This window comes from Cydia fagiglandana, chromosome 10 (genome assembly GCF_963556715.1).
Source record: "Cydia fagiglandana chromosome 10, ilCydFagi1.1, whole genome shotgun sequence".
In the NCBI taxonomy this organism is placed as follows: Eukaryota; Metazoa; Arthropoda; class Insecta; order Lepidoptera; family Tortricidae; genus Cydia; species Cydia fagiglandana.
In genome coordinates, this window is record NC_085941.1 from 21,093,847 (window position 1) to 21,157,540 (window position 63,694).

The 63,694-nt window shown below is 39.4% G+C and overlaps 4 protein-coding genes across 4 annotated transcripts; 3 read left to right on the top strand and 1 right to left on the bottom strand.

The window, feature by feature from the left end:
• The first annotated feature begins 6,113 nt into the window (after nt 1-6,113).
• Nucleotides 6,114-8,008, top strand: LOC134668271 (uncharacterized). The gene is made up of 3 exons (XM_063525754.1): nt 6,114-6,266; nt 6,905-7,059; nt 7,878-8,008. The coding sequence occupies exons 1-3, from the start codon at nt 6,221-6,223 to the stop codon at nt 7,932-7,934; spliced, it is 258 nt and encodes an 85-aa protein (XP_063381824.1). The 5' UTR covers nt 6,114-6,220; the 3' UTR covers nt 7,935-8,008.
• Nucleotides 8,009-11,322: 3,314 nt separating this feature from the next.
• LOC134668053 (exocyst complex component 1) lies at nt 11,323-43,896 on the bottom strand. Its single transcript, XM_063525500.1, has 13 exons — nt 43,633-43,896; nt 27,096-27,179; nt 26,634-26,948; nt 26,317-26,521; nt 25,945-26,081; nt 25,433-25,546; nt 25,266-25,346; nt 24,864-25,015; nt 14,842-15,081; nt 14,335-14,531; nt 12,554-12,681; nt 12,042-12,278; nt 11,323-11,782 (listed from the first exon to the last, which is right to left on the bottom strand). The coding sequence occupies exons 1-13, from the start codon at nt 43,696-43,698 to the stop codon at nt 11,684-11,686; spliced, it is 2,055 nt and encodes a 684-aa protein (XP_063381570.1). The 5' UTR covers nt 43,699-43,896; the 3' UTR covers nt 11,323-11,683.
• Nucleotides 43,897-45,478: 1,582 nt separating this feature from the next.
• Nucleotides 45,479-47,997, top strand: LOC134668272 (prefoldin subunit 2). The gene is made up of 3 exons (XM_063525756.1): nt 45,479-45,706; nt 45,974-46,142; nt 47,433-47,997. Exons 1-3 carry the CDS (start codon nt 45,573-45,575, stop codon nt 47,559-47,561), a joined length of 432 nt encoding a protein of 143 aa, XP_063381826.1. The 5' UTR covers nt 45,479-45,572; the 3' UTR covers nt 47,562-47,997.
• Nucleotides 47,998-55,236: 7,239 nt separating this feature from the next.
• On the top strand, nt 55,237-56,365 carry LOC134668054 (uncharacterized). Its single transcript, XM_063525501.1, has one exon. It carries the CDS (start codon nt 55,421-55,423, stop codon nt 56,363-56,365), a length of 945 nt encoding a protein of 314 aa, XP_063381571.1. The 5' UTR covers nt 55,237-55,420.
• Nucleotides 56,366-63,694: the final 7,329 nt, after the last annotated feature.

Sequence of the window (63,694 nt, forward strand, 5' to 3'; positions counted from 1 at the left end):
TTTCAACAGTACCGGTTCTGCAATCCCTAATGTATATCGGACGATACAGTAGACCATATACGCACGCGAGCGAAAGCGAAGCGGCCTGCCTGGCTAGAGCGCCATTCACCGTGGTCTTCTTCAGACTCCTGAGGAAGACCACGTGCCCCTTGTACGCAATTTGACAGACAGTTGTAGTTACATTTTTACTTTTAGTATGTAGTACATCATTTTATCACGAAAATGGACAGTGCTGCAGCAGTAACGCTGCAACAGAGTAATGCTGCAGCAGTCGCCATATCTTCGAAAGTTATCGAAAACGCAAGCGAAGCGAGCGCGAAAATTTTTCGATATAAAAACGCAATTTGATAGACAGTTGTACATTTCTATTTTTAGTATGGAAATCAGTCACATCATTTTATCACGAAAATTGAGAGTGCAGCAGCAGTAACGTTGCAACAGAGTAATGCTACTGCAGTCGCCACCCGAATGTCACCTTTATCATATCTTAGAATGTTATTGAAAACGCGAGCGAAGCGAAAGCGAAAATTTTTCGATATAATAAAATAAATTTTACTTAGAACGTTATTGAAAACGCGACCGAAGCGAGCGCGAAAATGATTCGATATAAAAACGCAATTTGATAGACAATTGTACATTTTTAGGGTTCCGTACCCAAATCCGTATCATATCTTAGAATGTTATTGAAAATATCTCCACATGTAAATAAATAAAAGCGCGAAGCGTGAAATCGCCGGACCCAGTCACATGAATCACAGTCAGTCAGTGCGAAAATAAAGTTTTAAAAGTTTACATTGTCACCGCTCGCGCGACTGCAAGACCGTGCAAGTGCAACTAGTGCAAGCAACGGTTCATTTAATGGCGTCTGTGCTAAACTTGCGGCATTCATTCATTATTCATTAAACTTAATCAAAAGAAAATAAAAAAGTACATGCGTAAATAATTTACCCCCGGATAAAAATAAAAAATAAACATGATGGTGAATTTAACGTCAAAGTGCCAGTGCAAGTGTCAACTTGGGTGCGTTCACTGCGTTCCTAAATAATACGAATTCCAGAACCAAACTTGTCCAAAATTCGACTAGCCTAAAAAGTCACAAAAATTACCTCATGATCGAAAGTCACGCACATGTCACACGAGAAGGCGAAAAGTCACGAAAAATGTGACTTTTGTGACCATCTGGCAACACTGGCTAAAAGTCCATCCGTTCGACCCCAATTTTGGGGTTTGCCATAAGTAAGCCGCGCGTGGCGCTGTCGCCACCTAGCGGCCATATCTGTGCTGATCGTGACAGACGCGTTTTGTCAGAGTGAGTCTTCTACCTAGTACTATTATTTATTCTGTGCCGGTGGTCACGGCCGCAGACAGAGGAACCGTCAGAATGCGGAAATTATGTGTTGTTGCAAGTATTTTACTTGTATATTCATAATTATTACATGTAAGCCTAAGCCCCCCCCCCCCCCCCCCCCACATCTGGCGTCTTTCGAGCGTCGGCGTCTACAATTCTATGGCCGGACGGTGATGAAAAAACGGTCACCCATCCAAGTACTGACCACTCCCGACGTTGCTTAACTTTGGTCAAAAATCACGTTTGTTGTATGGGAGCCCCATTTAAATCTTTATTTTATTCTGTTTTTAGTATTTGTTGTTATAGCGGCAACAGAAATACATCATCTGTGAAAATTTCAACTGTCTAGCTATCACGGTTCGTGAGATACAGCCTGGTGACAGACGGACGGACGGACGGACAGCAGAGTCTTAGTAATAGGGTTCCGTTTTACCTTTTGGGTACGGAACCCTAAAAATCGTCTTTACCTTATCTCCTATCATATTATCTAGGGCAAGTGTCAACAAGAAGAGTTCGTTGCCAACATAGATATAAACTATGGATGAGCGCATGCATATGAATTGCCCGTTGCGATCTTCATGTCAGCAAAAAAGCGCCATCTGTTACACACTGCGTACAACTACGTGAGCTCGACTCTCGCGATAACTTTGTACGGGCGTACAAGGCTTGTTAAGTTTATTCGCGGTTTATATCAGAAGAGCGTCGATTAAGTTTATGGTTAATCAAAATTATTTGTTGTATTTGTTGGCGTTGTTTGATATCCGTGTCGTCGACACTGACGCTCCTTCTTACCTCTCAAGACCCGTGACATCTGTACTAAAATCAGCTGAAGACGAAAAACAGAGAAAATATTCCACGGCCTGTGAAATGCGACATGCAACTTTCACACCACTTGTAACATCTGTTGACAGCGTCTATGCACCCCAAATGTCCTCCGTTATAAAACATATGGCAGAAACCATATCTCAACGTTGGAACCGATCTCTAAGTACTGTACTGGGCTGGCTGAGATGCAGGATCAGTAACGCCGTTATACGTGCCACCACCATGTGCATCCGAGGCACACGCCACCGGTTTAAGTCCCCCGCCTGGTGGCTTGGGTTCGACGACGGTGCCGCCCTTCCACACATCGACTGAAACCCCTTTTCTACCCTACCTACATATGTCTTAACCTAACCCTTTGCCTATGTATTACTTATGATTCTCGTAATAAATGCTTTAGTTAACATATTTATTGTATTAAAATGGGCGAACTTATCCTTATAAGTTTCCGTTCTTCTACGTTATTTCGTGATGTCATTATCGTCTCAGGTGGCAATGCAATATTTTAAACATTCGCGCAGTGCGGTGTGCCGCCCTGTGTAAGCCGGCTCTGTCAAGGTCGACAAGTTGGCCGAGCTACTAGCTACAGCAGTACAGTTCGATAAGTACCTCCCGAGCTTTCGCGAGTAAAATGCGGCGAACAACTATTTCTGTTAGTTTCTTGCTTGCAAAACAGGTAGAGTAAAAAAGAAGGAAACAGCAATACAAACTAACTATTTTGGCTCAGTGATCCAAAGAGAATCTTGGCCTCCGAAACGAGAGCGTGCCACCTGTCCACAAATATGATGCAAAAATATAAGTAGGTAATGGAAAGTATTAAATACAGCGATGTGAATTAATCGGTGTTTGAAAATGCGCGCTTTGTTTCTAGCGCTCACCTGTTAATTTTTTTTGAGTTTTACCTACAGTTAATTAAAAACTTTAACCTGACAAGAATTAATATACTAGGTACCTAAGTCAACGAATAAAACAATAACAAATACTTGATCTTGTTATTTCGAATGTTTTTAATAATTATGTAAAAGAAACGGGAACAAACTCTGTAAGACAGGCAATAGGTACTTTAATTTCGGTAATTATATCCGGTAGGTAATCAACTAATCATATTTAAGTAAATTTACCTATACAAATCACGCAGTATGCATTTCTACTTCATAATAACTTCCAAAGAGAAATGACGTCCTTACAAGGTTAATGCATTAGCGCTATGACGTACGAGCGAACATTAGTTGCTCGTGAGAATGAAATAAAATTATCGTTTAAAATTGGTTTTAAGCAATAAATAAACCTAATTGGAAATTACTTACCGATGATATGAGATCCCATTTTTTTTCTTATACTTCCTATAATGGTTTTTGCACCCTTTTACAACGCAATAAGGCATTTTTGTGTTATGCTGCGTGACAACTTTCTACTGCGCAATTCGCCACACGACTGAGCGCCGGGGTGTGATAAATGCAAATATCACACCCATGTAGCGGCCCCCTTTTTAGTGCTCGTTAGCCGCGTCCTTACGAAGTAATATATATGTCCATGGTTGCTAATTGATTTTTATCAGGTTTTTGTCTGGGGTTCTAAGAGCCCTGTTAATATTATACTGGTAGCTGTTTCCCCGGTTTCCCCAGAGTTTAATGCTATATCTTATCTTAGATTCTATCAAAGCATAATAGAGTGCCTTGAGCTGATGATCAATTCCTATGACCTCACTGAGACAGCGTAAGGTCAAAGTCAAAATATACTTTATTCGTGTAGGCCTAGGAACAACCACTTATGAATAGTTATTAGGCATAGCATGCTGATGCAATAGAGCTCTCGACAATCTCCAGCTCATGTTTCCAAAAGATGGGACTTGGGAGTCAAGTCAATGCACACACTGAGACATTTTATACCTATCCTAGTCTACAACATCTATATAAAGGCCCCTGTACAGGCCAGTCCAAGGGATTCAGTCATGGGATAGAATGAAATATCAATATCACTTGCTCCGTCTAACGCATAAATGCGTCCCCTAGACTGGCCCACGCTGGCCCAGTGTGTACAGGTGCATAAAGAAAACGGGACGACACTGTAGTATGTAAAAGTATTACCGCTTTTTAATTTGTACTCTTTTTTATCAGAGTAAAAGTAAATGTAAGTATACTATAAATAGTTATGTTAAAAAATATAACTTGGTCAAGCAAATCTTGTCAGTAGAAAAAGGCGGCAAATTAGTCCTATAGAAAATTAGAATTTCGCGCCTTATTCTACTGACAAGCTCTGCTTGACTACGTTTAGTACGTTTATTTCATAAATTACAAGGCCCCTACGTTTTCTGTTCTCTTTGACGGCGCAGCAACTAGTATCATTTCTCTCTCCTCGCTCTTTTAAAATGCCATTTGTCAAAAAAGGATAACCATACTGTTGACAAGGTGAACTTCAAATCAAGTGTTGCCTTTTTTGGTGCATCCAGGCTGTGTATGTGTGCGTAAAAACGTGTATGTGTGCTCTTTTAGGGATGTGAAAAGTCGATTTTAATCATGTTATATATCGATAAACGCTACACAGTGGAACGAAATAGCTATTAATTGAAGCTTCAATATCTTCGTTAAACATATACATAATTGAAATTCTAATGAATAATAAATATATTAGAATATAATAAAATATTTCAATTATTGCGGAACACATATCTTAGTAGGTATTTATGTATTTTAATTAAATATCTGAACTTTCCCTTGGTTCCCTGCCGGGGCGTGACGATAAAATTGTGATCTGATAACCACAATAAAGAATAAAGCGTTTTTGTTCATTTTAGATATCGTCAAACCTTTGAAGTAAAATTAAAATTGTAAGAAATGTCGATAGTTTATCGATATGACTTTATCGACATGGCTACAGCAAGGTGGTGTTAAATTGTTAATCGTACACTAAGCAAAAGTGGCAACAGTGACAGCTCGCTGAGACAACGTCTCTGTATATTATAAGTCTATGATGAATTACCAAGGGCCCAACGTTTTCTGTTCTCTTTCACGGCGCAGCATCATTTCTCTCTCCTCGCTCTTTTAAAAATGCCGTTTGTCAAAAAAGGACAACCATACTGTTGACAAGGTGGACTTCAAATCAAGTGTTGCCTTTCTTGATGCGCCCAGGCTGTGTATGTGTGCGTAAAAGCGTATATTTGTGCTCTTTTAGGGATGTGAAAAGTCGATTTTAATCATGTTATATATCGATAAGAGACTAGCTAGGATGAGACTAGCTCAGGACCGGGATAAGTGGCGTACACGAAGAGAGGCCTATGCTCAGCAGTGGGCGACTGAAGGCTAGAATGATGATATCGATAAACGCTACACAGCGGAACGAAATAGCGATTAATTGAAGCTTCAATATCTTCGTTAAACATAAACATAATTGAAATGCTAATAGACAATGAATATATTATAATTATAATAATATAATTCAATTATTGCGGAACACCTATTTTAGGAGGTATTTATGTATTTTAATTAAATATCTGAACCTTCCCTTGGTTCCCTGCTGGGGCGTGTATAAAAGCGTTTTTGGTCATTTTAGGTAACGTTAAGCCTTTGAAGTCAAATTAAGATTGCAAGAAATGTCGATAGTTTATCGATATGACTTTATCGACATGGCTACAGCAAGGTGGGCCTCATTGTTAATCGTACACTAAACAAAAGTGGCAACAGTGACAGCTCGCTGAGACACCGTCTCTATATATTAAGTCTATGTGAATTACATAAAGTCTGGCAACACTAATTTTGACAGGCTGAATTAATAGGCATCCGTAGTCTACTAGTGCCTACCGCGAACCACGTTAGACGTGTTGCTTCCCTGTCACACTTACGTACGAATTTACAAGTGCGACAGAAAGGCAACACGTCGAACGTGGTGGTGGTGGTCCGTATCGATTGGTTCATTTCATTTCATTAAAAAAAAAAGTGAATTTGAAGGTCCGACAGGTCTGTCCCGTCCAAAGACTCCAGACGAAGGAAACCAAAGCAGTATAAAACCTGCTTTCTTTCAGCGATAACTGCGAAGACATAATTAAATAGAAAAATGTTCGCTGCGCGTCAAATCGCGTCTAGGGTATTCCAACAATCGGGTGAGTGTCATTTGTTGTGATTAAGTTCGATATCGGGATTTGCTCATAAGGCCTATAGCACCCTTTGTTTTTTGTTTCAAGTTAAATGCTTTACTAATCGTCTTTTAAATACTTTCGGGTGTGCTTGAACAGATTGAAACTCTATAACTATCTATCAGAAAAGTTACATAACTGCAGTCATAACCTAACTTTTGTGACCACTAAGCGAAATGCAACTAAGTCAACAGGAAAAAAAGGTAATATGTGAAACAATGCAGGGTTTACTGCCTCGTTTATGATTATGACTGACTGGAGGTGGAATTGAACACTATATTGTCCTAGACTAGCTGTAAGTTAGATATCATACTTATAGGTATGTTTTAATAGTGTGTAATGTTATCTCTGTGACTGAACCACATAATCTTTTAATAATAATGATGACATTTGTATGACTGAAGAATAGTATAATTACAAGTGTGGTCTTATAATCTGCAGTTAAGCATTTGCTTAAGGTACCTGTACCTACTATGGGTACACGCCAGAAACACAAGAAACAATTGAATGTAATTGATGACCCCAGGCCGAAAGATACACCATGGAAGGAAATGTCTTAATCCAGCATTGACAGTCATAACTTAATACATATAATGTTTGTGCAGTCCGCCGCTACCATGCGGGCGACTTCAAGGCGCCCACCATGGAGGAGCTGCCGGTGCCGCGCGGCTCGTGGCAGGCCCACCACGACTCCAAGCAGCGCAAGTACAATGCCGTGCTCATCGCCGGCATCGCCTTCACCGCTGGAACTTTAGTGCTGGTATGTTGCTTCTACCACATAACTGATGTTTGAAAGCAGGTCACAAAATAAGTTGACCAAGACTGACAAATAAAAATTTAAATATTTATAGGACATTCTTACACAAATTGACTAAGCCCCACAGTATTTAAGCTCAATAAGGTAAGTGTTGTGGGAACTCAGACAACAATAATATTATTATTGTTGTCTGAGTTAGGTATATTATAACTCTTACTAACATATCTGAGCATGAAGTTTACTTACCACATTCATGTTTACAAACTTTCATACCTTAAATCGCATATATTATTTGGCAGCAGTACCCACTGTACTGGTTAATACTTAATTCATTAGTTCTTTTGGTTATTAACTGCTCTTGTGAATGAATATTGTAGCTTTTAGATTTCAATTTTCCAACTAGATTCCAGTTTTAACTACGACAATTTCCGCCTTACCACAAAGGAGGAAGGTGCAAAAGTGCGTAACTGTTGGATTACCAATTGAATAAAAAAAAATTAAAAACATCTTTGACATCAACTGCATTATGGCTTAGGATATAACCAAACGTAGTAGCCATTAACAGGCGTTCCCCTCTGTCGAAAAAAAGGCGGCCAATTGTCATACACATTGTATCGACTGACGTTTATCTGACATGGATATTTTTACGTTACATATACATTTTACGTGCCCCTCCCCCGCAAAAATCGCCAGACTATTTTGTACAGAAAATTACAGACATGACGTCTCCGTTTGGTTATATATACTTATCCTCCAAGGTACATAGGCATCTAAGTAATTGAACTGGTAATTTCTAATGATGTATCTGTTGTTGGTTGCAGGCTAAGGCTTCAGGGCTGGTGTACCTCAACTACTCGCCCCCGGCGTCCCTGGACTAGACTGTTCACTTTACATTAGCGTAATCAATACAATACCTACAGTAAATCAACTAATAAATATTTAGTTAACCAAAGTCTACTTTTATTTTCGCATCTCAAACTTACATAAGCATATTATATTATGTGCTGTGTGCTGACTGCAATTAAGTAGAGAAGACAGTGGCTATTTGTATGCATTTCATATTACTTGCAATGGGTGTTTCATTTTTCCGAATTTTCGATTTTCATCTGATTTTGCTCGAATTCTTGTTCTAACTGATATAAAAATATTATACGTTAAAAAAAATTAAAATCGGTCAACATTTAGAGGTTGCACTTCATCAACCAAGATTTTTCAAATAACCAACAACTCTACATCGGAGGGTAAAAAATGGTTTAAGTGGCTATCAGCAAAGTGGAGAGTAGTGTGATACTGAACCTTCTACATATAAATAAATTTTAAAATTAGTAGTATAGTCCGTTTTTTTTAGCATTAGAAAGAACTTCGCAGAAGTTCACTTGTGGTTCTAAATTTGGCACTTTTAGCGGTAACAATTTGAAGTAAATTATATGTATTAACCATGCTACATTAGATAATTCAATAATTATTAACAATTAACGAGCCTGATAAAAACTGCACGCTTACTTCTGCGGAGTTCTTTCTAATGCTAAAAAAAACGAACTATAAACTTGGATTTTTGCTACTCGATAAATGTTCTACTTAAGATTTTTCAGTTTTTCCACCTTTTTCCAAAGGAAAAGTGCTTTTATCGCGTTTTAGACGTAAAATTCAGTTTTGTCATTCGATTTTAGTATCAGTTCATTATATTTTGTCATTTTAGAACATGGTTCATTTTCACGCAATGTATGGGGTTCTCACTCTACCTTTTCAACTTGTGCAACCTCTAAACGTTATTCGATTCTTTTGAAAATTTAAATAGATAGTTTTTTGTGTGGGAGACTCCATTGGTGAGCAAAGTCAGGAAAAATATTAAAACTTTTTTTCTCCATACAAAAGTGAAATTGTTTTAGCGGTGCCTTTAATTTAAATATTTCATCGCTCAAGTGCTATTATTAGGGTTCCATACCCAAAGGGTAAAAACGGGACCCTATTACTAACTAAGACTCCACTGTCCGTCTATCACCAGGCTGTATGTCGTGAACCGTGATAGCTAGACAGTTGAAATTTTCACAGATGATGTATTTCTGTTGCCGCTATAACAAGAAATACTAAAAACAGTAAAATAAATATTTAACTGGGGCTCCCATACATACTTTCTCGCCCCTCCTGTGCTAGGCCTGCAGTGGCGCCCTCTTTGAGGAATCGTGTTTTCTTATATACCAATTAATTTCTGTATAAATTAGTATGTATTTTAAAATTGTTGTCCTACTGATTCCCCGACTTTTGGTTTTGTCACATAATTTTATTTTGCTGATTGTTGCTTTGTCAACTAAACGGCAAATGATACCACATTTTTCAGTTTAGATAATAAAGTCAAAAGACTCAAAAGTAAGTAATATCTAGACACGCGGCAGCGTGTCAAGCCAAGTTCAAGCAAAGGAACTGGCTAGCCAGCGCCAAGTGTAATATTACACGAACCACTTGGTGCCACTTTTGACCCTTCTATAACTCAAAACATCTTTGACGTAAACACATAAAACTACGTGTGTTTAATTATATCCATAAGGATATCTAGAAGCCCAAATTTCATGAAGCTAGCTCAAACGGTTATAAAGGTATGAAGGTCAAAAAGTCGTAAATTTTAAGACTGACTTATGACTTATAGTACCTAAACCTAACCTACTTCCAGATGACCTAGAAGGATGAAATTTGGAATCCAGCTTGGTTATTGTGTGTAACCGTAGGAAAAAATCTAAAAATAAAATAAAGTTAAAAAATAGGGGGGGTCCCCATACAAAAAAACCACTTTTTATTGGGACTGACATATAAGTACCTAAACCTAACCTACTTCCAGATGACCTAGAAGGATGAAATTTGGAATCCAGCTCGGTTATTGTGTGTAACCGTAGGAAAAAATCTAAAAATAAAATAAAGTTTAAAAATAGGGGGGGTCCCCATACAAAAAAAACCATTTTTTATTGGGACTGACATATAAGTACCTAAACCTAACCTACTTCCAGATGACCTAGAAGGATGAAATTTGGAATCCAGCTCGGTTATTGTGTGTAAGCGTAGGAAAAAATCTAAAAATAAAAAAAAGTTAAAAAATAGGGGGGGTCCCCATACAAAAAAATATTTTTTTATTGTAGCGTTGGAACCGTTACAAGCAGATATTTGAAACTACCCCAATATATGTATTATTATATTTGCTATATTAAAATAAAGTTTAGTCAAAAAATAAGTGGTGTCCCCATACAAAAAACTTGTAATACGCTCTAAACAACCGGCCAACGGTGTGTCGTCGGCGGCGCGCGGCACTACATAATTATACAAAGAACAGAAGTAAAAACCATACAGCGGAAACACAAGAAAAAACATTAAATCTCAATATCTGCCTAGTTTTCTTTACAAAAAGTATTGATATCCCACCAAAAACATAAATGTAAAAAAGGAGAGCCAAGTTCAATACAAAAATTATGCTTGGCTGTGGGGCTCGCCGCAAAAAGAATGGAGATCTAAATGAGTGCCACTGCCAAGTTCTATGCAAAATCCAAATATGTATTTATAGGAACAAAATAACATTATAAACAAGTATTAAACTCTATTTCTTTGCTTTATTGGATACCTATAACAATTGCTGTTATTTAAAAAAATGTGAGATCTTAAAGTAGGTTAGATTTGGCTTGGCCAGGTTTTATCAGAATTACAATATATATAAAATGATTGATATAATGAAAACTGGCCAAGTCAAATCTAATCTACTTTAAGATCTCACATTTTTTTAAATAACAGCAATTGTTATAGGTATCCAATAAAGCAAAGAAATAGAGTTTAATACTTGTTTATAATGTTATTTTGTTCCTATAAATACATATTTGGATTTTGCATAGAACTTGGCAGTGGCACTCATTTAGATCTCCATTCTTTTTGCGGCGAGCCCCACAGCCAAGCATAATTTTTGTATTGAACTTGGCTCTCCTTTTTTACATTTATGTTTTTGGTGGGATAAAACTATGCGACAAAGACCAAAAGTTGGGAATCAGTAGGACAACATTATTAAAATACTGATTTACAAAAATTTAATAGTTTTTTTATCAGAAAACACAATTCCCTCAATGAGGGCGCCACTGGACGGATGATGCAGTCTTAAAAAGTTTAAACTACCTATACCGTATACATAAAATTTATACTTACACGGGTAGGTTGATTTGGACAATTGCGAAATAACGTCAAAAGAATCCCAAAAAAATAAAGAATCTAGGGTAGGGAGTGTGACAAATAACAAAATTAGAAAAAAGTATAATATATTGTATAATTAATTAATTGATAAAATAAACCAACTAGTCCCTCTTTGGGACCATTCATGTATTACGTTAGAATTAAAGAGGGCATAGCTGTGTTTGATTATTATTTTTAATGCAATGGGGAAATTAGAAAATTCCTGTCTACATAATATTTGAATAGTCATAGACGTTGGTATTTACCCTCAGGCTAAAAGGGGCCATGGCATTTAGTTTGGCAAACTTTAAAATATGCCATAGCTACTGAAAATACTTTGAAAAGTGCACGAGCTGGGCTGGGGGTGACGTGTCGTCACAACAAAAGGCAGTCGTGGTTGTGTCCAGCGTCAGTGTAGTAGTGCAGGAGGTCAGTGCTCTCGCGCGATGTCGGAGAAGGCGTCGAGGATGTCCTGCGTGGTGAGCGGCAGCGCCAGCCCCGCGCCCGGGTAGCACGCCGCGATGCGCGCCTGCCGGAATACAACACCAATCACCATTACCTACCTACCTACTATCACCACGCCACAACTTTATTCTTACTCATATAGCTAGTAATTGCTGCGCTGAGTTCTTCTTCTTCTAACTAAAGACTGACCTTGCTCGAGCCATCGTCATCATCTCGCTTCGAGCGAGGCACGTCTGCACAGATCGAGATATTACCAAGACAACTCTCGACAATGACTAGTGTAATTGGATAAGAGGAGGGAAGGTGGGGTCGGTCGGACGCACCTGCAACGCGTGGTGCTGCTGCAGGAACTCCTCCTGCATGGCGCGCCACACGACCTGCAGCAGGCCGCCCTCCTCGCTGAGGTGCTTCTCCACGGTGCGGTAGAGGCGGTGCAGCGAGCGGCGCACCTCGGGCGCCGGGTACATGGCCAGCAGCCGCCGCAGCTCGTGCTTGCTGAACGCCGCGCGGTAGCACACCTCCTCCTCGCGCGCGCCGCCCGCCACCGCCTCCGCCACGCCCTGACACACGCACACAGCCCGACAATAACGTTAATACTACACGACTACCTACAGATACTGTCACGGCGATACATAAAATGCTGAGATTACGTTCTTGTATTTTTCTACTACGTTTTGTTGTTCAAACGCGTACTCGACGTGTCCTTATTATCACATACATATTTAATTGTCATTAAAAAAACACTCGACGGAAAAACACCTAACCTTTAACTAGCAATATATCAAAAACGTTTTCAAATCGTATCCTTTGAAATAAAAGAGAGCTCGATCGTTACCTCGAAGAACTGGGTGAGCTTGTCGAGCGGCCGGCCGAAGTACTGCGTGACGTACTGCCTCAGCGCCTCCGTGTAGCGCGCGCGCGCCTCGCGCCGCAGCGCGTCCAGCGCCGGCGCCCGGCGCGCCGCTGCAACACACACACAGATATATCAAGCGCCGCGTCCGGCTGGCGTGAACGCCTCGCGTGGTGTAGGCACGCGTACGCACCGAGCAGCGCGTGTAGGCGGTGGTAGTTCTCGAGGCGCAGCACGGGGCGCGGCGTGCGCGGGTGGTCGGCGGCGGCGACGGCCGCCAGCATGGCGCCGCCGAGCGCCGCGTCTAGCATGTGTGGTGTAGGCACGCGTACGCACCGAGCAGCGCGTGTAGGCGGTGGTAGTTCTCGAGGCGCAGCACGGGGCGCGGCGTGCGCGGGTGGTCGGCGGCGGCGACGGCCGCCAGCATGGCGCCGCCGAGCGCCGCGTCTAGCATGTGTGGTGTAGGCACGCGTACGCACCGAGCAGCGCGTGCAGGCGGTGGTAGTTCTCGAGGCGCAGCACGGGGCGCGGCGTGCGCGGGTGGTCGGCGGCGGCGACGGCCGCCAGCATGGCGCCGCCGAGCGCCGCGTCTAGCATGTGTGGTGTAGGCACGCGTACGCACCGAGCAGCGCGTGCAGGCGGTGGTAGTTCTCGAGGCGCAGCACGGGGCGCGGTGTGCGCGGGTGGTCGGCGGCGGCGACGGCCGCCAGCATGGCGCCGCCGAGCGCCGCGTCTAGCATGTGTGGTGTAGGCACGTGTACGCACCGAGCAGCGCGTGCAGGCGGTGGTAGTTCTCGAGGCGCAGCACGGGGCGCGGCGTGCGCGGCTGGTCGGCGGCGGCAACGGCCGCCAGCATGGCGCCGCCGAGCGCCGCGTCTAGCATGTGTGCTGTAGGCACGCGTACGCACCGAGCAGCGCGTGTAGGCGGTGGTAGTTCTCGAGGCGCAGCACGGGGCGCGGCGTGCGCGGCTGGTCGGCGGCGGCAACGGCCGCCAGCATGGCGCCGCCGAGCGCCGCGTCTAGCATGTGTGGTGTAGGCACGCGTACGCACCGAGCAGCGCGTGCAGGCGGTGGTAGTTCTCGAGGCGCAGCACGGGGCGCGGCGTGCGCGGGTGGTCGGCGGCGGCGACGGCCGCCAGCATGGCGCCGCCGAGCGCCGCGTCTAGCATGTGTGGTGTAGGCACGCGTACGCACCGAGCAGCGCGTGCAGGCGGTGGTAGTTCTCGAGGCGCAGCACGGGGCGCGGCGTGCGCGGGTGGTCGGCGGCGGCGACGGCCGCCAGCATGGCGCCGCCGAGCGCCGCGTCTAGCATGTGTGGTGTAGGCACGCGTACGCACCGAGCAGCGCGTGCAGGCGGTGGTAGTTCTCGAGGCGCAGCACGGGGCGCGGCGTGCGCGGGTGGTCGGCGGCGGCGACGGCCGCCAGCATGGCGCCGCCGAGCGCCGCGTCTAGCATGTGTGGTGTAGGCACGCGTACGCACCGAGCAGCGCGTGCAGGCGGTGGTAGTTCTCGAGGCGCAGCACGGGGCGCGGCGTGCGCGGGTGGTCGGCGGCGGCGACGGCCGCCAGCATGGCGCCGCCGAGCGCCGCGTCTAGCATGTGTGGTGTAGGCACGCGTACGCACCGAGCAGCGCGTGCAGGCGGTGGTAGTTCTCGAGGCGCAGCACGGGGCGCGGCGTGCGCGGGTGGTCGGCGGCGGCGACGGCCGCCAGCATGGCGCCGCCGAGCGCCGCGTCTAGCATGTGTGGTGTAGGCACGCGTACGCACCGAGCAGCGCGTGTAGGCGGTGGTAGTTCTCGAGGCGCAGCACGGGGCGCGGCGTGCGCGGGTGGTCGGCGGCGGCGACGGCCGCCAGCATGGCGCCGCCGAGCGCCGCGTACCACCGCTCCAGGTCCGCGCGCCGTCCGCTGCGCCCGAAGATCGCCTCGCACACCGAGCTTAATTCTTCGAACTCTGATAGGAATCTGAAAATCGTCAAGTACGATAACTTCTGAAGAAAACTTAACTCGAGGAGTCTACTAGTGACCGTCGAAGCTTTTCACTATTAATATTCTAGCTCCATCGTCGAATCCTGCCCTAAAATACTAAGTTATGGTATTTCTGTATTATAAAATACTTGCAAAATTTCAAATCGATATGGCTTTTAGAAGGGAAATTATTAATAGATTTGCAAGATAGTTATTAGTTTCTTAGTTGCAAGTAAAAGTGTTAAAATGTGTAGTAAAGGCGACGCTACAAATCACCGACCGCACACGTCAAATGTTTTTTTCTTACCCAAGCAGCCCCGCTTTAGGCCTCTTGGCGGCCTGCCTCGCCGACTCGGGCATGGCGGCGAGGCGGTCCGCGACGACGCGGTCGGCGCCGCGCTTGGCCGCCACGGCCACCGCCGCCAGCGCCGTGCGCGCCCAGCGGCCGTCCCCGCCGCCGCCGCCGCCGGCCGGCGTGCCCGCCGCCGCGGCCGCGCCGTCGCCGAGCACGCGCGTGCCCACGCATGCCAAGGCGCGCATTGCCCCGCTACGTAGATACTTTCTCAATATATTAATTGGCACGGAAAACCCTAGGTAATATGATCAGTCATCATAGTAGTAACTAGAGTAAACACCTTTTTACATTAACTTGATGAAAATTTTTATAAAAGTAAAGTATCCCCATGATTCAAGTCTCTTACAGTCTGATTTGTTACGTCTAGATGAGTACTGCCTAGCTAATGGGCTTGACCTGAATCCTTTCAAATGTTTCTCAATGTCATCTTCGCGCAAATATAACCCAATTGTTACTTCTTACAGGCTTAAGGGTCAACTTCTTGTCAAAATACCCTTTATGAAGGATCTTGGAGTCATCCAAGACTCCAAACTGCTTTTTGATAAGCATAGGTATTGATAGTATGGTAAGCAGTGCATATAGGTCATTAGGCTTCATAATGCGTAATTCCACTCACTTTAAGCAAGCAAAAACATTGAAAGTGCTATACTGCTCATTAGTCAGAAGCAAGCTGGAGTACGCATCTCAAATATGGAACCCCTGCTATTCTACATATACTGAAAGAATAGAACGTATTCAACGAAAATTCATTAAATTTCTGTGTTTCAAAATTAAATCTCCTTATAGCTCATCTAACTATCTATATAGGGTACATCGCCAATTACTAGCCACCCCCCAATTACTGGCCACTTAATTTGATTTCTATTTATAGGTGAACAAAGTTCATTTTAGTATATAAGGTACGAAAATCCAATTATTAGCCACTTTTCAATTACTGGCCACCTATTCCAAAAATGAATTCTATTTACAGATAAATAAAACTCATTTTCAGTATAAGGAAAATGGCCAGTAACTGAAATTTATCCACAACCCACTCGTTCAATAACTGGCCGCCTCTTACAAAAATGAGTTCTATTCACCTATACACAGAATTCATTTTAGTATAGGTGGCCAGTAATTGGGGGGGTGGCTAGTAATTGGCGATGTACCCTATTTGTAAAAGACATCACTTAGTTCCACTTCAAAAACGGCGGGAAATAGCTGACATAACTTATTTACTTAGTATCACTACTGGTTTGGTGGATAGTCCTGAGTTACTTTCCAATATCTCTTTTAATACTCCCACTCGTTGTAAAAGGTATTATCCTCCTATTTCCGTTAAATTTTCATCGTCTAAATACAGACAAAATAGTTTCTTGTCGCGTGCGAGTAGAGCTTTAAACAACCTGGCAAACCAATTCGATATAGATATATTTAATTGTAAGATACCTTTGGTTACACATTATTTGACGCTAAAATGTTTTGATTGAGCATGTGTAATCAGTATTTGTTTGCTACTTTTCTATTGTATTTCTGATTGTAGGTGTTTTTAAAATATTGTCATTTTTGGATTGTACTTAATATTTACTGTGTAACATAAATGTTACGTAACCAGGTTAATCGTATGTAATTGTTTCTGCGTTCATTAATATAAGTTACATTATTTTATAAGTATGATATTTTAACACTTACCTAACATTTACTTGTTACCTACACTAATCTAGGGATTAAAGTAATAACGTGTAGTCTAATTCTAATCTCAACTTGTTATTTGCGCAACTGACTGTACTCGCCGCGCGAATCAGTACTTGGGCTACCGACCGGTTCCATGCCCCTCGCCGCGTTCCCCCCGCGCTGTCTGGCTGCCGCGCCACGGTCCGTCCGGGGCGTCCGGCGATCCAGTGTTGCCAGATCTACTGATTAAGCAGTAGATCTATCTGATTTTAAAAATATCTACTGATCTACTGCTTTTTGCTGCTGAGCTACTGATTTTTCGAAAACGAATGATTATTCGTCGTGACCGGATCATCTAGTTACTTTATACCGTCGTATCGTATCGTTATCTTATCTTTTTATCTTTATCTTATCTTATACTTGGTCAAGCAGATATTGTCAGTAGAAAAATGCGGCAAATTTGAAAAATGTAGGCGCGAAGGGATATCTTCCCATATAACCATTCCAGTCGCAGAATCATCAAAGTGGTAACTAAATGTCAGATGTGTCGTAACAGAGTCCACACAATGTGTCTAGAATTGTTTCGAAACAAAGTGTCGTCGCCGTGTGTACACTTTTCCGTAACAAGGTGTCGACACATTTGTGTGCACTTTGCGTGCGGTTTGCGACTAAATCTGACAGCAAATTTGTGACAGCAAATGTCAATATAAAATACCTCTTGAAAACCAAGGTTTGTCAAACTACTATTAGTGTCTCGTGTGCTCGTAAGTAATTCTAGTAAGTCATCATGGGCGATGCAAATGATAATAATCGTCCAAAACCATATAAACACCCAACACCCGTCAACCTTTTACAGAAAAGTTTTTAAAGAAATGCAATAAGCTACTTAGGTCAGCCAACGAATGCTCAAAAAAGTTGTAGAGGGAAATGCTCGGAACACAATTTTTGACTCTGTAACTTGGTTTGGACAAGTTAGGAGGTGAACATATCAAAAGTCCCCGGCCGTAGCCCTTGAGCGGGGGGAAGAGAGGGGGCTTTGAATGTCCCATTTTCCGGTTTTTCGATTATATCTCGGAAACTATGCATCTTAGCGACATGGCCACTTATACAAAATGAAAGTTAATTTAATTTGTTACAAGTTTATTCAGACAATTTTTTCGATATGTTGAATAGTTTTTGAGATATCCGCTCTTGAAAGTTTATTTAGGGCTCTCAATTTTATCTTGATATATCTACATCAGTGAAGGTGCTAGGCCGTGTATGGTATCGTTTTCGTATAAATCTGGGTTGCTGAATCCATTTAAGGTATCACATTGAAACCATTCCACAAAATTAAAAAAATCTTTTTAGGGTTCCGTACCTCAAAAGCAAAAAACGGAATCCTTATAGGATCACTCGTGCGTCTGTATGTCTGTCTGTCTGAATACACAAAATAGTTCTTTACCTATAGATGACAGGAAAACCTATTAGAAATGTGCAGTCAAGCGCGAGTCGGACTTAATGTACGGAACCCTTAATACGCGAGTCCGACTCGCACTTGGTCGGTTTTTTTTAAACTCCTCTTGACGCTTAACCGCTGAACCGATTTCGTTGAAATTTGGTATAGAAATAGTTTGCGTCCCGGAACAGGACATAGGATAGATCTTATAACCAAAATCATCTTTTGAAGGTGTGAAAAGTGGCGTGGAAATTTGTACGGGAAATCAATAACCGCTGAACCGATTTATATTAAATTTGGGATGGTCTACATCTTTGATTTAGTTAAAAATGATAAAAAAAACATGACTTCAAACCTAAACTTAAACAGTATTAACTTCAAGAAGTCAATTCTGAATTCCCCCCTACACCTCATTTCACACCTTTGAAGGATGATTTTTGAGATAACTTATTATGTCCTGTCTCGGGACTCAAAATATATGTGTACTAAATTTAAATTAAAACTGTTCAGCAGTTTAAGCGTGAAGAGGAGTTTAAAAGAAAGTAAGTTTATATGTTTTTACTTTGGAATGGTGTCAATGTGATACCATAACTAAATTTGGTACTGCGAATTTATACGAAAACGATACCAAACATGGCCTCGTAGCTTTACTGTTGTAGAAGTCAAAATAAAATTGAGAGCCCTAAATTCTTATTACTTGACCAAACTTGTGTAGAAGGAAAAGGAAAAATAAAAGTCTTCGGCAGGAATAAAAGACACAAAAATATTTTTTTTTTTTGCGTTACTATTTCAATTATCTAATATAAACATACCTTGATTATATTATTCTAGTGAGATCCTCACAGATAAACAAAAACATTTACTTAAACAATTACAAGGTCGAAATGTCACGGAACTTGTGAGAGTAATACGTGAAAAATAAAAACATTTATGACAAAAAAATCTGGACCAAGGACCGGAAAACCCCTCTTTACGCTTAATCCTATCAATTCGGTAACCCAATCGATTCGGTTACCTTATCATTTGGTAACCCTATCATACTGTTACCTGACTGTAATGGTAAGCTTATTGAAACGGTAACCCTAACCTTTAACCGAGTTAATCTCAAAACCCCATCGCGATAGGGTTTTTGTTATGGGTTTTTAACAGGTTTTCATTCAGTTATGGTAACCTTTATTATCGGTTGCTTACTGGTTTGCTACATTTAAAGTAGTTTTAATGATGTAGATGTAGAACTAAAAAAATACTAAAAAATAGTTTATTTTATTTACTTTATTTATATTTTGTTGATTTTATTGACTTTATTTGTTTAATTTATTCAATTAATGTAAAAATCAGAAATCAGAAATTATTTATTTGCATTGATACAATAATTAATAATTAATTATATTTATTTAATTTATTTAATAAGTTTAATTTATTTAATATATTTAATTTATTCAATTTATTCAGTTTATTTAATTTATTCAGTTTATTCAGTTTATTTAATTTATTCAATTTATTTAAATTTATTTAATTTATTTAATTTATTTAATTTATTTAATATATTTAATTTATTTAATATATTTAATTTATTTAATATATTTAATTTATTTAATTTATTTAATTTATTTAATTTATTTAATTTATTTAATTTATTTAATTTATTCACTTTATTTATTTTAGTTATTTTATTTACTTTATTTATTTTAAGTATTTTATTTATAATATAATATGATTTATAATAATAACACACCACACAGGTAGGTATAAAGATAAACAAAGGAACGGCAAAAAAACTTGTTTGTGCTGGAGGCTTCATAGACCGCCCATGCCAACCTCGGTTATTCAATAATAAGTTGAATTTAAGTGTGCGTAAAGATTACAATCGTTTGAACTGGTCAAAAACCTCATAATGAGGTAACTGAATAGACTGGGTTTTTATTTCGGTTACCGGTAACAGAGGTTAACTTGATCTGATACGGTTACCGAATCAAAGTGTTACCTTATTAAACGGTTACCGTTATGGTAGGGGTTTTTATAAACACTTTTAAAATAACCCTATGAAAAACCCCGGTTAAGGTAACCGGTTCCTGTCCCTGATCTGGACACAATTTAAGAAGCATCCAATTGCGTCGAGGAATCATCTGTATTTTTGCTTGTTTCATTACCTCCTCGCTTTTTTTTTGTCCTTTGTATTCTGTAGCAATTTGTTAGATCTGAAAATAAAGATAACCTTGCGTCGTCACGGATGTCGATTTATAGGTTTTAGGGAGTGCAGAATTCGAAAACGATGATCATTTTATAATCCAAGATGGCCGCTACGTATTTTGTCATAAAAGTCGTCATGAATATCGTTTTATAGGTTTTAGGAAGTGCCGATTTCGAAAATGATGACCAGTTTGGAATCCAAGATGTGTGCCGTGCACTTTGTCATAAAAGTCGTCATGAATATCGTTTTATAGGTTTTAGGGAGTGCAGAATTCGAAAATGATGACTATTTTGGGTTCCAAGATGTCTGCCGTGCACTTTGTCATATAAGCCGTCATAGATGTTGATTTATAGGTGTTAGGAAGAGCAGATTTCGAAAATGATGACCATGACCAACAAAACGACATCCATGTCGACTTTTAACATAGTGCATGGCCGCCATCTTCGATTCCAAAATAGTTATTATTTTCGAAAACTGCGCTCCCTAAAACCTATAAAACGACAGCCATGACGACTTTAATGACATACTGCATGGCCGCCATTTTGGATTCCAAAATGGTCATCATTTTCGAAATCAGGGCCCCCTAAAACCTATAAAACGACACCCATGACAACTTTTATGACATAGTGCGTGGCCGCCATTTTGGATTCCAAAATGGCCATCATTTTCGAAATCTGCGTCCCCTAAAACCTACAAAACGACATCCATGACGACTTTTATGACATAGTGCATGGCCGCCATCTTGGAATCCAAAATGATCATCGTTTTCGAAATCTGCGCCCCCTAAAACCTATAAAACGGCACCCATGACGACTTTTATGACATAGTGCATGGCCACCATTTTGGAATCCAAAATGGTCATCATTTTCTAAATCTGCGCCCCCCAAAACCTATAAAACGACACCCATGACAACTTTTATGACAGTGCATGGCCGCCATTTTGGATTTCAAAATGGTCATCATTTTCTAAATCGGGGCCCCCTAAAACCTATAAAACGACATCCATGACGACTTTTATGACATAGTGCATGGCCGCCATTTTGGAATCGAAAATGGTTATCGTTTTCGAAATCTGCGCCCCCCAAAACCTATAAAACGACACCCATGACAACTTTCATGACATAGTGCATGGCCGCCATTCTGGATTCCAAAATGGTCATCATTTTCTAAATCTGCGCCCCCCAAAACCTATAAAACGACACCCATGACAACTTTTATGACAGTGCATGGCCGCCATTTTGGATTTCAAAATGGTCATCATTTTCTAAATCGGGGCCCCCTAAAACCTATAAAACGACATCCATGACGACTTTTATGACATAGTGCATGGCCGCCATTTTGGAATCCAAAATGGTCATCGTTTTCGAAATTGGGGCCCCCTAAAACGTATAAAACGACATCCATGACGACTTTTATGACACAGTGCATGGCCGCCATTTTGGATTCCAAAATGGTCATAATTTTCGAAATCGGCACTCCCTAAAACCTATAAATCGACACCCATCTCGACTTTTATGACAAAGTGTTTGGCTACCATCTGCATGCAAGACATTTCTATTATTTTTACGTACAAAAATGGCCCCCTGTCAACTTCCAACCGAGATTTAATCGATAATTTATTCGATTAATGTTCAGATTAATTCAATTTCAATCTATGTTAGGTCGACTAAACTAATCGTGAATATCGTGATTAAAATTTGAGGATTAACTTTTTTTATTCCATTAATTAGTCGAATAAACAGTTAATCTATTAAGTCCCATCTCTGACCACGTCATTTTTACACTTTGAGAATATCTGAAAACAAATGAACACAAGGAGCCATTTTGCAAATCCAGTAACTTTGTTATTACTTTTGACAGCGCGTGTCATGTGTCTACACAGAGTCGACACAAAGTCGAAACATTTGCGACTACTTTGTGACTGCAATATTTCTCAGCCTTAAACCATATTTATACATCATAATTAACAAGTTTCGTAGTATGTAAAGCGTTATTTCTGTTATTTAAGTATAGTATACGCATCGAAGTACTAAAAATGCATCAAATAATATATTTATGAACACAAGCACTGAGAAGTAAACAATTTCATTTCCGGCTAAACTAAAACAATGTGGTGGCGCGTTGATTATATTACACTTAGTTTATCAAATCACTCGAGCAGTTTAATTCCCCATAATAATTTAAGTCCTATTGTAATATAAATGCAAACAATATATAATTACGTCTTGTAATCCATTTTAGAGATGGCGTATTAATGTCACTTATTTTTATTTAAGTATTTTTCCATCTGACAGTTTCCATTTGACAGGAACAAAATGAACGAATGAACGAATGATTTTGGCATAAAGTAGTCGCAAACCCGAAACAATGTGTGCACACGGCGACCACACTTTATGTCACTTTGTGTCATGTGTCGACCCTTCCCCATTTCTGGTAACTGTGTCGACACGGCGACGACTCTGCGACTGGAATTGTGACCGAAACAGACGGTGTCGACACAAGATGTGTCTACACCGCGTCGTAACGGCGACTGGAAATGGTTGTATGGGTTCCCATAGAAAATTTGAATTTCGCGACTTTTTTTACTGACAAGATGATTATCCATTTGTGTCATTCAAACGCTTTTTTAACGCGCGGTGAAAACGCTCCCGTGCGAAATTGGGGCCTAAAAAGGTAAAAAACACAAAAAAAAAATTATGGGAGGTTGGTGTCAGGTCAGAGCATAATTTTTATTTGTTCAATTTTACCTATTGCAGACATCACTTTTTAAATCTACTGCTTTTTTCCCCTATCTACTGCTAAACCGATTTTTTTTCTACTGAATATTTCAGATTTCATCTGGCAACACTGCGGCGATCATTCCTTTCTGAGATTCAACGCAGGCGCACGTCGCTCTCTCGCAGCGTCCGTGCATGTTGCGCACTCGCAGCGCATACAATTTAATAAGGGCTATAGTAATTGCCTGAGTTTCTGTTAGGGTTTCCAGATCGAAAGGCGCTGTTATCGGGAAAAAATGTAAATTTTTCGGGATTTTGGAACTTAAGTCGGGATAAAAAACATTCAAATTAAAGTAATAGTATTAAAAACAACGATATTTTACATTATTGGCACTACGCCAGCTGTTCTGCCCGTATATACTCGTATATATACGTTTTTATATAAAAATAGTATGAATTCTTTGAGATTTTGAACAAAAAAAATGTCTTCTCATTAGCTATTTATATTATCAACGCGGGTCGCTCGCTCTCTCGACAACAGTTCGGAACTTGAAATTATTGTTTTATAACGTGAAGCTGTTTTTCGGGACAATATTCACTTTGTCGGGAATCGGGAACACATGCTAAAAATCGGGAGACTCCCGCCAAATCCCGACCATCTGGCAACCCTAGTTTCTGTACTCGTTTAGTACATGTAATAAAGGTTAGAGCCAGTGTAACCCCTTTGGGTAAGTGTTGAACATTTAAGAGTGCTTTAGGGAGTAGTAAATTTGAATGTGTGTTCAACGGTTATTTACCGTTAAGCTGTAACGATCTTTTCTTTGTTTGATTTTGAACTTCCTTAGCATAGTTTAATAGGTGCTTAGTTTCGCTTGCAAATCTTAAATGCTAGTGTTAACGTTTTTTCTTATTTAAAAGCAAGATTAAAATTGTAATCTATATATTTTTTAAAACTTTATGCTTAACTGCTCATTTTGTAAGCTCCGCCTGACTGTGACATTTTAACATCACCAAGGCATTCTCACGGCTATCACGCAGTACTTCCTCTTCCGCTTCTGCTCTTCTTCTTCAAGCCGGTCACAGTCAGGGGAGCCGTTTCGTGGGTTAATTACTAAGACGAGCTAAAATAATTCCAGGGCTCTATAGCACGGCTAGAAGGCCGACGATGGCACGCTCGCGCTGACCCTGAGGACCTGGTGCTGACCCTGGTGCAACACGGCTGACGTCCCTCAGCCCTTCATCGCTCTCAGCTACACAGCGGGCCAGGGAAGTACTAGCGTGTGGGCAGCGACTACTTTCGTAAACCGGGAGTAAAAATCAGACGCTTAACGGACTTTGACCCTTTGACGATCTTATCGAATGCTAGCGACGTTTTAAGCGATAAATAAATTCTTATTAAGTGAGATTCCTTGTTTTATTTAAACCTCACAGCTTAAACGTAGCAACTGTAAAAAAAAAAACTTTTACGTTGTGTGTTGCTGTGTCCGAGCGTCGACACTTTTCATTTAAGTAAATTTGAATGTACAATCTGTAGCTACATATGTGATCCTGTAATTGGCTTTCCATCTCTTATTAATGTGGCATACTCTGTATAGATAGCTGTTGGATCTCCATAACATAAATAAATAATAAATAAATAAACTTTCTAATAAAATTATAGATACAAACATTAAAAATAAACTAACTTATCTATAAAATAAAACTAAAAACGAATACTAAATAAAACTAAATTAAATTAAAATATGTCCAAGAAATTGGGCCCCTTTGGCATGGTGCCGAGGACGCTGACAGCATTTCCCCGCTGTATTACTGAGCTTACGTTGCGCGAGAAAGCTGCCACCTATTATGTATAATTGTGAATGTCTATTATATTAGGGCTTAATGTTTGTTCTCCCATTCGACTTCGACGGGGGCAAATTTGCAGGTGGGTGAAAAAGGACAATAACTACAAAAAAAATATGAAGTAAATGCATACTAAGGCTGTCGCTCTAGATGGTTGACGAGCGCCACCAGCTCGGCCTCGAGCGCGGGGAACAGCTCGGCCATCATGCGGCGCGCCTCCGCTCCCGCGCCGCGCCGCGCCGCCGCCTCCTCGCTCGCCTCGCTGCCGCCGTCGCTGCCTTCGCTCTTCACATTACAACAACTTACTATAAACAGGGACTATTTCATTTTCTAACATGAGCTATGTAAAATGCGACCACGGTTACGTCTATTTAATTCGTCTAACCTAGCCGGTGCGGCGACAAGTAATTTTACTGTGCGAAGTTAGCTAGGTCCGTCTCTAATTTATGACTCGCAAATTGAGCTTCTTAATTCTAATGTAACAGTTTCTACCAAAAATTGTTGTGCATAATGAACATATCAAAGGAAGTCGTACCTTGACATCGACGTCCAAGAAAAAGAACTGCGTGCAGAAGTCTTGCTCCGCATTGCAGATGTTCTCCACCACCGTCAGCACCTGCGAACACGAATTATAAACCTCGCAGATCACTTCGACTTCGAGCGGTAGCTAAGGGGCCGCAGGAGCGGGAGTGGCGGACTCACGGCGTCGAGCGGCGTGTCGGCGGCGGCGAGCGGCGGCACGGGCGCGGCGCGAGCCGCCTCGCACGCCGCGCGCGCCTCGCGCTCGTACACGCGCGACCAGGTGCCCACGTACACCTGGACCAAAATCAATCATTACGTATCGTGAGCCGAGGTGAATACGAATAAAAACCAGGGAATAGCATTTACCTGATCATTTCTTAACCCACATGACCCACGTCCCGCAAATTGTATCATGTGATTGAAAATACTAGTAGATTTCGTATGAAACAATTTGTGACAGTAGGTAGTTTTAAAGAAATTATCAGGTAAATGTCACTCCCGGTTTTTATCTCTAATTCACCCCGCAATTCTCTTTAGCCCCGATTGACGATTATCGAGACTTTATAAGCCGATCTGTTGTATTAATAAAATCCGTTACCAAAAATAACTTTAGTGAAAAAGTCGTCGCTGTTAAACAATTTTAAAGGCCCAATCATTAGAGGCGACTTTCTGTTTTGTAAAGTGCTACATACTTTGGTGAGCGCGTCGTAGGCCTTCTCGTCCATGTCCTTGAGCCAGCGCATAAAGGGCGCGTACGGCAGCAGGTCGGCGTGGTGCGCGCGCGCCGGCCCCGCCGCGGCCGGCGCCGGCGCCGACGCCGCCTCGTTGCCTACACCACCACTCGGGTAAATACACTTCTCAATCACATTACGAAAATAAATGTTAGTATATCTTGCCAAACAACGTTAAAGTAATCAGATTGTTAAGTACCTAATATATAAAAACCATTAAGTATCTTTTATTTTGGTGGAATATTTAGATTCCAAGGACTCGAGGGGTGTATGTTATATTTGAGGGTGTCGTTCCAGATCGCCTCAGTCAGTATTAGGAAACAGTGCACAGACCGAGATGAATGAGCAGGTTGTTGAGGTGGCGGGCGAGCGCGGCGGCGAGCGCGTCCTTGGCGCGCTGCAGGCGGCGCAGGCGCTCGCGCACGGCGCCGAGCCGCCGCCGCGCCGGCGCCATCTGCGCCTCCGCGCGCAGCGCCGTGCGCAGCGCCGTGCCCGCCGCCAGCGCACGAGCGCGCCCCTCCGGGCTCGCGAGGGAGATCTGCACGCCGATACCGTTACAAATTATCACTCGGTTCCAATTCTAATTACTCATTTTTCAGAAGATATTCAATATAAAGTGAATCCTACCAATATTCATTTGTATAGTATACCTCAGAAATAGAGTCTAGATCCCTCAGCGGCGGCGCGTCGAGCCAAGCGTAGATTTCAGTGAGCTCCTGGAGCAGCGCCCTCGCGGCGGCGTCGGCGCGCGCGGCGCCGGAGCGCGCGTGCAGCGCCGCGGGAGCCGCGCGCGCCAGCGCGTCGAGGCGCGCCAGCCGCGCGGCGAGCGCCGCGGCCGCCGCGCCGCCCGCGTCCAGCCGCGCGGACAGCCGCGCGCCCGCGCCGCCGCCCTCGGTGGCGGCCGCCAGCATGCCGCCCACGTTCAGCGCGTCCAGCCGCCCCACGCGCTCGCCGAGCCGACGCACCTACGGATGCACGACTTGTAAACGAATTCGCCGGAACGTTCGATGCGGGACGCGATTCTATACTCTTTGGTATCTTTGCAGTACCTAGTTGAAAAAAACTCATACATTATGAATCGATATGTTATTGAAAGAGTGTTAGGAAATTACCCAAAGCTCGGCATCTCCGTCGGTGGCGTCGGCGTCATCCAGCAGCGCGCCCAGCGCCGCGTCCGGCACGGTCGCCTCCGCGCCCTGCACACACGATACGTCACGACACCTCGGTATAATATTCCCTTGTCTCGATGGGTAGTTTTCATATGGAGTGAATAAATGGCAATGAAACAAATATTATTAATATATACTTGGTCAAGCAGATATTGTCAGTAGAAAAAGGCGGCAATTTTGAAAAATGTAGGCGCGAAGGGATATCGTCTCATAGAAAATTTAAATTTCGCGCCTTTTTTTACTGACAAGATTTGCTTGACCAGCTATATGTTTCATATTTAATAGACAAAAATTTACTTCATATAACAGTTTGAAATACCATTAAAATTATTTAAAAATTTAAAAATGAAAAATTTAAAAAATCGCTATAAGTATGCTTATAACATTTGAGGAGTTCCCTCAATTCATCTTAAGAACTTAACCCTAACAAAACAAAAATGTTGCTTAAAACCTTGATGAATAAATAGTAATTGATTAAATATTGTACTGTCATGTAAATAATAAGGTGTTGCAATTTAAAAAACCAGTTCATGACACCCTGTAAGCTGTAAGGGCACACTATAGTAGATACACTAGATACAGTATACTTATTTACAGTTTTATATGATTTAGACAAGTCTATAGTTCGTTTTTTTAGCATTCAGATCTTGATGAGTCTTTTAATTGACAAACACTTTTTAAAAATCGGTAACCATTACTTATGAAAGCAAAAGAATGTAATTGATTTTATATGATTAACCCTTAACATGGCAAGACATGAAATAATGTAGCCACCTATCACGTGGAATGTTTTTGGGGATAGTAATGAGTAAAAAAGTACTATATTTAAGAAAAAAAATTAAAAGCATTCTGAAAGTCGGGTTTTCAGGACGTCCGTTAAAACGGACATTGCCACGAACCTTATATATTGATTGCTCCCAAGGTTGTCCAAAAAAACGGACAATGCCGTTATACAGTTTAAGAAAATAATAATTTGGCCAAGTCCGAGATAGCTCGAGGCATTCAGTGTTCCGTACGGCTACCATCAGTTTGGCATTGACATAAACGATATCGTGAACGTAATTTACTTCCTATAGGTATATCTCTTTCGCACTAATATGTCAGTACGAGCGAGATACATAGAAAGTAAATTACGTTCACGCCCACGGTAGCGTTTATGTCAATGCCAAACTGATGGTAGCCGTACCGCTCGCATCGTTACATTTTACAGAGGTTGTTTCCCTGTTTTTAGGATACCGTATTCAACTACACACACAGAACAATAGTACAAAGTGTCTAAGTACGAAGGCCGAAGGCCGAGCTTTAGCAAAATGTCATCGCTTTAGCACAGAGCAATAGTACAAGTGTCTAAATGTGAAAGCTAAAGGCCGTCCTCCGCGTAGCCCGAAGGCCCGAAGCGTCCAGGATGTCAGTGCTTTAACACAGAACAATAGTACAAGTGTCTAAATGCGAAAGCTGAAGGCCGAGCTCCGCGTAGGGCCGAAGGCCCGAAGCGTCCAAGATGTTAGTACTTAAACACAGAACAATAGTATAAGTATCTAAATGCGAAGGCCGAAGGCCGAGCTCCGCGTAGGGCCGAAGGCCCGAAGCGTCCAGGCTGTCAGTTCTGTGTTTAACCACTGACATCTTGCAGGCTTCGGGCCTTCGGCCCTACGCGGAGCTCGGCCTCCGGCCTTCGCATTTAGACACTTGTATTAATTACCTGTGTTTAGAACTGACCTCCTGGATGCTTCGGGCTTTCGGCCCAATGCGACTTCAGCCTTTGGATCTTGCGACTTAGACACTTGTACTTAAAAATACTTGGAAAAGTTACGGGAGGCGCGCGTCTGTCGGACGCTTCGGATCTACGAATCGCTCCTTCGGCCTTTGCATTTAGTTAGATTCTTGTACTATTGCTTTGTGTTTGAATACCGAAGTCGAGCATCTCGCGAATGCTTGATGTATTATAATAATTTAGAGTAAGGCCAAGCGCGCACCACGATTTTTTGTCCTGCGATAATTTTGTCGCAGAAATGCAACGTATGTGTTTATATGTTAGTGCGCGCATATGCGACAAAAAAATCGCAGCGATTTTAAAATTGTGATTTGTCACATTTTTCCGCGATTGTTCGCGACGCGATTGTCGCAAAGTGAATTGCAGCATGCGGAGTTGTATGGCCCCGCGCGCACTATGATAATAAAATCGCACCCCGGCCGGACCTCAGTCGGCATTTCGCTCTCCAAACCCCAACATCTCGGCACCTGCATCTCCAATGGAGTCTCAAAATGAGACGCTAGATGTTGACCATTTAATTATGGAAATAGACGGGGATCACCTTTGTGTTATAAATGCTCAAAGTCATACAGCAATCGCATATTAAAGACACGTTTCATGACAAGCGACTGGTACGAAATCCATGTTGAGAATGAGCAAATCGTCGACTTTTTCATCGCAGTTCACTGCGCGAATTTTCTGAGATATATTACAGCGCGATTCTAAAATCGTGTCGCAAAAATTAATATCGTGGTGCGCGCTTGGCCTATAATACCTTAAATGTATACTCCTTCAATTTGAATTTAGAACTCATTATTATTTTTTATTTGAATTTGTTTCTAGTTCTATGCCATATATATAGACTTTAATATTATTTAGAACTGCTAAAAAACAAGATCGGCTTACTTTAAATATACTTGGTCAAGCAGATCTTGTCAGTAGAAAAAGGCGGCAAATTTGAAAAATGTAGGCGCGAAGGGATATCGTCTCATAGAAAATTTGAATTTCGCGCCTTTTTTTACTGACACGATTTGCTTGACCAGCTATATTTCGTCAATTTTACCTTTGTTTCTAAAAACTGTGATATTTAACTGTCATATACAATTAATGTCTTCCAAAATTATTTTCTCGTAACAGGACTGAGGGGCTACCGCGAAAACCGAAATTCGCAATTTGCGGGGATTTTCTCTTTTACTCCAATGAAGGCGTAATTAGAGTGACAGAGAAAAATGCTCGCAATTTGCGAACTTTTATTTTCGCGGTTATAGCCCTGAATCTTGTTGCTCACCGATCCGTTCAAAAATATACATAAGTACTGAATATAATTAATAGATATTATAATTATACAATTAATACAGAAATGTAATGGTACTTAATGAAAAGGAATATTGTGTATATTGTTTCGACGAATCAGATACTCTCAATAAAATCTATACATGAGGCCAAAGCTGTTCATAAATATTAAATGACTTTATTATCTCTATACGCCTTACTAACTCTATGTGTCCTATAGGCATGTTGACAAATTTTTAAAACTGTATTCATTTTATAGATAGACACGTAATTATTAAAAAAAAAATATTTAAAATTTTTATTCATTAGTTTTACATACTAAATAGAGCTTAATTAGTTTAGTGTTTAAAGTTTGAGCCTAAACGCTCCAAGCTGTCACGTGACGTCACGAACAGATAAATAAACAAACTGCTGCCAAAATGTCAGTCCTAGCGTAGATCAAAAGCTGTAGTATTTAATTTATATCTCTTTCTAAAAGATCAGTATTATGTAAATATATAAGCTAAAATAATGAATAACAAGTTTTACATGTCTTATGCAGTGCCTATATGTAAAAGAACAACAATCAAGACCCTAGAGTATAAAACAAATATTTGTTGAATGATACTTGCGTTGCAGTTACGGATTTTCACTTGAATGATATTGTTACTTGCGAACTATATGTATACATATTACGTTCAGCGATGATAAAACCATTTCAAAAATGAATCACAATAACTGATTTCACACAAAAACACTTACAGTTACAATTTAAGATGAATTATTATGATACAACTGAAATTGTGAGTGCAAATATAGTAAACGCAAATATAACTTTTTAAATTTTATTTTTTTTGTTTCCGACAGCCAACATGGCGATGATAGTTCCATTCAGCCAAATTATTAAAAAGATTTTGGTGAAATATCATATTATATGACATTTTATTTATTTAATAACAAATAAGTATATATTTTTATATCATGTAATAATATTTTTTGTACGTAATAAATGTCTATTGTCGAAATAAAAAATACATACAGTTTTTGAACATCCAAACTCTTTGGCGGTGTCGTATGGATTACGGTCAGGTTTGACGACTAGTCTGTGATGATTCTCATGTCATGACGTCACGCGCCCCGATTGGCGTTTGCAGTCACGTGATACTGGGCATTATTTTAAATACTTTTGCTTATTTTTAATTAATTTATTACGCATATTTACACTTGCAAAATATGATTTTCAGCATTCTAATATTCCCTGCTATGGTAAAAACGTAACATGTTATATATTCGCGATTCATGACAACATGCCTATTGTGGAAAAAAAAAACACAACGACAGTCAAGAACGGAATTCTTAATTTGAATTTTTCAGGTTTTTGAGAGTCCATTGGTTGGAAAGCCCGTTCGAAATTGAACCTTATTTGCAATATAATAAGGTCGTATTTTGTAGATCTCTCTCATACTTATAGTAGGCTATTGAGATAAAATTAAATATCCCACAAAAATAAGCAAGCAGAATTAAACTTTGTGTCAAAGACATAAGTCATAAATTTCAATGCCAAAGTCTTAACTAAGGATGTTTCTCGCCTAATATGAATTGACCAGTGTAAGCATCAGTTAGCTAGCCCTAAGCAACCAAAGGTCAAGCTGCAGTTGAAAAACTAATAAAGATAAAGTTAAGCTTATAATTTTCCCGCCGTCTCCATGCTTCTTTAAGTTGGGTATTGACTGGTCAGCTGCCTGTTAGCTATAGTTTTCGCGAAAATCGCCAGGACAGAGGTGAAAATTTTTGTATGAAAACTTGCAACTTTAAATGCATTTTTTGACGAAACTATTGCAGTCTAAAATGAAGTCAAAATCAGTCCATCGACTCAATTTTTTGCAAGCTTTCTAATGGTACCCCACACGATTCTTACAAATGAAAAAAGTTTCAGCCTACCCCTTTCAACCCCCCAAATTTCCCCCTTTAATAAGAAATAAGCAGTTTTGACTTATTTACAATATGAGTGGTGGTAATTGCTATAACTGTTCCAAATTTTAGGTATCTATGTCAAACGGTCTCTGAGAAAAACGTATTTAACTGATTTGCAAGACCGAAGTGATCCCATAAGTGTTCCGTAAACAAAGTTTTGTACGGAACACTAAAAATGATTAAAGAATTACAGGGCAGGAAAATTTAAAATTAATTCCATAACACACTAGTGAATGTTTGGAAAAAATGTTTAATTATATTATTAAGAAGAAAAATCTTATGGGAAACATAATAATACTATATTTACTTCTAGTGTTGATGTGTAAAACGACCCACGTACAGATATATTAAACAAAATATACATTTTAAAGCTACGTATACATGCAAAATAGGCTCATACTAGCTAGTTACACATTACAATTATTGTAAGTAATATTACTTTACTGAAATGACCACACCATTTATCACTATGGTCTCACAGTTCTATGTCTTGCTTGTTTCCTTTTTACCCGGACTATCTGGAACCTAAGCTGGTGGTATAGAATAGCTGTAGTTTCTGTAAAAGTTTAGATATTTTTCAGTCTCAATGGCCTCTGGCAACATTCTGGAAATATATGGCTCCTCCTTGGCGAGAACCAGAGTCTTATCCATGTCATGCTCCCAGACCGCAGGCTTTAGTTGGCGGTGCTTGACATCATCAGCTATAATAATATGTTCTTGTACTCTAGTAGAAATGCTTTGCTTCGTCGGCCCGACATATGAAAGACTAGATTAGAAATTAGCTATTTACTCTCCTGAATTTTGTAGAGATTGCATTTTACAGGTCTCAGGAACTGTAGCATCTTCATAATCGACTTGAAATAGGTTTTAACCGTAGGACATCTCAAGACGTGCCAATAATTGGGATACTGAAGCGAGTTATGCATTTAATGGCGAGGAATTAAGTTTTGTAGATGGAGTACAGTCGACTCTCGTTAATACAAACCCGCGATAATTCGAACCTCTCTATAATTCGAAGTTATCACGAGTTCCCTAGAAAATCTCTTTATATTTCGAAATAATTCAATACATTTTTAAGCACTTGGTAATTCGAACAAAAAATCATCGCTACGTAACAAAACGACGCGTTAATTCGAACTCATAGGCGTCAAACACTCGACAATTCAAAGTTATCCGATTGCAGAGGTAAGTGTATGTACCCTACATTTTGAGACAAGTTCAAGTTCATCGTTGCACGAGCATTTGTTATTGTAAAATCATTTCCGGCACTAAGTATTTCTGATAAAAGAAAAGTTATTGATCAGTCTCAGCAATGTGCTTTCAAGCAAACTAATATTAGAGACTTCTTCCCAAAGACTAATAATTAATTCACATTATGTATGTGCAAGTAAATATATAGGTACCTCTAACCTTTTGATATTGTAAAAAATTTGCTGTTGATAAATTTTAATTGATTATTACTCAATAATTCCCGGACCCGGGTATGTCCTTAAAGGACCCGGGTATGTCCTTAAACTACGTCCAGGACCCGGATATGTCCTGAAACTACGTCCAAGACCACCGGTGGACGGGCAGCAGCGTCCCTCAAATTCGGTGTACTCGACTGCGATCGCCAACCCGCCTGCCAAGCGTGGCGATTATGGCATTCACCCCCCATCATGCAGAGCACAATCAAACCACGGCCCCGAGGTTCCGGCGACCCCCGGTGCTCTGGCTATGGTAGCGGTCAGGGCATTAGCGGGGTCAGGGGTGCTAAGAATCTCCGGCAAAGATCCGGCTACCCACCCCGACGAAGACTGGCCCTGGTAACACACAACATACGCACTATGAGGACTGACGAAAAGATCTGCGAGCTGGAAGAGGAACTGAGCAGGTTACACTGGGATATTGTAGGGTTATGCGAAGTCCGTAGAGAGGGGGAGGACACGACAACCCTGAAGTCTGGTAACTTGCTCTACCACCGGGAGGGCGACCAACAGTCCCAAGGTGGTGTCGGGTTTCTCGTTCACAAGTCCCTCATAAACAACATAATACCCATCGACAGTGTGTCGAGCAGGGTCGTATACCTAATACTCAGAATATCCAAAAGATATTCGCTGAAGGTCATTCAGGTATACGCACCGACCTCGTCACACTCCGATGATGAAGTAGAGGCTATGTATGAGGACGTAAGTAGGGCCATACATACTTCTAAAACCTACTTTACTGTTGTTATGGGGGACTTCAACGCAAAGTTGGGCAAGAGAAGCGGTGATGAGTTGAGAGTGGGGCAATTTGGGTATGGGCAACGGAACCCTAGGGGTCAGAGGCTGGCCGACTTTCTGGAGAGAGAGGAACTCTTCGTGATGAACTCTTTCTTCCAGAAGCCGCCTCACAGGAAATGGACCTGGATGAGTCCTGACGGTTCCACGAGAAACGAGATAGACTTCATCATGACCGACAAGAAACGGATATTCAGCGATGTCTCTGTGATCAACAGGGTAAAGACCGGTAGTGATCACCGAATCGTAAGAGGCTCACTGAATATCAATATTAAACTTGAAAGGTCCAGCCTGATGAAGTCTACGCTCCGACCTACTCGAGCCCATGTTCAAAACCCCGAAAGCTTTCAACTCGAGCTCTCTAACCGCTTTGCTTGCCTAGAGAACTTGGCTTCAGTGGACGAAATCAACGACGGGCTAGTGGAAACTGTCCACACAGTAGGGTCTAAGTTTTTTAGACCCCGCCGTAAAGATAGACCTCAGAAATTGACCGAGCAAACCTTAAACCTCATGGCTGAACGACGCTCGCTAAAGTTGCAGTCTCCCGATGACGCGAAGTCATATAGGCAACTCAATAGACGTATATCTAAGTCCTTGCGACATGATCTGCGTCTCTTTAATACGGTTAGTATCATGGAGTTGCTATTGAGCGAAACCAAGGCTCCAAAGTGTTCGCAAAGGACAAGTCTATTGGGCAAAGCCAGCTGACGAAGCTGAAACGGGAAGATGGCAGCATAGCGTCGAGCAAAGCGGAGGTTTTAGGCGAGATCGAGAGGTTCTATGGACAGTTATACACTTCGATCGCAAAGCCCGTCGACAGCTTGGTAGGAGATCCAAGAGCCAAGCTGTCCCGACATTATACCGAAGATATCCCGGACATCAGTCTGTACGAGATTAGGATGGCCCTGAAGCAGCTTAAGAACAACAAGGCGCCGGGCAAAGACGGAATCACTTCAGAGCTTCTCAGAGCAGGTGGAACACCGGTACTTAAAGTCCTCCAGAAGCTCTTTAATTCCGTCTTGTGCGAGGGCAAAACGCCTGAAACATGGAATAGAGGCGAGCGAGGTGGTGCTGTTTTTCAAAAAAGGTGATAACAGCCTATTGAAGAACTACAGACCCATCACGCTTCTGAGCCATGTCTATAAGCTGTTTTCAAGGGTCATCACGAACCGTCTCGAACACAGACTTGATGACTTCCAGCCTCCCGAACAAGCCGGGTTTCGAAAAGGCTATAGTACCATAGACCACATCCATACGCTGCGGCAAGTTATACAGAAGACCGAAGAGTATAACTTACCATTATGCTTAGCGTTTGTGGACTATGAGAAAGCCTTCGATTCGGTGGAAACATGGGCGGTGCTTGAGTCTCTTCAGCGATGCCATATTGACTATCGGTACATCGAAGTGTTGAAGTATTTGTATAGTAACGCCACCATGTCGGTCCGAGTACAGGAGCAGAGCACGAAGGCGATTCCATTGCAAAGAGGCGTAAGGCAGGGAGACGTTATCTCTCCGAAACTGTTTACTGCCGTAATGGAAGACACCTTCAAGCTCCTGGAATGGCAAGGACTTGGCATCAACATCAACGGCGAATACATCACTCACCTTCGGTTTGCCGACGATATCGTAGTCATGGCAAAGTCGATGGAGGAACTCAGCATGATGCTCGATGACCTCAACCGAGTTTCACAACGGGTGGGCTTGAAAATGAACATGGACAAGACGAAACTTATGTCAAATGCCAATGTTGTGCCCATCCCAGTCTCTGTTGGGAACTCGGTACTCGAAGTTGTTGACTCGTACATCTACCTAGGACAAGTAGTCCAATTAGGTAGGTCCAACTTCGAGAAGGAGGTCAACCGCCGAATCCAACTCGGTTGGGCAGCGTTCGGGAAACTACGTAATGTCTTTTCGTCCGACATACCTCAGTGCCTCAAGACGAAAGTCTTTAATCAATGTGTGTTACCAGCGATGACTTACGGCTCCGAAACGTGGTCTTTCACTATCGGCCTCATCTCAAAATTCAAAGTCGCTCAACGAGCTATGGAGAGGGCTATGCTCGGAGTTTCTCTGCGTGATCGAATCAGAAATGAGGAGATCCGTAGACGAACTAAAGTCACCGACATAGCTCACCGGATTAGCAAGCTGAAGTGGCAATGGGCAGGCCACATTGCGCGCAGAGAAGATGGCCGATGGGGTCGAAAAATGCTCGAGTGGAGACCACGGACTAGCAAACGCAGCGTAGGACGTCCACCCACAAGATGGACGGACGACCTTGTTAAAGCCGCCGGAAGACGCTGGATGCGGGTGGCTTCCAACCGGTACGAATGGAGGTCCAAGGGGGAGGCCTATGTTCAGCAGTGGACGTCTTATGGCTGAGATGATGATGATGACTCAATAATTCGAACTTTCATATTTGTTCTCTCAAAAATTTCGAACTACTTATTTGATGTTTCAAACTCTCGATAATTCGTAATATTTTGAAAGTCCCCTGAGTTTCGAATTAACGAGAGTCGACTGTACTAGAGGAAAGGTCGTGTTTAGGTCATCAGGTCGAGTATTATGAACAACTTTTTTCCCACAAGGACTACGTTAGACTTCAATATTATATTTAAATACAGATAGTGCCATTCACAATGAGGCGCACTAAACTTTAATAGCATGACAATGAGAATAAAAGCACGCGTGTTCGTAAATGAACATATATTTGTCCATCATATTTGACATCCTCTTAGAAAGTGACCTGGCTGAAAAAGAGTCAGATTGGGGCAAGGCAGATGTACAATCTACCTCTAGTAAAATTCCGTCATCGTCGTCTTTTTTGTAGTGTCCGACCGAAGGTTCGGTTTCGGTTTCGGTTTCGGCCAGTTTCGGCCATAAAATCATGTTTCGGCTATAGTTTCGGTTTCGGCCAAAAAACGGCCGAACCTTTCGGCCGTACCGAAACTTACGAAATGGTACTTCGGAATAAGACCAAAAGTTGGGGAATAAGTAGGACAACAATATTAATACCTACATATTATACTGATTCATGTATAGGTACAGAAATTAATTGGTTTATTATTTTAGAATAAACCAATTAATTGTTGAATTGTTTTACACAATTCCACTAATGAAGGGCGCCACTGGACGGTCGAGGCTGTCAATACCTATAACGCGCACACTGTCTAATTGTTTCGGAGTGAATGAGTGATTTTACCTCAATTTACTATTATTGGTTTGTGTTCCACATGTCCTCTACTTCAGCTTAGCCTTTGGCCTCGCTACGCCATGCTCGGCCTGCGGTCTCGCTTTTTAATACAATGGACATTGGTTGGAGTCTGTGCTCAACTACTTATCCTGAAGCCTGAAGCACGGCTTTGACTTCGCATGAAAGTTCGCCTCACTGGGGCACTTCGGACTTTCAGGCCCAGGTGAAGATTGGTACCATCAGGCCTTGCGATATTGTCAACAAAAAATTTCGCGCTCGCGTTATTGGTTGGTTTTTTGATTGACCCTGTATCTACATGTTAACTTGACTGGTGAGTGAATAGAGTTAGACCAAGAAAATTCTGCAATGATTTTGATATCATACGCAGTGCAACTAGTGCAAATGTTATTTATACGTCATAATTTCATAGAAGTTTTGACGTTTAAAATAGCAAGTGTTATTTTATCTGCGTGTGTTATCAAAATCGTTGCAGAATTATCTTGGTCTAACTCTAGTAATTTTCTTAAAAAACTGCTTAAGTAACATCAATTTCAAGGATATTGGGTGTTGAGTCCCATATATAAAAGGGGTTTTATGACATTTTTCCAGCGATTTTAACAAGTCTACAAAAGTTTCGGTTTCGGTTTCGGCCGAAACTAGCGCCTAAGCCGAACATTCGGTTTCGGTTTCAGTTTCGGCAAAAAAACATGTTTCGGTCGGACACTACTTTTTTGTTATCTCACTCTTCTGAGTCAGATGGTGGAACCACCTGAGACTAAAATATAAAAAAATGTATATATATACTTATGTATAATATAACCCCAACGCAACAATAGCCTATAAAACGACAATAAATGAAAAAAAAGTATATACCCTAAGTATGGCAATGTCCGTTTTCTGTCACAATCTTGTCTCCGCACAAGCTGGCACTGTTCGTTTTTTAGGACGTGCTAAATGGTACTTTGTTACCAGTACTATCGACAATGTCACAAAAATGGGACAAGATTTATTTCGCAATTTTTGACTTAGAATTAATCTATGATTTAATGAGCTTTATATAAAATAACAATGTCTAACTCATCTAGTAATAATATCAACGCAAAGGATAAACACTGTTTATCCTTTATATAAATGATATTTTCTCCGCCACGCCTGCTGCTCAGTGCGACCTCATATGCTATGCAGACGATACAGTGGCTATCTTCTACGGGAAATCCTGGAGCGATACTCTGCGGAAAGCTGAAGTGGGTATGTCCGACATGAAACGCTGGTTAGACAATAATCTTCTCTCTCTGAACCTAAAGAAAACCAAATATATTTGTTTTCACAAAACCAAAGCTTCTGAGCCAAGGCTAGCCACGGCCCTTCATATCAAGTGTGCTACTGGTCTATCATCGAATGACCCCTGCAATTCGATCAGCCGAACGAATTGCATTCGATATTTGGGTGTTGAAGTTGATCAGCACTTCTCATTTAAGCAACACATAAGTTCACTTTCACAGCGAGTGAGAAAATTAATTTATGTTATGCGCCTACTTCGGCATTCCGCTGATAACCGAGTCCTGCGTCAGGTCTACATTGCCTTATGTCAGTCTATACTGGGGTATTGTATATCAGTATGGGGCGGAGCTGGTACCACCACGATGCTCGGGTTGGAAAGGGCACAAAGAGCTGTTCTCAAGGTAACGTACAAAAAGCCCTACCAACATCCTACAGACCAACTTTTCTCTGAAACCCAATTACTTTCAGTTCGTCAATTATTCGTCTGCAGAGTCGCCATGCTGATGCACAAACTCACGCTTAACTCCCCCACATACGCAGCATTACATCGCAAAAGGGTTTTTCGTGTCCCACAAAGTTTGACAAAAACATCTTACTCGCGACGCTACCCACAGTTTCTACATCCATATATTTATAACCAAATATTAAAAGCTTTCAACGTCCAAACATTATCTCTCAAAGAACTGCTGTACACCCTTAAGAAATGGTTTTAACCCTTTGACCGCCGTTGGCATGTATACAAGACAACGATAGAACGATACACTGGCGCCGCTGTCTTGTATACAAGACACAAATTCAACCGCTCGGTAAATGTGAAAAAACATCAATTCTAGCATTTTTTACACTCGTGTTAATGTTTTAGGTCTTTGATTTTTAAAATAATTGCATTCAAAGCAGATAAATAAATCCATTCTTTTATAATAAGGCAATCAAAAAAATTGCTCCAGTTTTCAACGTTTTTCATGTTCCTCGTCGCCGTTGTCTTGTATACAAGACAGCTAGGGATGGGAATGTTAACTCGATATGAGAATATTAGAGATGCAACGGATAGTTGTTTGGCCGGATACCGGACCATCGGCCGAATATCCGGTATCCGGTCGCCGAATATTAGGACAGCGGAGCTGCACCTACATTTCGGTTTTTCAGGTGCGCATTCTGCAGTTTTAACCTGTTTCTAAGTGAACGTTCGCGCGGACACATTTCTAGGTTCGAAATGAGTGCGCGTGCAAGTCAGTGGAATATCTAAATTGTTTTAAAATAATAAACAAGTACGATTATGACCATGACTGTTTCTTAAATCCAATTTTTTTACTCCGAAATCAAGCAATGGTACTGTCCGGTATCCGGCCGGATAATAGGGCACTATCCGGTATCCGGCCGGATATTAAAATACTGGCCTGATAGGCCGGATACCGGATAGTAACCGAATATCCGGCGCATCTCTAGAGAATATTCAAAATAAACATCAAGTGGCCAATCTGGTTTTATTTAAGCATTTGAACACCTGTTAAATGCCAATTGGTGATAACTAGTAACTAGAATACGTTAAACGAGAGAGAGACAGGCATAACTATAGCTGGAGTTCAGGGAACTTGTTCAGCTGTCCATAGTAGAGTCAGATAAGTAAATCTGTCCTTGTGGTCTATTTGCAGAACAAATGATTCATTTTGAGATGATAGTGTAGTGGGGAGTGATACCCTGCAGTGATCGCTTCGCACAAGAATGGTACCTACAGGCGGACGCTCGGACTAGTCAGTGTCGCCTAACTATGAGAATGTTATGTATTTGAAATTGACGAAAAATTATTATGGTAGGGGTGTAATACGGGAACTGACAAGCTCTTCTAAGGAACATGTCGAATGTGAAACATGCATTCCCGAACATTTCTGATCCCCACCCTTTTCCAATATTATTGTTCTTCACTCATTGACAATTCAACCCACGTGTCATTTTCCCCAATGCAGTTCCGGTACATTTATATTATCGACACACGATGCGCGGCTCTAACCTAACGCTTATAAAGTTTACGTACCGACAAGCGCTTACGCCGTTGACCTAGAGACTATTATTACTTAATCCGCGCGGAAACGGTCCTTGTCGGTCTGCACTGCGGGCAGTCCATGCGCGCCGTTGTCATGTATACAAGACTTCTCGTAGAGCCTAGGTGATATTACGTCATAAATCGATATTGTTTAGTGGTTGTTTTTAATGATAAAGACCTTTATTTTTAACATTGTCGTGTGTAAAAAATATGTTAATTTTTGGCATTCTCGAAATAAATTAAAGTTGGTTAAGAACAAAGCCAAATTGAGAAGATTTTTACCATAAATTGTAAATATCGATATCACAATTTGCAATCCCTAAACTTTTTATTAGTTGTTTACTTAAAATTTACTCTGGCGTGTGAGTGAGCGTCTTTGCGGACTAGGTCCGGCGGCCAAAAGGTCTCTCTTTCCTACAAGGCCACCGAAGACATACTAAAACCCTTGCAATAACGCACCGCATACACAGGATCACTCTCTCTCACACACTCACACACACACACACATACATACACACACACACACATTCACACACACACATACACACACACACATAAACCCGGAGCATATCTGTACACATTTCTTTCTTCTTTGTGTTTATTAATCTTTGATATAAGTAGTACATATTAGTAGTAGTTAGTAGTGTATTTTACTTTTAAGTAAGTATCAGACCTGTATCCTACGCATCTTGTTGGTAAATCTTATGTTCAATGCCCCACAGTCCTCACGACACAGGTTCGACCTAGTGTGAGGGCTATTGTTTGTTCTAAGAAGCTGTTGTACATATTCTATAGTTAATCTTAATTTAATTACTAAGGTTTCAAGTCATGTCAATTTGGAAAATAAATATATTTGTATTGTATAAAGAAAACACTTTGGCTATTTACTTTATATTCTTTGGCGTCAGGAACACACTCCGTCGCAAATTCAGCGAATTTCAAATTTCAACTGTCGCCTGCGCATAAACCGAATTTTGTCTGATATTGTCAAAAAGTACAATTCTCGCACTTTCTTTAACGTACTTCCTTTTCTAGCCTGCACTTAGTGTTTAAACTTGGAGCCACATTTAGTACCTGTACTAAAAAAGTGACAGAAACGGTTTAAGGGTTAATAATTGTTACATATTTGCTGTGACTTTTTTTTCAAAAGTGTTTTTCAATAAAGAGACACATCAAGATACCTTTTTTTCTTAGGAAAAAAACGAACTATATATGGTAATACATAATAATAATAATGATGTAGTAGTGAAGTATTACCTACACCACTACATCACATTTAAATATAGTTTGCACATCAACCTGGCCTCGTCTGATAGTGGCGATGCCAGGACGATGTTGCAACTACCTATGTTGGTGGTTTTTATAAATGTCATGTCACTCCTCAGCGCCTCATTACGGACACATTCCATCAACACATGGTGAACATCTTCTATTTTATCGCACTCTTGGCAATTTGGTGAAGCCGCTAGTTTCATCAGGTGCTTAAATTTGTTTGATGGAATGTGCCTGGAACGAAGTCTGAGGATGAGTATTAGATCTCATTACGGGGGTGACATTGTCACTGCGTGACAAAACCCCTTAAAAAAAAAAAAGATTAAAAAAAATATATATGGTAATACATATAATAAAATAATCATTCAAACTTATCAATTAATTAATAAAATATCAGTTAGTCATGACATAAATTAATTCAAGATTTAATAATTAATTTATAATATTGGGTGAAATTGTATGTATGTTGTATTTTATCATTATAATTGATTGCTTATTTATTTCTTAGTTTTTAGGTCTGTATTTATTATTAATTTTAAATTATTATAGTTTTACCCCTTATTCATAAACGTTTACTAAAGTTGACAAGCCGATAATAATTGTTTGTCCCTTTCCGATGTATTTGGTATGATGGAAAGTGACAAACAATTGTTACAAACAATTATTATCGGCTTGTCAACTTTAGTAAACGTGACTAAGGGGGTTAATGTTTAATGACATTTTGTAAAATAATGTATTAAAAATTTCCACTCTTAAAGATAACATAATATAATAAACTCACGTTTCTCAACTTAAAGAATATGGAAATAAACCAAAAAAAAAATTCATGATTGTAACATCAACAAATACATAGAAATAATAAAAAGTTAATTAAATTATTTAGTCAATTTATTATATAGTCTATTTTACAATACGATTTTAATATAACGATGAAGACATACCGCCAAACGTGAAATAGATGTTGTTGTGTCCTCACCTCACCATAATCAAATTCAAACTAATAAAGAGAGTAGAGTGCAGCAGTGGCTAACACTTGTACATGGAGAGCTATTAAGAAATTAAATATTGCTAAAATATGTTGTATTTAATATAGTAGTTTAGATATCACAACCTAAAAATCGTAAACGTATATAATAGCCTTAAGCCATAGTTATTAACTTAGATTTAAGTTATATTGCAGTGCCCTACAGGGTTTCATACCTGAACCAATATGATGTACCAACCTATGTAATAAACTATGAAAGCAATAAATACAACGATTACTGATTACTGAAAAAACTCAATGAATAATTGCAAATTGTTGAATGGATTTCGAGTCACGTATATTGAGAAAATTCATTCAAATAAACAATATATACTTTTGGGTATGTAGGGTGGTTTGCAAATAAGGAGCACGTGTGGACTTGTGGAGGATCTGGTTATGTGTGTGTACGTACTGCAGGAGCCGCCTCGGCCAGCGCGCGCGCCCAGCCCGCCTCCTCGCGCTTCGCCGCCTCCACCATCGCTCACTCGCACCCGTCTGCTGACTGCTCAGACTAGTACTTGTCTATCAACTAACTCACATAAACCCGCTTTAAATGAAACAATGGCTGTTTATGAAATTACTCATAAAATGAAGCAGTTCTTATTTTTAATTTCATCAACGCCCTCCGATTTATAAAAACATTGGATTGAAATGTTGAGAAGGATGACGCAAACAATACAAATCATACACATATACATGAATCATACAAATCTAATTTGACAGTGACACTGACAATCAGCTGGGAAATCATTCAGGATACATTTAAATCTACTGTCTCATGAGGCTCACATTTTTACAAGACTGATGTCTGATAAGATATAGATGGTCAAGCAGATCTAAAGCCAAGCGCGCATCACGATTTTTTGTCGCGCGATAATTTAGTCGCAGAAATGTAACGTATGGGTTTATATGGCGGTGCGCGCATATGCGACAAAAAAATCGCAGCGATTTTAAAATTGTGATTTGTTACATTTTTCCGCGACAGCGCGCGACGCGATTGTCGCAAAGTGAATTGCAGCATACGAAGCTGTATGGCCCCGCGCGCACTGCGATAATAAAATCGCAGCCGGGACCTCAGTCGGCATTTCGCTCTCCAAGCGTCAACATATCGGAACCTGCTTCTAGACGCTAGATGTTGACCGTTTAATTATAGAAATAGAAGGAGATCACCTTTGTGGTATAAATACTCAGTCATACAGCGATTGCATATTGTTTCACGACAAGCGACTGGTACGACATCCATGTCGAGAATAAACAAATCGTCGACTTTTTCATCGCAGTGCGCGCACTGAATTTTCTGCGATAAATTACAGCGCGATTCTAAAATCGTGTCGCAAAAATTAAAATCGTGGTGCGCGCTTGGCGTTATCCGTAGAAAGAGACTGTAAATTTGAAAAATGTAGGCGCGCAGGGATATCGTCTCATAGAAAATTTGAATTTGGCGCTTTTTTCTACTGACATGATTTGCTTGACCATATATAATATAAAGTATTATAAACCAACTAAGTCTATTTCAATAGAACTTGCTAACTATGTAAACAAACAAAGTAACTTTGTTTTATCACTGTTTCTCTTTGAATTTTCACACCACTTCATCAAATACCATTGAAACCATACACATATACACTATTGAAACGGTCCGTTCCGTAAAATACATAAATATATAACTGTATCTTGGATATTTCATTAAAAGTTTAAAATGGTTTCATAAGTTAGGTTATTAGGACCAGATGGAATGACGGTTTTGTTTCTTTTAAATTCTATAATTGTCTATGATGGGTAGTGTTGTGACTAAAGTTTGTGATATAAACCCGCTACCCACTACCCAACCCACGCTATGTACCTACCGCCGCGGTTATAAAATACATCAATACATGCTTCTTAAGTACTAATTTTGTCTTCTGATCGTGATTAAACAAATTAAAAATAAGTAACTACTTGTTTTTTACTTTTGGTATTTTATTATTCGATATGGTTTGACATTAGTAAAGTAGTAAGTAGGAGTCTTGCCCATCACTAGTAAATTCTTCATTCAGAGACAATTTCAATATGGCGGTTTGTTTACATAGTTAGCAAGTTCTATTGAAATAGACTTTAATCATTGATACTCAAAGTCAAATAATACTAGTTAGTGGGGTAATAAGCCGAAACTGAAATTGTGCAAGATTTTTAGTTCAACGTTTTTATCAATAACTAGATCCAACTGGTTGACATTCATGACAATTCTTTGTGTTTGACATTTATTAATAGATTTAATAGTTCTAACCTCAAAAATATTGAAATAGTGACCAGTTTTCTTCGCAAGAAGTTATTACATTTGTTATAAATTAATCTATTACTTAAGATAATAATATGGCAAAACCTGCAAACAAGGCAGGGAAGAAGTCGAGCGAGGAGGTGTTCGCCGGTTTCCAAACCCTGCGCGCCGAACAACGGCAGCTCGCCAACAAAATCTCGGAGCTGGAAATGGACTTAAACGAGCACAAGTGAGTCATTTTACATCTTTAGTCGTAAATTCTTTATCGTTTACGTTCATTTCTAATGAGAATTGATAGGGGAGATCCATCGTGTTCTCAGTATCTCAACTTCTCGTAGCAGGTGTTCCTCACGTCTAATAAGTTGAGGCTCAGTCAATGATGGCTCATATGTAACATGCATTACTATTTTCAGATTTCCTCTTCCTCGGTTCACCAGGGGCCGAAGAAGGATGGATTGGTGTTATATTCATTTTGTATTATATTCACGTACTTCAGGATTGTAGTGGAGACGCTGAAAGGCGTGGAGGCAGACCGGCGCTGCTTCCGCATGGTGGGCGGCGTGCTGCTGGAGCGCACGGCGGGCGCCGCGCTCGCCGAGCTCGAGGCCAACCTGCAGCGCCTGCCGCAGGCCCTCGCTGCGCTCAACGACCAACTTGCTAACAAGGTCCATACACCGCTACATAAATGTTTATTATAAAACATTATAGTAACAAGTTTTGAACTATCTTTTGACACAGGAAACAGCAACAAAAATTTGCAAGTGCAATGCAAACTGTTAAATTATTCAGTAGTACATTGTGCAACGAAGGTAGTAAGTAAAATTTTGCAAACAAGGTTTTTTAGATCACATACTCGAGAATTAAATACTCGAGCTTGCAATATCTTTACCCGCAAGGTTAAAGTTGACGAAACAGAAATAAGCCAATCTTGTTCAAACTTGTTTGAGAGATCGTTATTTTATATTTAATTTATATTTATTAAAGCCTTTATTTTTCCTTAAATAGTTTTACATAAAGAAGTTTTCTAATAATATTGTTGTTCATTTTACTATATTAAGGACCCCTGTTGGGTTTGGCCTCCTCCATATCTTTCCACCTTTCTCGGTCTTTAGCCTAGACACATGGTAGGCCGGCCACATAGGAAGATTGACAGATGACAGATGGACCAACAAAGTCACAAAGTGACCAGGACCCCATAGCAAAAGGAAGGTGGGAAAACCCATAACAAGATGGTCCAGGGATATCATATCATAGCCACAGCTGGAGAAAATTGGCTAATCAAGGCTGAGAGATCGTTACTCTTTATATTTCGTCAATGTTACACACAATGTTTTTCATCACGCTTTTAAAGAATAAAACTACATTTTAAGCAAAATTACATTTCACACATTTGTCCACCATATATTATAATCATTAGGGTTCCGTACCCAAAGGGTAAAACGGGACCCTATTACTAAGACTTCGCTGTCCGTCCGTCCGTCCGTCTGTCCGTCTGTCACCAGGCTGTATCTCACGAACCGTGATAGCCAGACAGTTGAAATTTTCACAAGCTTTAGGTACACAAGTATCTTTGTTAACACATTCACTGTCAGGAGGCGTGGCCTACGAACAAACCGCTGCACTTGCGTAAAATAGCACTGTTACTGCACATGTCTGAGGACCAGTCTGGCCTAGTGGGTAGTGACTCTGCCTGTGAAGCCGATGGTCCTGGGTTCGAATCCCAGTAAGGGCATTTATTTGTGTGATGACACAGATATTTGTTCCTGAGTCATGGTTGTTTTCTATGTACCTATTTAAGTACATATTTATATATTATTTATATTGTTGTCTGAGTACCCACAACACAAGCCTTCTTGAACTTACTGTGGGACTTGGTCAATCTGTGTAAGAATATCCTATAATATTTATTTATGTATGATGAAAAATTCATGACATATTGTGTTTTTTTGTTATAGGGCCAGGAAATAAATGCTTATATCGAGACCCACGACATCCGCCTGCAGCGCGGCGCCACCACCGCACCCGCGCCCGCGCCCGAGGCACCCTCCTCGCAACAGAACAATGTGCTGGTCGCCAGCGGCTGAGCCACCACCCCCCATCACAGTGCTTACATCTTCACTTTGTTGTAATAAAAGTTACTGAAACTGTATAGACTGTGAATACCTGATGTGGTAAATCTGCTCATTGCCAGTTTCAGGCACTATTAAGCTGCAAATTAACAAGTTTCAGATATTTTACTAATAATTGTGTGGGCTCAAATACCATCTACATTGTGTAGGTTGTAAAAGCTCTTGATAGATTTACTTCATTTTCCAATTAACAGTTTCTTCTTTTAAATTATGCATCAGAAAAATGTAACAAACCCGAAATGATTCTAAATTACATATTAGTAAGTAGTAATCTTCAATCTTCTTTTGGTCTAAAATAAACCAACTATTCAAATTGATTGAGCTTAAAAAGTAAGTATCAAATTAAAATTGATTTATATTTAAGTTGTATGAATTAAACATATTTTATAAACTTTATTTTTAATATAAACAAATTCAATCTTATGCACCCTTTATCCTCAGTCCTCACCCCTTTACCACAATTATATATTTTTCAAGGATCTAGGTATAGGGGCATTTCACGTGAAGCGGACAGGGTAAAATGGTCGAGGTTTCCGATTTCGGTTATATTCGAGTATGTTACACATGTATAAGTTCTCGACACGACAATAAATATTTTTACAATTGGAAGCCTATTTCACAAATTAGGGGTCTTAGAAGATTTGACTAAAGGGGAGATTTATACTTCTTCAAATGCCACGACTCGCTTAGTGGATATATATTGAACCAAACTAACTGCTACATTTTATACACCATTAAGTAACCTTTATTACCTCATATTTCGATTTAGTTTATAATTTCTTTTTTATAAAAAAAAAGTGAAAAATATTTTTTTTTACTTTTTAACGAAGTTCGCATTTTTTCAAAAATATTTTTTCTAGTTAATTTGAAAAGTTATATTATGTTTCTAATCTACGCAAAATTTCATAGTGGGCCGCGAAGTAGTTTATAGACCAGCGGTGGAACAAAAATGGGTTTTGATAACATTAAAGTTTTTTCTTTTTTGATATGTTATTGTAAGCATGTTAAATAACATTCATGTAAAAAGTTAGAAAATTTTAGGTGGAGCGTTCGGCCATATTTAAATTTTCAATTTTTGCTAAATAACTATGTAAATATAAAATTAAAGTTACAAAAAACTTTAACATATTCAATAACACTTTAATTTATTCACAATATTCGGTTTTTAGAAATCTGGAACAGCTGCTTTCTGGTGAACGTAAAAATAGGAATTATTATGTAAATACAGAATTAGAGTAGCTGATATTGCAAAATTACGATATTATCTATCAACTTAGTATACATGTAAAAAGTTAGAAATGTAGACAATGTGCTTGTCTAGATATTGATTTCTCGTTAAGCAGTATAGCCAATATTGAATTAAAGTTTGTAGAGTTAATATTACACGGTCATAATAAAGATCTTACTTCTCACACAAAAGATTAGAAATATAAAATCACGGCGACACTAAATACTGATACGTAAGTATGCATTCCGAGCTTATATTAAGTTACATTTCAAACGCGCGGCGTTTGCGCGCGCCGCGCTGTGCGCCGTGGCAGGAGGCAGCGATCGACGGTCGCGGGCTAGCGGTTAGCGCGGTGCCCTTAAAAATACGCAAAGCGTTTATAAAATTATTATCAATGGTAAATAGTTATTTTACACAGTACACTAATGGAAACTTACCTTCCCTTATTTATTTCTATATGTACTAGGGATTGCCCGCGGTTTCGTTTACGTAGAATTCGTTATCGTGTTAAGTATAGAAATAATAGATACATTCGAAAATTATTTTAGGTGCATTGTCATACAGATAACTACCCTTGTTAAAGTATTCTTCAAATTCAATACACAGGTGTCATTTCAATATAATTTTGCTTAATTTGGCGCTTTTAGGTTATAAATGACTAGCGACATACATTTTATAAGAGCGATCATCTCCGATAATATTTACTTTATCATAAAATCAATTTCAAACTAACGTTATTCAATATTTATCATTTTAAAGTCAATATTACCAACCAACTGATCCAATTTACCTACGGTAACAACTCAAAATTTGCATCAAATTAAATGCCACTTTTCTTATCCGTTTCGAACAATCAAGAGGGCCTTTACGAGCTGATGTGGTGAAAATTTTATTTAACCTTCGTCCCTTGAAACCTTCACTACGCTCAAGGTTCAACTTTACGAACCACTCGCTCCGCTCGTGGTTCAATTTTAGAATGTTTGAATTTGTGAATGTGCTTCCTGCCTCGCACAGCCAAACTGTGGAATGAACTGTCCGATACGACCTTCAAACCTTCAAAGACCCCCATCTTAAAGGTCGGCAACGCGCTTGCAACCCTTCTGGTGTTGCGGGTGTCCATGGGCGGCGGTAATCGCTAACCACCAGGTGATCCGTCTGCTCGTTTGCCTCCTATTTAATAAAAAAAATTGTTTCACTTGTTTGGGTATCAATATTAGCACGAGCGGTTAATCAACAACTTTTCCCCTTGTAAAACAAATAAATAAGGTAGGTGAGGTGCAGGCATATGAGGCCCGGCGGGTAACAAGGCCCAGCATTCAAAAATAGCAGTTGCTCCCTATTATTCCCAATTATTCTGAATTTGTACTTGTTGCTAAGAAGGCCCACTGTCAGTGCAGGTAAAAAGGTCTAGTCCCGGGCCTTATTGAACGTATGAGATGAAATATTAGATTAAAATATAAAACATAAAACTTATAAATAACACTTGCACTGTGTGGGCTGTCAAAATTGCTGCAGACTTTTCTTGGTCTAACTCTAATATTTTTTCACTTGCTTTATTGACCTAAAGACGTTTTAAAGAATCAAAAAGTCTAATAACATTGAGGCACTTATACTTTTTAAAGGCAGTAACTAATTACAAGTGACTTTTTTTTGTTAATACATAGGTCGGTGGAATTTCCATGTTTGGCGGTCCTCCGCCTTCTCTTTGACAGCCCGATACGACACGACGTTGATCTTTTCCTTTATTTGATCCATGTACGCTCTCCTTGGTCTTCCCCTCTTCCTGTTTGCTTCAACTTTCCCTTCTATGATATTTTTAATAAATTCGTCGTGTCGTATCAGGCGCCCAAGCATCCTTCCTCTTCTATTGTCTATAGTTCTTAACAAACTCCCCCTCTCTCCTACTACATAGGCCACACTGAATGTTTTGCACTATTTTAATTATGACATTTAAATTATGAATTGTATATTTAAAAAAAATACAGGCTTTTGATTATGGAATGTGACAAATGTTGGCGACAAATCGATCGTCTTTTGTTTTTAATGGCTTGTCAAAGTAAGTCAGTGCGTTGAACGTGGCTTTAACGCGAAAATATTTTTAGAGCTATGATTTTGTTATGATTTTAAAAGTTCGCTTACTCCTCAAGAGTGTAGTGCTTGCCTTCAAAATGCTTTTGGGATTGAAGCACCACATCTGAGCATCGTGAGGCGTTGGTATGGTGAATTTAGTAGAGACAGTATTATTCTAGGTAATGATTTTCGTGATGGTCGACCGTCCACGGCGATCATTCAAGGAAACGTGGCTACTGTGAGACGACTCATTGAAGAAAACCCACGAATCACCTATGATGAAATTTGAGGACAATTAGGGATAGGTTCAGACAAATACAAAAGATTTTACAAGAATATTTAAAAGTCAGGAAGCCTTGTTGTCTTTGGATTCCTCACGAATTAACTTCAGTCCAAAAACAGGTACTTTTTGACTGGTGCCGAGAAATGCTGCGTAAGTATATGCAAGGAAGTTCAAATGCTGTATATAACATCGTTACAGGAGATGAAACCTGGATTTACTGCTACGATCCGGAAAAAAGGCATTAGTCCAGTCAATGGGTCTTTCGAAGGTGACAGGAGGCCCATACAAGTTCAACAAGCCAAAAGCGTTTAAACGCGACATTTTTGTACCGTACTTTTAAATAATAAAAGAACGTTAAATACTGAGCAGTACACTACCATTTGTGTGCTCGCAGTCATTGAAAAAGACCGCGAGAGACGACCGAGAAGCCGCATCCTCCTGCGTCATAATAATGCGTCCACCGATACCGCAATAAAGGCAAAAACATTTTTTAATTACGAAAACGTGGAAAATGTCTCTTATACGGATTATAATCCAGACATTGCACCCTGTGACTTCTATCTATTTCCCAAAATTAAGGATTTAATTTGGGGTTTGACATTTAAGACCCCGGATAAGGCAGTTACTACGTTTCATCACCACGTCGAAAAATTGCAGTCAAGTGATTGGGCCTCATGCTTCCAAAAATGGTCCGAGCGAGTGAATATATGTGCATAGAATGTAAAGGGAAACATTTTGAGAAGCAATAAATGTATTATTATGGTTATAAATGGTTTTATTCAAAAGTTACGCAAAACTTTCAGTATGCGTAAAACCTCTTCGTTAGTTTTCTTTTCTTTTACGATAGAATTGCGAAAAATCGATATTTTGCAACAAGTGACGAATTTTAAAACACGGCCAAAGGGAGTGTTTTAACGTGCTTATTATAGCACCGGTGTCGTAATGTAGCACCAGATCACCAGATGTACTGTAAAAATTATGTTAAAAGATAATACTTACTGTTACGAATAAATATTTATACTGTAGAAAAATATCCCACCAAACACATTTTCATGTAAATTTTGTTGCTAAGACGAAACCATAAGACTAGCACTGTCAAAAAGTTGTCAGATCTCTTGTCGAGCCAAGCTTCAAACTCTACAAGCCCTAACTTCACTAACTCTACACCTTAGTCAAAATATGTGGCTTGACTGTTTCGCTACCGCCACATGGGCATAAGGTGAAAAATTTATTAAATTCATTATTTTTAGGGTTCCGTACCTCAAAAGGAAAAATACTGAACCCTTATAGGATCACTCGTGTGTCTGGCTGTCCGTCTGTCACAGCCTATTTGCTCCGCAACTACTGCACCAATAAGTTGAAATTTGGTATACACATGTAAGTCTATAGCCCAAGGACATACATGTAAAGTAAATAATAGAAATTCAAAAAAATATATATATATATCAAATGAAGGGGCTCATTGTAAGAATGTCAGATATATTTATTCATAATTTTAAAATAAATAGTTTAGAAGTTATTTAAGAAAATACGCAAAAAATGACCATTCCGCCCCCCCCCCCCCCCCCCCTTATCTCCGAATCTACTGGGTCTAAAATTATGAAAAAAAATACACATATTAGCTCTTTTCCTATAGATGACAGGAAAACCTATTAGAAATGTGCAGTCAAGCGTGAGTCGGACTTAAGTACCTAGTTTTCCGATCCCTACGGGGTTTTTTAAAGACATTTTACTCACTTTTCTCTAAAAAAAATATATTGTTAAAAATTGTGTAATGTACAGAACCCTTGGAACGCGAGTGCGACTCGCATTTGGGCGGTTTTTGTATTATACTTACATACAATAGTTCTTGTAGAAACGAAACGGCCAAGCCACTCACTTTTGGTGTAGAGCTAGTAAAGTTAGAGGGCTTGTAGAGTTAGAAGCTTAGCAAGAGATCTGATAACTTTTTGACAGTGCGAGCCTTATGGTTTCGTTTGGGCAACATTTTACATCAAAATGTTTTTGATGGGATTTCACTTCTTTTTGTAAGTTGTTTATGACAATCTTCCATCCCCTAATTTAAAGGGTTGGGGGTGATTTAATATTAAAAATCCTGAAATAAGTATCTGGGGGCATCTGTTACACAATGTAAGTACTTCTTACTGATTCCCCATATAAACCCTTCACCCCGTAAAGGTAAACTTTGGGGTTGAAATCTGCCTTCACCCCGTAAGGGTAAACTTTGAGGTTGAAATCTATTCTATATCCTTCCCCATAACAATACCTATCTACATACCAAATTTCAACTAAATCGGTTCAGTGATTATTGATTTCCCATACAAAATTAAACCCCATCTTCATCCCCTTAGGGATAAAATTTTTTTGAATTTATTTGTTGTTTGTGTACTAAAACTATCTTACATACCAAATTTCAGCTTCTTAGAGGACTTCAGTGGCCTATTTTATAAAGCTACAAGTTACAATTTACAAGCGGAAGTCTCTTTCTAACCCTATGTATTAGAACGAGACTTCCGCTTGTAAATTGTAACTTGTAGCTTTATAAAATAGGCCACAGGAAGTACCCGGTATTGATGATCATCAAGTGAGTGAGTCAGTGACGAAATCGAAGTTTTTAGATATGAATAAAATCTAAAGTATAAGAGCTATGCAATTGATATGCTTAATAAGTCCGAGAACTTTGTTTATCTGGTATAATCCAACCCCAAGTTATGAGGGTTCCAAAAAACGACAAAGCGCTTCGAGAAAAGGTAGATAGTGCCCTTGCGCTTTTTTCGTCTTGGCGGGGGCACTGCCGTGCCCCCAGATGTTAAAGGATGAGACTACTGTAACTAATAAAGATTTATGTTTAGTTACCTACTATTTTCGCGTAAAATAGACAATTTTTATATCTTTAGTTATTAAGACCCAAAATAATTATTTTCACTTATTATAAATAAATCCTCCTGTTATGAAGTATCAAATATTGTTATTTGTATATGTATAACTCTTAAGTTAAAAACAATAAAATCTGTTATTACCTACTGTCAAAATGATTATTTTTTGCGGGATTAAGTAATACTCTGGTAGTGTTCAATAAGGCCCATAATAGGACTTTTATAAAAGGTATATTTTCCAAGAGTATCGTAATATTTTTATAACTATTTTGGTATAATGAAGAAACTTAAATAAATGAGAAACCTATTTGAGTGAGTTTTTCATACTTCATGTCCTGTTTATTAAAAAAAAACCATTTTAATTTAAGGTGAGGCATACGTATTCCGTGTGGGCCGTATAGGCATATACGGCCCACACGGAATATACAATAAGGTAAGTGAGGCCACTTACCTTATTGTATATTCAGGATGTATACCGTGTAATATTGAGCAGTTGGTTTATAATATACATATTATGATATTGACGTTGAATAGGACAGGACATGACAATAGGAACCAGAAATAGGTATAGTTGGTCAAACCAATTTGTCAGTAAATAAAAACAAAAAACTATATTCATCCTTTTCTTTTGGGTGCTAGTACTAGTGTAAGTTAAAGATAGTATGATGATTCTCCCTGTCTATGTTTGAAATGAGACAGTCCTTTGACAAACTATGTATAGTTTTATCATTACGCAGATACCACAGACTAATAGCCCCTACAATCACATTTGGCAACAAACGCATAGCTCACTACCCCGTACCTCGCTGTAATAGTGCATGGTCTAAAAGGCATTTTTCATTTTTGGCACCATACTTATATAACAAAGCACACAAAACCCTTAATATAAACAACATTAGTAATTTTCAATTAAAAAACAAAATTAAGATTTGGTTAAAATCATTAAGTTATACTGAAGCAGAAGAGCTATTACGATGCGTGTTCTAGTACATACATTCTAAAATAACCAGACACACACGCGCGTAAACACACAGAAACACACACATATTCTAAAAATCAGACACAGAATACTCACACACGCGCGCGTACACACACATCACAGTTTCATCTTTCTTTAAAATTAATTTTAATATATATAATAGAAATATATATAATAAAAGCGCGCTGCGCAAGCGTACAGTGTAGACGTGTTCCAAAGTTATATTAAAAATCATTTACGCAAGACATACAAATCTCAACTATAACAGTAGTGTACAGTGCATTCAAATTTGTCTAACGAGTGTTGTATACATACATCCTTTCGACTGTGCGCCTGCACCACTGCGCTCAAACAGGTAAACAGCGCCACGGATGTACAATGTACGGTGACCTACTCGCTCGCTCGCCGAATGGAGGCGGCATCAACGATGGAGCCGGCGGTTCTCAACCGAACTTAAGTGCCTTATCTACGGACTATGATAGCCCTCAAATTACGTTTCGAAATAAACGTAAGCTGCATACTGATAATGATGAGATCGTAAACGAGCTATCTGAACTTAGAAAAGAAGTTGCAGAAATGATGATATATATGAGGACAACCAGTAGCAAACAATCAGAAAATATAAGTAAGCTCTGTAAGGATATTACCGATATAAAAAGCCAGGTAAACACCATAAGCAATAATATGGCTACTATAAGTACAGAGCAAGACAAGCTGCGGACAGATGTGCAACGCCTAGTTGCCTCAACACAAGCCACAGAGGAGAGAATTAAGCTCCTGGAAACTGATATCAACTTACTAAAGTCATCCTCACCTGCATGTACTAACCAAACGCCAATAACCTACGATTCTTACGATAAACTAATTAATGAATGTCAAGAACGAAACATACGAAATAAAAATATCGTTATAGCTGGCATAATAGAATCTACTGCTGAGAACGCCGCAGAACGACTAGAACACGACACACAAGAGGTATTGAAAATTACTAGAATGGTTCTTAACGACTGCCCGGACCCTCAACAAATATTCAGACTAGGCAAATATCAGCCTAATAAAAATAGAGTCATAAAAGTTTGTTTCGCATCAGAAAATGTAGCAAAACAACTACTCCGTAAAAAAAATAATGTCAAGCTAAATACTATAAAAATCTACTCGGACCAGACCCCTTACCAGCGAGAAGTCCTAAAAAAACTGCAGCAGGAACTACAACAGCGAACTGAAAATGGAGAGAGCAACTTACTTATTAAGTACGAAAAAGGGGTACCTAAAATAATTAAGTCACAGCCAAAAAACTCCGCAGCGACGGTAATCAAATCTTGAACCCGTTCAATGACGGTAATATCTCATATCAAATTGCCCATACATATTCAGAAATTAACACCACCAACAGATCAATCAAATGTTTTTATGCTAACGTACGCAGCATAGTCAAACCAGGAAAATTTGACGAGTTGAAATGCATTCTTCAATCCTTTCAATGTGTTATTCATATCATCGCATTGTCCGAAACGTGGATAAAGGATGAGGATGAAGGACGCAGACTTCAGATGCCCGGTTATTGTCACTACTATAATTTCAGAACCAATTCAAGAGGCGGCGGCGTATCCATCTTCGTCCACGAATCTCTGACCCATCATCTTATAGAAGAGCGTTGTGTTAATGATAACCACTTTCTTTGGGTGCACATAAACAAGTATTCTTTGGATGTCGGAATTGTATACAAACCTGAACGAACCAATTCAAATGATTTTCTGGATGAATATGCGCTCCAACTCCAGACAAGAAAGAGAGTCCTAATCTTTGGAGACTTCAATTATGACCTATTGAAATCTAGCTCAACGACTCACAATTATAAGCAAGTTCTTAAAGAAAACGATATTCAAATTCTGAATAAGATTGACCATGATTTTTGCACACGGGAGACACACACAACGAGGACCATATTGGACCATGCATGTTCAAGCCTTAAACAAAATGACTTCCATCTAGCTATCATAGATTCAGCCATGGCTGATCATAAGCAGATTTTCTTAGAGGTGAAAAAATACCAGCCACGTCCTGCAAGAAAAATACAATATGATGCAGTAGACTACAACAAATTATATGCGACTTACAAGTCTTTACGCGAGGATAATGTAGAGGAGACGTATGAAAATCTGGAAAAAAATATTTCAATTTGTTTATCAAAGTGTAAAACTAAAAAATACAAGTATTTAAACCAACCTCGACAAGAATGGATAAACAAAGATGTCATAGATGCAATACAAAAACGAAATAAGCTGTGGCAGTTGAAAAAATCCAACCCATCTCTCAATAACATAGATGAAGATCTAAAAAAGAAGAAAAGGTCCGTAAAAGAAATCATACAAAAATCAAAAACTACGTACTATCTTAACACTTTTAATGCATGTGTAAAGAAACCCGCGAAGATGTGGAATTTAATAAATAGCCTCTCCATTAATAAAGTCAAAGACGCAACATCACCTACGAGACTTGAAATCAATTCAAAAATTGTTACTGATAGCGCAGAAATATGTGACCATTTTAATCTATACTTCTCTACGATAGGATCAGACTTAGCAAATAAAATACCTGTAATGTACCACACCCATGAGTGTCCTCAAATCACAAATGTCAATGAACTTCGCATATTTGATCCGGTTACTCCGGATGAAGTAGATAAAATAATTAAAAATCTAAAATTAAACTGTAGCTCTGGCATTGACGGAATAACAACTAAATCAATAAAATCTATAAAATTACTAATTATTGATGAACTTACAAATTGCATAAATAAATGTTTCGATCAGGGTACATTCCCTGAGAGTCTTAAAATTGCTAAAGTTACACCAATTTATAAGTCCGGAAGTAAATTGAATCCAGGTAACTATCGACCCATTTCTGTGCTCCCAGTTCTATCAAAAGTCTATGAAAAAGTAATTTACAATCGTCTTAATAAATTCCTAACTTTAAACCAAACACTATCTCCAAAACAATATGGGTTCAGGCAAAAATCAAATACCCTTTCTGCTACAATTGACCTCGTCACACGAATAAAAAATAATATTGACCAAAAGAAAATCGTATTAGGCGTCTTTATTGATTTAAAGAAAGCCTTCGATACGGTGAGCCATCAAATACTACTGCATAAATTAACTAGTATAGGAGTGACTGGCAAAGCTCATGAAGTTCTCAAATCTTATCTGTCAAATCGTTTCCAAATAGTAAAAATAAATGATCAGCAAAGTAGCCTCAAACCTATTATCTACGGCGTCCCCCAAGGTTCCATTTTGGGGCCACTTTTATTTTTAATATATATAAATGACATACAGACTATTGGCCTCAAAGGAGATCTAACACTCTACGCTGATGATACCAGTCTTTTTTACTACGGCTCTTCCATTTCCGAAATTGTAACTGATGTTCAAAACGATCTAGAGCTACTGAACACTTGGTTTCTGCATAATCTACTAACTATTAATATAGATAAGACAAATTACATTATTTTCGCCGCGAAAAACAAAAAGATAGAAGCCTACGCAGATCCCAAATTAAATTCTAAACCTATAACAAAAAAGACATCCGAAAAATATCTAGGCTTAATACTGGATAGCAAGCTCACGTGGGAACCACATGTTCAGAAAGTTAAGTCAAAATTATCATCATTAACTGGGGCTCTTCGTGCTGTAGCACGGTGTCTACCTCACAAAGTAAGATATTTAATATATAACACGCTAATTAAGCCGCACATCGATTATCTTATAGAGATATGGGGGGCTGCGGCCAAAATACATTTAAAAAAAATACAAACAGCACAAAATAAATTAATTAAAGTTTTATTTAATTATAATTACCTAACTCCTTCCGAGACACTATATAAAAATACTAAAATATTTAGCATAACACAAGCATATATCTACAATACATGTATACTGGTGCGTAAAATACTGAATAAGGATATCCACACGAATATTAACTTCAAAAAAAAAGACCAAATCCAAAAAATTCAACTACGGAATGCGGATCATCTAGTTTCGCGACCCCCTAGAACCAACTACGGGAAAAAAAGTATTAACTTTGAAGGTGTCAAGTTATACAACAATTTACCGAGAGACATTAAAGACGCTAAGTCTATGGCCAGTTTTAAAAAACAGCTTAAATCCCACATAACTGAAAAGATCGCCCCGTGTATTTAGTAACTACTAACAAAATAATAATTATATAGCTTGAAATAATAAATTAATAAATATACCTATTGCACAAACAAAAACCTAAATATATACATATACACAAAACGACAACAAAATAATATAACTATTCATACCCCTTTACTATACTATATACTTTGAAACATACTTAATTTAAATTCAAACTTACTTTAAAAAAGAAAAAAATAATAATAATAATAAAAAAAACATTCAAACTAGGTATGTTTATATATTTATTACAATAGGGAAAACAAAACAAAAAATGTCCACATTTAACTTATGCTTATGTGCACACTCGAGTATGCCGCATCCATCCTAGCGCATCGTCTTATCTGCCTCATACATCGCTGGTTGTGGTGCAGTTAGCAACGTAAAAATATGTTCCGTGCGTTTAGTAATAAGTATCTTGTAATGTATTTCTACCCACTATGAATAACATGTTTTCTTTTGTGTACACTGTATGCTTAGTCTTAGTTTTAACATGTAAATTTTCTCATGTAAGTGAATCTTGTAATTCTTTATGAGAAATAAAGTTCTTTAAACCTATATTGTTAATATGTCATATAAAATGTCTAACATTGTAACATTACCTACGCTTGTAATTGGGAAGGAACTGGCTCTTGAGACACAGGGAAACCTACTTTGAGAGCCAGGAACCAATGTTATGTAACAACTCAAAGTTGCAATAAAGATTATTTTATTTTATTTTATTTTATTTTATAGTAAAAAATAGTTGTGAATATCTTGTACATTTTTATTACAATATTAGTCAAGATAATGAAATATAGCTGGTCAAGCAAATCTTGTCACTAAAAAAAGGCGCGAAATTCAAATTTTCTATGGAACGATATCCCTTCGCGCCTACATTTTTAAATTTGCCGCCTCTTTCTACTGACAAGATCCGATTGACCAGCTGTAGGTATTTTTACTTAATAAGATATTTTAATTTCACGTAATGTCCGCATATAATTTATATATGTGCACGGTAAACAAACAAATGAATGATAAGAAAAGACAGACAGTGTTACTGAGCGGGAGGTGGGGCGAGGGGCAAGGTATAGGTAGGCTATGGCTATGATAGGCTCTCGAGCGCCGCGCCGGCGACGGACGGACCAGCGCGGCGTATCTATGAATTTCGCGCCTTTTTAACTAGATTTTACTATTACAATGCAAGCTACACACAGAAATTTCTTACTTTCCATATATACGCTGCATATATTATTTTATAGTAATAGACTTATTTTTACAGACTATAATTCAATATTAGATCTTATAGGACAAAAAACGCATATTAATTCTAAAGCATATATCTTATTCTTCTAGCTTTTTAGCTTGCCTATTAACTTATAAATTTAGATATGTTGTTGTGGATTTATTAAACTTTAATTCAATATCGACAAAATAATAAGCTAATTGTAGTTTGACAAAGAAGCACGTTAAAAAAAATTCTAATAATTTTACATTATAAAGCGTCATACATATTATAAACAATGGAACTTAAACATTGCACTTTAATTCAATATTAAAAAATCATTACTAAAAATATATAAATACCTAATTTATATCTAACGCTCGTTCTAACTTTTCATCATATATAGCATATATGCTTAAAAATATGTCCTATATCAGATAAGTATCACTTTTTCAACTTTAGAATTATCAAAACTTTTCGTGCAAAAATCCGGTCCCACTATTGAGCTATTAGGAGCTATGCGCATAACAATACCGAAGTGCGGCGTCAGCCCCGTTATTGTAGAATTACCCTATAGTTTTGACATCATGTTTACGTTCGATATAAAGGGTAAATAGCGTTATTAATGATCATGTCTGATAATGTTATAGTATATTATTAATTAGGAGGGGTATGTAGGTAATATAACAATGAAACAAAACATAAAACGTAACTTATTAGTTATATTATTCACTCTCCACACACACATATAGACTTATTTAAAAAATTTCACAGTTTTGTAAACTATACTTTCACTAGTTTTCTTTATCATAATGCCTTGCGTAGTCGGTATAAGCGTGGAATTTTTTCGTACCATCAGGGATGGTTATTGCAGAATCAAACCGGCTTTTGAGGTTAACTCTATTCTCCGGCCTAGCCAAGGTTACAATCGCTATCGCTTCGACAACGAAAAGCATGATGTCTCTCTATCACCCTTCCGTATTAGCGCGACAGTGACAGTTGCGTTTCGATCGCTACGGAGCGTAAGCGATTGGCATCTTGGCTACGCGGCCTGATCAATCTCACTTTTATTAGAAAACAAAATGGTGGTGTGAGTCAAAGATGCTTTGGCCCATTCGTATAAACGCCTGGGTGTGGTGATGGCTTTTTTTGTAGCAGATTGTAAGCTTGCACGTGTGGCCAAGCGTTTCAGGTTACCACCAAGACCATCACATGGTCCTTTGCCATGGGCAGTAGCGTGGAAATGGAGTTCTGCTTCTGCACCAAAATCTTGCTTAAAGTAGAATAAATTTATGAAATTATATCTATTTTTAAAGTGTTGTGGTGCGCCGTCAGTAATGAAGATATATTTCTTAATAGGGATATTATTTTCTTGGAGATGCCGGCGCAAGACATCTTGAAATGTATAAAATGCTGCAGTGTCATGTTTGAGGTCATCAGATATCATGACAATACTTCCGTGCATGATGTTCTGTCCTTGGCGATAATAATAAACTGATGTTAGAAGGCTGGGCCATACGAATGGGCCAAAGCATCGTTGACTCACACCACCATTTTGTTTTCCGATAAAAGTGAGATTGATCAGAATAGAGTTAACCTCAAAAGCCGGTTTGATTCTGCAATAACCATCCCTGGTACGAAAAAAGTCCACGCTTTTATACCGACTACTTATTAAAGCAGAAGAATATACTTCATTTATATTCTTCTGCTTTAATAAGTAATAGTTTTTGAATTTTAAAAAGCGTTTTTCAATTAAAATACATGTCAAGATCGCTTACCTTCTTGCAAGTTCTTTCTAATGATAAAAAAAACGAACTATAGATAGGAGCTCATAGAAAATTTGAATTTCGCGCCTTTTTCTACTGACAAGGCTTACATATGACGACGCATCACTGAAATATGAAACCTATACAGGTCTATGTGACGCATAGACATAATATATAGAGTATGGAAGGTAGAGATGAGGAAAACAATCTTCATGTATTACTTCTACACTCCATAATATAGAGACGGTGTCTCAGCGAGCTGTCACTGTTGCCACTTTTGTTTAATGTACGATTAACAATGAGGCCCACGTTGCTGTTGCCATGTCGATAAAGTCATATCGATAAACTATCGACATTTCTTGCAATTTTAATTTCACTTCAAAGGCTTAACGATACCTAAAATTACCAAAAACGCTTTTATTCTTTATTGTGGTTATCAGCTCACAATTTTATAGTCACGCCCCAGCAGGGAACCAAGGGAAAGTTCAGATATTTAATTAAAATACACAAATACCTCCTTAAATAGGTGTTCCGCAATAATTGAATTATATTATTATATTATAATATATTCATTATCCATTAGCATTTCAATTATGTTTATGTTTAACGAAGATATTGAAGCTTCAATTAATCGCTATTTCGTTCCGCTGTGTAGCGTTTATCGATATATAACATGATTAAAATCAGCTTTTCACATCCCTAAAAGAGCACACATATACGCTTTTACGCACACATACACAGCCTGGGCGCATCAAGAAAGGCTACACTTGATTTGAAGTCCACCTTATCAACAGTTATGGTTGTCCTTTTTTGACAAACGGCATTTTTAAAAGAGCGAAGAGAGAGAAATGATACTAGTTGCTGCGCCGTGAAAGAGAACAGAAAACGTTGGGCCCTTGTGATGACGTGATAAAAAATCGTTAGAATAACGTTGAATTTGCGACTTTAAACCTTAGTCGTTAAATTGAATTTAGCGTTCGGACAGATTCAAGCACTTTATTAACTCGTGTTGAAAAAGCGCTCTTGCTAATGGGGCCTTAGATTACTATAACTTATCATGTTTCCGAACGGCCCGAACGCTATAATATGGCTATAATATACCGACGAGGCTGACACAACGCAACTAGGAACAAAAATAAGTTTTGTATGGAAGTTGGTGACCTAACCATAGCAAAAAAAGAACAAAATAAAACGTCAGTGCTATTTAGCTGTCAAGTCAACTGTCAGCCATATTGCTTTGTTGCTTGTCATAGCGGTTCGCAAGTTTTACTTACGTATTTCTTGCCAATGCCACCGAAAACTAAGTTGTTTAACTGTGAAAATCACGAAAACGAAAAAATCACGATAGATCACGTTGGGAGAAGGGAGGTATAAGGAAACCCCACGTGTATTTTTCTGCAGTGAACGAAACTATGAAAAAACCACCTACCACATGAGTAGATACTTTTTCTCGGTTTCGTTATACATAAATCTTCACTCTGCA

Bases quoted from the DNA above. Each gene is read 5' to 3' on its own strand.
- LOC134668054 (XM_063525501.1), top strand. From the start codon at position 55,421: ATGTACGGTGACCTACTCGCTCGCTCGCCGAATGGAGGCGGCATCAAC.
- LOC134668271 (XM_063525754.1), top strand. From the start codon at position 6,221: ATGTTCGCTGCGCGTCAAATCGCGTCTAGGGTATTCCAACAATCGG. The intron at 6,267-6,904 runs GTGAGTGTCATT...ATGTTTGTGCAG, and splicing joins TAGGGTATTCCAACAATCGG to TCCGCCGCTACCATGCGGGC. The intron at 7,060-7,877 runs GTATGTTGCTTC...TGTTGGTTGCAG, and splicing joins CCGCTGGAACTTTAGTGCTG to GCTAAGGCTTCAGGGCTGGT.
- LOC134668272 (XM_063525756.1), top strand. From the start codon at position 45,573: ATGGCAAAACCTGCAAACAAGGCAGGGAAGAAGTCGAGCGAGGAGGTG. The intron at 45,707-45,973 runs GTGAGTCATTTT...CACGTACTTCAG, and splicing joins ATGGACTTAAACGAGCACAA to GATTGTAGTGGAGACGCTGA. The intron at 46,143-47,432 runs GTCCATACACCG...TTTTTGTTATAG, and splicing joins ACGACCAACTTGCTAACAAG to GGCCAGGAAATAAATGCTTA.
- LOC134668053 (XM_063525500.1), bottom strand. From the start codon at position 43,698: ATGGTGGAGGCGGCGAAGCGCGAGGAGGCGGGCTGGGCGCGCGCGCTG. The intron at 26,522-26,633 runs GTATACTATACA...ATCGGCGTGCAG, and splicing joins ATCTAGACTCTATTTCTGAG to ATCTCCCTCGCGAGCCCGGA. The intron at 25,016-25,265 runs GTACGACTTCCT...TGTAATGTGAAG, and splicing joins TCTTGGACGTCGATGTCAAG to AGCGAAGGCAGCGACGGCGG.